Source organism: Apodemus sylvaticus, chromosome 21 (assembly GCF_947179515.1).
Source record: "Apodemus sylvaticus chromosome 21, mApoSyl1.1, whole genome shotgun sequence".
Classification (NCBI taxonomy): Eukaryota; Metazoa; Chordata; class Mammalia; order Rodentia; family Muridae; genus Apodemus; species Apodemus sylvaticus.
This window is the reverse complement of record NC_067492.1, coordinates 4,798,034-4,863,198: the sequence shown is the minus strand read 5'-3', so window position 1 is coordinate 4,863,198 and position 65,165 is coordinate 4,798,034. Positions and strand designations below refer to the sequence as shown.

The 65,165-nt window shown below is 48.9% G+C and overlaps 1 protein-coding gene across 1 annotated transcript; it reads left to right on the top strand.

Moving 5' to 3' along the window:
• The first annotated feature begins 36,005 nt into the window (after positions 1-36,005).
• Positions 36,006-64,639, top strand: Cog2 (component of oligomeric golgi complex 2). The gene is made up of 18 exons (XM_052166594.1): positions 36,006-36,150; positions 40,301-40,462; positions 41,971-42,036; positions 43,793-43,873; positions 44,621-44,724; positions 47,012-47,120; positions 47,804-47,983; positions 49,903-50,027; positions 50,875-51,001; positions 54,201-54,340; positions 56,086-56,147; positions 57,077-57,228; positions 58,127-58,300; positions 59,028-59,100; positions 59,375-59,517; positions 61,557-61,696; positions 62,992-63,172; positions 64,040-64,639. Exons 1-18 carry the CDS (start codon positions 36,079-36,081, stop codon positions 64,136-64,138), a joined length of 2,190 nt encoding a protein of 729 aa, XP_052022554.1. The 5' UTR covers positions 36,006-36,078; the 3' UTR covers positions 64,139-64,639.
• The last annotated feature ends 526 nt before the right edge of the window (positions 64,640-65,165 follow it).

Below are 65,165 nucleotides of genomic sequence, written 5' to 3'. Positions count from 1 at the left end.
CAAGAGTATGGGAAAGGAGTACTTGGACAGGTCGGTGGTGACATACTGGCAAGTGATCACATATTGGTTCGAACAATTTAGAGCGTTATTTGGGAACTAATGCTAAAGAAATAATTATACTCATCTGCATAGATTTAGCTATTAGCATATTCATCCCAGGAGTGTTCTTGACAGTGAGGTGTCTACAAAAATTAAATGACACCCAATTAGGATTGAATATATAAATAAAGTATAGTCTTATAAATATAATCACATTAAAATGAGGAAAATGTGTAGTGTAATTATTATGGGATTGCTTGTGACCAACTAAGAGCAGAAACAGCTGTTTACAAAATACAATCTAGGGGCTATGGTTGCGGTCCAGAGGTTGAAACTCTCGACTTTCAAGGCAAAGACCAGAGTTTGGATCCCCAGAGTCCACATGGATGCTGGGTACCTGCATCAGCCTGCCTGCAAGTTCAGTCTCAGAAGGGAAAGACAGGGAATCTTTGGAAAAAGCTGTCTGGTGAGACTAGCTGTATTAGTGAGTCCTGGGCATGACGGTCTCAAAAAGAACACAGTAGAAGAGTGGTCAAGGGCTATTCCTAGCATCAATCTCTGGCCTCCACATTCACACCTGTAAATACCTATGTGTGAACATGCAAGCACGTGTGTGTCACATGTGTGCACTCAGTAAAAAGAGAAAGCACGCTATAATCTTCCCTTACAAGAAGATAGCCCTACAGTATGTCAGTATGCATATATGTCTAGTATTCCAGGCAGATGGATGGAAGACACACACAAAGGCAGGGATGTAGACACCTAGGGAGGTAGGAACGACAGAGAAACATCAATAGTTTCCCAGTTGGGTAGCCAGACAGAGGTGGCTTTCAACCTCTATTCTGAGGTACAGTTCTAAGCAGGAATAGCAGGGCCACCTCTGTGTAAACCACTGGGGGCTGCACAGCTGCAAAGGCATCTCCTGCAGGAGGATCTGAGGACTGCCTGTGACACCAGCATTCCCACAGGAGGACCTAATTGAGGACTGCCTGGGAGACTAAAGACGGCTAGTGCAACCAATGCCAGCCAATCAGGAACTGCTGTTTAGAAGAGATGCTTTCTTGGGACCCATGGGGGCACGGGTGGAGGGTAGTAAAGAAGCTTGCAGCAGTGCTCGGATGAGCTTGCTGCAGTGTTTCTCACCTGCTCTCAGACTCTGTGCCAACTCACCCCCAAACCCCAAGTGCAGGTAGGGGCGGGGAGCTGTCTAGAGCACAGGCAACGCAGTTCCTAATTTCCTCTCCAAAGAATGTGCCTCTCGTTTAGTTAAAAGTTATAAAAACAGAGCCACCCCACCAGCGAGGAGGCATAGTAGCTTCACGTCAGGTTAAGTGTTACTGCAGGAAGTACTCGGATATGAAAACCCGTCTCAAAGCTCCGCGGTTCTTAAAGTTTCGTTGGGCATTGTGTCCCTCCACACCTCTGTGTGCAGCTTTCTGCGACATCAGGTGCTCTGTAAAATATGTCCACTAAAGGTTACTTCTTTGTTTCTTGTTTTCAATTCAGTTCCTACACCCGAGTGACTCCTGGACATAGGACAGCCCAGCCTGGTGCTTCCCTCCAGCTCCTCCCGTGGAGAACATGTGCATGGAGAACTTCTGCTCTGAGCGGCATCCTCCAGCCTGCAACCAGACTTGCCTCCTGCTGCCCCCCAGGCTCGCCCTGCTTGCTCTGCATGTCCTGTAAACAAAGCATCAGCAGCACGTGGGATCTGGGGCTCCGGCCAGCCCACTACCTGCATGGTCACAGAGTCACCCACATTCCTTCTTTTCACCTGTAAGGAAGCACCTGTAAATCATGCTTTTTTTTTTTTTTTTAAGTGATGGGTCCCATTATGTAGCTCTGGCTGTCCTGGAACTCATTATGTACGGCAGACTGGCTTGAACTCACAAAGATCTGCCTGCCTCTGCCTCTCTGCCTCTCTGCCTCTCTGCCTCTCTGCCTCTCTGCCTCTCTGCCTCTCTGCCTCTCTGCCTCTCTGCCTCTCTGCCTCTCTGCCTCTCTGCCTCTCTGCCTCTTGAGTGCTGGGATTAAAGGTTTGCACCATAATGTCTGTCCATTCTAAACATTTTTAAATAATTCAATGTGGGTCTATAATAACATGTCTATTATCGTGTGTGTGTGTGTGTGTGTGTGTGTGTGAGTGCCTGAGGAGTCCAGAGAAGGCAACAGATTCACTGCAGATAGAGTTAGAGGCGGCTGTGAGCTTTCCAGTGTAGGTTCTGGTACGTGAAGCCTGCTAGAGCAGGGAGTAGTCTCAGCACGCCTCCCCTACCATTTTTGGCAGTGCTGTGGATGGAACCTGGGGTCTTATGAATGCCACCCGTGTCCTTTACTACTGTCCCCTGCCCTCAGTCCCTCACTGGTGGATTCTGGGCCTGTGCTGAGCCATGCCCCCACCCCCATCCTTAACCTGCTTTTAATAATAGAACTCCTGTAGTACTCCTGCAGATTTAATTAGTAATAAAATTGCCAGCTAGGAGTATTTTGTCTCAAAATTTTAGACCTCATTACAACCCCTGAGCCTTGAAATTGGAGCAAGGCAATACAGCAGTGTCCCCAGAGCAGCTTCAGGCTCCTGGATAGATGAATGGTTTGTGGCCCAGGTTCCCCTCTTCTCCTGCAGACCCGGACCCCAGGACCCTCCCTCAGGCACAGCGTTGCATAATACTACTTCCCATTCTGAAACCACCCACTAGTCATTTAAATATTGTGCCAATTATACAATTTGCCTGTGTAATGAAGTTATTTATAACTTGCCTTTCACCCAAGGGCATGTAGATGCTTTAAAAAAATCATCACAGAGCTGCAGGAGTTTCAGCTTGACCCGTGAAAGCTGGCTAATGCCGTAGGCCAGTGAGCCTGCAGGTGAGGACGAACGCTCACTTCCTGCTCACTAATCCCCCTGCCACAGCCGCTCTCAGCATCACACTGAGCACAATGGAGTCTTCTCATCTATGTGATCTTGGGGCCTTCAGAACGGATGCCAGAATGTGATCTCAGTCACTTTTAATGGCGGCTGCAGAGATGGATCAGCAGTTAAGAGAACAGACTGCTCTTCTAGAAAACCTGAATTGGGTTCCCAGGACTCCTATCGGAAAACTCACAGGCATCTGCAACTCCAGCTTCCTGGGATGTGGTGCCCTCTTCTGGCCTTCACAGGCATCTCAAACACATAAGGCATATACTCACAGAGACACAGATAACACACACACACAGACACACACAGACACACACACACACACACACACAAATAACATTCTTTTAGAAAATAAATCTTATTCAGAGTCTTCAATTGCTAATAGTAGAGGGCTCTTCTTTGGGTTGAAGGTAAATGAGGTAGTAGACTATTTTGCTTTACATTGCCATAAGACCTGAAGCTGGAGATTTTTAAATACAAAGAAAGAGGTTGGGGCTGGTGAGATGGCTTAGCAGTTAAGAGCACCGACTGCTCTTCCAAAGGTCCTGAGTTCAAATCCCAGCAACCACATGGTGGCTCACAACCATCTGTAACGAGTTCTGACAGCCTCTCTGGAGTGTCTGAAGACAGCTACAGTGTACTTACATATAATAATAAATAAATCTTAAAAAAAAAAAAGAAAGAGGTTATTTAGCTTGTAATGTGGAGGCCAAATGAGTTGGCCTCTTAGGAAAATAATATGGCCACTATCCAATGTTCAAGATAGAGCAGCTCTATCTGTTCGGCCTCTTGTGAGGGTCCCTTGACAGGGTCACAGCTGAGGTGTTACTGTGTAGGAGCATATCTCTGAGAGAGAGGTCACATGCAAAGAGGTCAGAGAGATTCAGGGGCCACGCCCATGCCTTCCTGATAGCCTGCCCACTCTGTAACAGCAGTATGAGTCTCTCTGAAAAGTGTCTCCTGTGACTTGATCGCCCTATGCTAAGTTCTGCCTCTTAATGGTTCCCATCCGCTGCACACGTTTTAAGCACACGTTCCATTGTGGTAGGTGAACCAGATCCTACCCACAGCAGTTAAAAAGGAACTAAAAAAAAAAAAAGGCTTTTGCGTGTATTTCAAGCTTCTCAATAATTTTTAAAAATCGACTTACATCAGTAGAGATTATTTTCACGTACTGTGAGAGTTTGGATAAGAAACCTCATAGACAGCTGGGAGGTGGTGGCGCACGCCTTTAATCCCAGCACTTGGGAGGCAGAGGCAGGTGAATTTCTGAGATCAAGGCCAGCCTGGTCTACAGAGTGAGTTCCAGGACAGCCAGGGCTACACAGAGAAACCCTGTGAGGGAGTGAGGGAGAGAGCACTTGACTTTGGGGCAGGTGGCCGTGCAGTGCATTGTTGGTCTTCACTTGTGGATCTTCACCGCACTGAGAGAGGCACAGCCAAGAACTCCTGCTGCTCCTGCTGGTCCCCCTGCTGACTGGAGCCTAAGCTGAGGCCTGGTTGTCACTGCTAGCAATGTCACCACTGTTGCTAGCCCAACTCTACCGAACTGGACTGCTGTTGCATCCATGAAGTGTTTGTGAGTGGACTGAGCTGCCACTGCTGACTTGTGAACTGAACTGCTGATTTCCAGACAACACAGACAGGAGTTGCTTCCAAAGAACCTTTCTAAACAGGTCCACTCCCCCAACCCCTATCTTTTCTTCCCCACTACCTCTGGTGGATAGTAGGCTACAAGGGAGGTTAAAGTGTTTAAGAACCATCATTAAAATTAGGATTTGAAGAAAAAAGAAATTAAAGTTACAGAAAGAGCTACATTCTTCTTCATCAAGCTTCTCCTTAGCCGAGTTTAAAACAGGCCGTAGAAACTATCCGCGCCGTTCTGAGATTGAATTTGTTACATTTATTTTTATGTGTTCAACTCCATTCTCTTTCAGATCTCCTTGGCCATTAAAGTTTCTCAACTTTCTCACATAAAATCTTTTAATGTCTGATTCCCATACCACAGACCCTCTCAGGACTGTCTCTGTTGCTTGCTGTTTCCATTGTCTCTTGCTCAGGATATCAAATGTGTCCTGCAGCTTGTGTTGTGTTGTCCTGTGAGTTGTTTGTCTAAGAAGTTTATTAGAAAAAATCAGTTTCTAAAATCAAGGAAAATTCCCTCCTGGGTTTTTGCCCTCACTTTTTCCGGGTGGGGGTGGGGGGTCTCAAGTGCCATCAATGTGGTCTGGTGTCAATGAAACTGCCCATTCGCCTTGTTTCACCCATTTGTGGGTCTGTATATAAGGACTGGCCTTGGGCTCCAGCCCGATGTAGGTGTGTAGATGTAGGTTTGCTTTTTGATCCACACTGAGGAGCTGTGCTGTTTCCCTGTGGCACTGTGTCATGGCGGCAGAGAGCACTGGGTGTGTCTCCAGGCCTGTGTGGCACAGTGGTGGAGAGCACTGGGTGTGTCTCCAGGCCATGCTTGCTCTGGGAGAGGCTTCCTAGAATGGCAACTTTTCCTTGACTGTGCCATGCCCTTGTCTTCCAGTGCCAGGGAGCCTCCCAGCCCGGAGAGAGTAGAGGCCGGGGCACAGACTAGAATTCTGGTGATGGCTTTAGAGTCTGAGGGTCTTAAGGTTTTCTAGCTCTCTAACTGTACCGAAATGCTGATGATAACTTCTAGTCCTAAAAACTTTCTTGCTCTTTTTTGGGGGGGGGGCAGTTCGAGATAGGGTTTCTCTGTGTAGCCCTGGCTGTCCTGGAACTCACTCTGTAGACCAGGCTGGCCTCGAACTCAGAAATCTGCCTGCCTCTGCCTCCCAAGTGCTGGGATTACAGGTGTGTGCCACCACCCCTGGCTTTCTTGCTCTTTCTGAGGGTGAAAGACTGCTGGTTTAGGTGATTGACACCTGCAGCCTGACAGGGGAGGATTAAGCAATGTGGCCTTCGTTCTGTCTCAGCAGGAACTGCAGGGCTCTGCAGTTTCAGCCTGCTAGTCACTAGTTGGAAGTCATAGGAAGAGAATTGGGACACTTAGAGAAGTGATTATAGAACTTATTACTAAGTTGTAAACAGTTTCCTATGAAAACTGTCTAAGGGGAAAAGTGGAAAGATCCTAAGTGGGGGGGGGGAAGGGGGGGAAGGGAAAAATTCTTTTAAGTGGAGAAAGAAAAAAAAATTCTACTCTAAGTGGGGAAGGGCAAAAAATTCTTCTCTCTCTTCTCATCTCTTTGTCCTCAGTACTTATACATTTTTCAGAATACATGATCACATGTTATAAAGTATATTACAAGTTCACACACACAAAAAAATCAAATCATAAATCGAATTAGGAGTTTACAACAGAGAATATTTACATGCATATCCATGAGGAGTAATTATCTGTAATTATCCATGACCTGTCTCAGCTCCACAGGTTCACTGAAGGTTTAAAAACCATAACTAAGTTAAAAGTTTTGTATAGGTAAACCCAGTCAATATTTTATCTTCTGTCCTAACACCTATAATAAGTTGTTAGTTCCCTTTTTATGACCTTTGGTTAACTGTTTTACAACCTCTTGGAATGTGCTCTGAGTAGGAGAAAAGTCTGGTTACCATCTAAAAGGCAATTAACTGGTGACACTTGGGAGACTGGCAGAATTCTCATTTCAGTTTTGACTAATCAGAAAAGGACCTTGTCTTAGTCAGGGTTTCTATTCCTGCACAAACATCATGACCAAGAAGCAAGTTGGGGAGGAAAGGGTTTATTCAGCTTATACTTCTGCATTGCTGTTCATCACAAAAGGAAATCAGGACTGGAACTCAAGCAGGTTAGGAAGCAGGAGCTGATGCAGAGGCCATGGAGGGATGTTTCTTACTGGCTTGCTTCCCCTGGCTTGCTCAGCCTGCTCTCTTATAGAACCCAAGACCACCAGCCCAGGGATGGCACCACCCACAAGGGTCCCTCCCCCCTTGATCACTAATTGAGAAAATGCCCCACAGTTGGATCTCATGGAGGCATTTCCCCAACTGAAGCTCCTTTCTCTGTGATAACTCCAACCTGTGTCAAGTTGACACACAAAACCAACCAGTACAGACCTAATAGCTGTCCCACTGTAAAAGAGCTTAATAATCACAGATATAATTTTAGGAATTCTTTTTTATATTTTTTAAAGAGTTATTTATTTTATGCATGTGAGTACACCACCATTGCTCTCTTCAGACACACCAGAAGAGGGCACCAGACCCCATTACAGATGGTTGTGAGTCACAATGTGGCTGCTGGGAATTGAACTCAGGACCTTTGGAAGAACAGTCAGTGCTCTTAACCACTGAGCCATCTCTCCAGCCCAATTTCAGGACTTTTTACAAGAACATCTTTAAGACTTAAGTCACCTATTTGTCTACACAGTATCACTACAAGATATCTTCATGGATCTGCAGAGATCTGCTCCAAAGGGGTGTGCTATTACTTAGTGGTTGTTATATATGTTGAATAATAACAGGAAACGCATATTAATAGCAGGAATCTTTCCTAACAGCCTTGCTTAATTATGGCACACCTGCCGCAGATTATATAATAATCCGAAGCAGGCCATTTCAGGATGATCACCTGCTACTTATTAGCTTGTCCCATATGGCTCCTGGCATCCCAGGGCGTCCCTCAGAGCTAGCTGTCCCACACATAGCCGGGATCCACACAGGGGCACACGTGACTGGGTAAATGCCCCAGCTCTGTGTTTAGCCAGAGCTCTTGGAGAGGTGAGGACCGGGGCTCAGGTCTTGGCACGTTCCCCAGGCTGTAAGCTCACTTCCCTCGCGCCCGCTTGCCCTTGGCTCTTCCTGTGTATTTCTTGGTTTCTTGCCCGCTCGCTGAAGCTTTATGATGGCTTTGGTTGTCAACCCTTTCAGCTATTTTCAACAGGAAGAATGATCTGGGTAATTAGGTTGCCACTCTGCCAGGAAGAGAACCCTGCAGGGCTTGTTTATGCAAAACAGAAAGGGGAGAAAATGATATTAATAAAATGCACAGGTTGGTAAATAGCAACGTGCTATTCATCTCGCAAGCCGGCCTGCCGATCTTATTATATCCATACGCCCACAGAGACTTTGCTTTCTTCTCGGGTGGTGTGAAATGCTACAGGTCATGTATTCGACTTTCTGAAGAAGTCTTGGGAAGTGGGTGTGGCCGGCAGAATCGCAGACTATTGCAGACAAGGAAGGGTCTCTTCCACTTAGAGGTGGGGCGTCTGGGTAAATGTCAATCATCCCTGCCAATCAGTGACCAGCAGGCACGGGACCCAACAGCCCTGAATAAATCCTTTGCTCCCACCTCCGCCTCAGAAAAACAGCGCTCACCTGCCAACTCCCAACTATATGCTTACAAAACAGACTAAATTGGGCAGAGATTCCTTTCTCTCCGACTCAGGTATTTAAAAAATGCTTTTTTTGGAGATGGCCCGTGGGTATAATGTTTGCCGCACAAGCACAAGAACCTGAGTTTGAAAACCCAGATCCCACACGAAAGAGCTGGGCACAGCGGTGAGCGCTGGCAGTCAGGAGAGGCAGAGGCACAGGATCCCTGGGGCTTGCTAACCTGACAGTCCAACCTAGTAGGAGAGATTCAGGAAAAAGTGAGAGAGACTATTTCTTTTAAAATAAGGTAGATGTCACCTGAGGCTGATCTTCGGTGTCTATGTTTACACACATCTGAAAGCTATTTTAGTTCAGAAAAGAAATAATTCCTTTATCGAAAAGTACCTCACTGAGAGAGTCTCTTTTCCAAAGAGCCGTGTGGTGGTAATCTATACTCCCCTGCTCCCCTGCACATACACACACGCACACGCACACGCACACACGCACACACATCACCTATAGGTGGGTCCGCCCCAGCAGGAAGGCACGGAGTGCCTTCCTTGGAGAAGAGCAGAGGCAAACACCAGATGCCACTAGCCAGGCCCAGGCAGTGGAGATGGAAACCAGGCCTTTTCCTGAGGCTTCCATTTAGAAGTCTGGATTCAATGCCTCATTAGCAAAACCACACACTGAACCGCACCATGATGAAGCTCTTGGCACATGAGAGAGACACAGAGGCTCTGTTGGCCCAGCTAGAGGGTAGAACTGAAGCTGCTCAGTCCTCTGGCAGAGGCTCAAACTCCTTCTCAGATGTCCTACCCACACTTCACCTGTCCTTCAGGCCAGCTCTGTCCAGTCTCAGGCCCCGTTGCGCCAGCCCAGATAGATATGCTCTGGAGTGCCCCCATCTTCCATGACACCAGCACTAATGGGAAGTCGTGGATGAAGCAGACAGTTGTGTGTGAGGTTAACCTCTGCTAACCCTGAGCTTGGAGAGCAGGAGACAGGACAAGTTCTGCTTTGTCAGAATGACATTCCCACAGCAGAAGTGAGCCACATCCCACAGGGTTCCTCTACACAAGCTTGTGTCACACACACAGTGAGACTGAAGATGTAGATGTATCCAATCGGTGGCCACCTGGTCACGAGTTTCAGGAGAGCCGTAAGTGCAACCTACACATTTGTAGATGGTAACGCCATGTCACAATGTCAGACAGTTGGATAGCCCTGGTTCCTGAACATCACAATGATTACCTAACCCCTGGGCTCCAAATCTCTACAGTCACCTTCTGTTTGCCAATAAAGCTAATCAATCTTGGTGACTGGCAGGGCCCCAGGCCCTACCTCCCACTTAGAACTGCCCTAATCCTGAAAGTGCCACCTGGTCCACACTGAGAAAAGAGACTATTTTTATTGTTGTTTTTGTTTCACTTTGTTTTGGTTTTTTAAAAATACTTAATGATTTTATGTATATGAGTACACTGTAGTTGTCTCTAGACACACCAGCAGAGGGCATAAGATCCCATGTCAGATGGTTGTAAGCCATAGTTGCTGGGAATTGAACTCAGGACCTCTGGAAGAGCAGTCAGTGCTCTTAACCTCTGAGCCATCTCTCCAGCCCTTGTTTTGGTTTTGATTTGGTTTTTAGAGACAGAGTTTCTCTGTGTAGACTTGGCTGTCCTGGAACTCTCTTTATACACCAGGCTGGTCTTGAACTCACTGTCTGCCTCTGCCTCCCAAGTGCTGAGATTAAATGCATGCGCCACCACCATCCAGCTTCACATTCTTGATAATCCAGCTGTGTCACACATTCCCACTGGACTCTTCCTGGGACCTTGATTTCGAGTTTGCTTCAATCTGAACAAGAAGTGGTAGGTGGTATTCAGCTACTGCCTCCATATTTGGCCTTCTAAATCCCAGTTCCTGTAAACTACGCCCACCCCCAACTGTGCTCACACCCACATCCCCCTGTGCTGGCCTGCTTCTAATCTTTGCACTAATTTCTGAAGCACTGGACATCCAAGGAGGTCTATGAGTTTAACTTATATGAGTTTGTTTCTGAGTACTTGATTGACATTTCCCCAGTAAAGTGATGCTTCGTATGTAGGTCAAAAGTTTGTGGGTTATCTACAGCTGTGCAACAGATTACCTTAGAACTCGGCAACTTAAAACTATGAATTATTCTTACTGTTTCCGAAGGCAAGACACCCTGGGTGATTCCCCCTCAGGGTCTCCTATGAGGTGCTGCCAAATGCTGTGGGCCTGAAAGCTGGATCCCCCACATCCAAGCTCACCGTAATTATCAGTGAGAGAAGAAGCCAGATTGACTCAGTCAGCTTGGAAAGGAGTTGGAGCCAGAACAGCTGAGCTGAACCAGCCAGCCAGAGTTCAGAAAGAGCTAGAAAGAGTGAGCTTACTCAGCAGTAAATCTCAGAGGCTGAGAACATTCTAGACGCAGATGAGATTGTATGGAGTCTAGAATTTTCCAGGACTAGGCTTAGGTTAGCAGACTGAGGTGCTAAGCCTTGGAGACAAGAATTACCTCAGGCAAATAAAAGTTACTTTTACACTGAGCAGCCAGGCTTCCTCAGCTCACCAAGCTCATGTTCTCTGCAATACTTAAGTTCTTAGACTTTTTTGAACATGACTTCTGGATACTCCATTGTACCCCAGAATAGAAAAAGGAGTGTTTGACTTCTATCAAAAACTTAAAAGTTTTGTCTGGCAGTAGAGTTTGAAATAAAAACTCTTCTAAGTGGTTTAATGTGTTCTGATATCTTTGGGGTTTAATTTAAACAAGTAAATTGATTTAATCTGCAGAAGGCAATTGGAAAACAAAGGGGGGGTAACAGAATAAAGAGCTTCGATTAAAACTAATTAGGAATCTAGTTGAGAATATTGCTAAGTTTCAGGATTTTCTCTCAGTTTCTTAGATCACTTATCACAGGCCTCCTCAGAAGTCATTGCAGGGGTGCATGACATTGCAGGGGTGCATGGCATTGCAGAGGTGCATGGCATTACAGGGGTGCATGGCATTGCAGGGGTACAGGCATTGCAGGGATGCAGGATATTGCAGGGCTGCAGGGCATTGCAGAGGTGCATGGCATTACAGGGGTGCATGGCATTGCAGGGGTGCAGGCATTGCAGGGATATAGGATATTGCAGGGCTGCAGGGCATTGCAGAGGTGCATGGCATTGCAGGGGTTCGTGGCATTGCAGGGGTTCATGGCATTGCAGGGATGCAGGGCATTGCAGGGATTCAGAGCATTGCAGAGGTGCATGGCATTGCAGGGGTGTATGGTATTGCAGAGGTGCATGGCAGTGCAGGGGTGCATGGCATTGCAGGGGTGCATGGCATTGCAGGGATGCAGGGCATTGCAGAGGTACATAGCATTGCAGGGGTGCATGGCAGTGCAGGGGTTCATGGCATTGCAGGGATGCAGGGCATTGCAGAGGTACATAGCATTGCAGGGGTGCATGGCAGTGCAGGGGTTCATGGCATTGCAGGGATGCATGGGCACTGCAGAGGTACATAGCATTGCAGGGGTGCATGGCATTGCAGGGGTGCATGGGCATTGTAGGGATGCATGGGCATTGCAGAGGTACATGGCATTGCAAGGGTTCATGGCATTGCAGGGGTGCATGGGCATTGCAGGGGTGCATGGGCATTGCAGGGGTGCATGGGCATAGAGCTCCTGGCACCTTCTGAGCTGGCTAGTAACATCTCTATCCTTGTGTAAACACATAGGAATGAGTCCTCAGATACACCTGCAACCACTCACAACAGTTATTGAAGATGGATCACAGATCCACACTATAAACTGGAACTATAAGACTTCCTGTTTCACTTCCAACCTTGGCCAAGGGACTGAGATACATATTTTACACACCACAGTAGACCTGGCCTCCAGGTTCTCCCAGAATCCCTCAGTCCCTACCTGGTACATCCTGCCCCAACCCCCAACCCCTGAACTTTCCAGCCCAGGGTCTGGACTTGGGTTGCCCTTCCCCCAGAGGGTCTTTTCTATAAAATCCAGACATCCAGACATTTTGGTTCTCTCTCTCTCTCTCTCTCTCTCTCTCTCTCTCTCTCTCTCTCTCTCTCTCTCTCCCTCCCTCTTTCCCTCCCTCCTTCCCTCTCCCTCCCCCCAACACTAACTCATGCTTTAGGGGACAGATTAAAACAGTTCTAACTGGAGTCCCCATAGCCCATCTTTGACCTGTCTGGGATGTCTGCTGTCTTTGCCCATTTATTGCTGCCTTACAGAATCCCACAGGCTTCATAGATCCACATAACTGCATAACCAACAGATTCATACCTCACCATTGTAGAAACTGGGACATCCCAGAGGAAGGGACCCGGTCTTGTAGCAGTCCTCTTGCTGTGCTGCCTCTGGTGGAAGGCAGAGGGCAAACTGGGTGGGGACAGAAAGAGCCCAATACCGCCATTCATCTACCTCTGCTTCCAGACCACCTCAAGTCCTACAGCCACATCTTCCCCGCTGTGTGGTACATCTATCCCTTCTTAAACTTTAAGTTAACTTAAACCTTTCCTCCCCAAGTTGCTTCTCTCAGGTATTTGGTGACAGCAAAGACAAAGGTAACCAAGACAGAGACTAAAGCCACATCCTTTTACGGAAAGCTACCCTTGCAATGGCTGAACTGCTCACTGTGGGGCTATCGCCCCAGGACTAATGGCCTCTCCATGCCCCACCGCTTGTTGTACATGGTTAATAATTAACTCTATTACTTTTTAATATGACCTGGCCAGGCCCCCAATATTTGAGACTGAGTCCTATCTATTTATTTAATCAGCTTAGCACAATTACTGGGTGATTATCCTTAATCTATTTTTCTATACGCTAGACTAATTCCCAGCTGCACTCCCCACCATGTTACTTGCTGTTTGAGTCTCCATCAGCCTATCCCCAGTGTGCACTGCTCCTGGCCATGTGCTCATGATCTATCTCCTCTCATGGAGGCCGCCTCCTCCTCCTCTCCCCATCTTCCTGAGACCCCTAATCCAGTTGCTGAAACCTTGACTTCCTCTATTTTCCCCAGTAATTGGCTGTAGCCACTTGTATTTGACCAGTCAGAGAAGATTGGCGAGGAAAATTCATACAGCATCATTTGATGTACTTGAGACTGTGCTTGTTGGGACTGCAAATGAACCGTGGGAACCAGTATATAGCGATTGACTATATAACACTAAATAGGCTAGGCATGACAGACTTCAAACTGGCAGGTAAGGAGACTGGGTGTAAAAACTGGGCAAGTCCAGGCAATTCAGTTACTAATAGCAAAAACCCCAGGCTCCAGCCTTCATGCCCGGGTAATAGACGGTCCCAGCGCCTGGCCTGAGGCAAGGACAATGGGTCAGCAGCAGTTTCCAGACTTCCTCAGCTACTTCCCCAGTAACAGTTTCCAGACCTCCCCAGCTAGTTTCCAGTCTCCACACCACTGTAAAGGAATGTCCATAGATATGGACCCAACAGATTCACATAGAGGTCACCTCCACTGGAATTCCCTAAATTCCACAGGCTTTAAATCAGGCCTGCAGGCTCACTTGGGGGGGGGTGTCTCTCTTTATCTTGGTAGTAGGAGACCCCCAACATGTTAGACTTCTGCAGAATAAAACATTCTGCGTTTACATACTGTTTGAGTCCAGGGTATCATTCTTCTGTGAATCATGGACCCTTACAATACCACGAGACCAGCCCCTAACACCCTTCTCTCTCTAGACCAGGCCTGCCCCTGCCCATCTCCACCCCTTCTAGACATCACTGCACCGAGGATTACATTTCCAACACATGCTTTTGGAGAATCCATGTGGAATACAGCGTCTGTACTTAAACACTCACAGGTATTTGTGGGTTGGAGTAAGGTGACATGGCTGGTAATTTGGGGTGTTTGATAGTTCAGTGCAGCACCCCCTCCTCCTAGTACCTCTTCTCTGCTGCCCCAGAGTGTGATGACAGAGAAAGCCGTGAATAAAGCAATCCAAGGACTCCTGCTCAGTCCCTGGGTGTTCGAAGAAACAGAAAAGCTGTGTGGAGCACAGGAGACCTCAGCTAAGTGATGCACAGCCCTGCTCCTGTGCATCATGGGAGGCACTAATTTCAGTCATTAGGGACCCCAAGGCAGAGTGTATATCATAGGAGAAGTCCCTGGGTGAGGAAAAACCATTACAATTAATAAAGGAGTTAAAGCAATCGTGGAGCCACCTGCTGAGGGCAGGGTGGGGCGGGGCTGGGCGGGGCTGGGCGGGGCTGGGCAGGGCTGGGCAGGGCTGGCCTCCGAAGGTTCCAGAAGCCTTGGCACAGGTGAGTAGGGTGACATTTTCAAGCAGAGCCTGAAGTGTCCTGGTAGCAGTCGTCGTTGTAGGATATTCCTAAGACCCTCCAACGTCTGAGGGCCTGAAAACCCTGTAGCAATATCCAGAAGAAGGTTAATGGAAAGGAGGTTGAAATCCTTCCAGAACTTTCTAAAAACCACAGCCCTTCACAGTTTAGACCACTAACACGTTTTCCTTCCATTGTGAGGTCTCCACCTCCAACTTTCCAGAAGGTCATTCAGTCTCTTTCCTTAGCATATGGACTCTGTACTTGTGGATGATTTTGAAGGAACCTGTGGAATCTAAATTAAGACATTTTAAAAACTGAGACATTTTAGGGGATTGGAGAGATGGCCGAGCAGTTAAGAGTGCATACTGCTCTTCCACAGGACCTGAGTCCTATTTCTAGTACTCATGTAGGAGCTCACAGTGCCTTTAACTCCAGCTCCGAGGGTCCCACATCCTCTGTTAGCCTATGTGAGTGCTGCACTCACACGCACAGACCTACATATACACATTTTTTTTTAAATAATGAACAGTTTCAGGAGCAGCTCACAGACAAATCTGCCAACCACACTCTATTATTCTTTCCTATTAGAAACATCAGGGGGAAATCATGAGATCAGAAGGGCAGATGTCTCTATCACTGTTTGTCTTGGTCAGTGTTGTATGGCTGTGAACAGACACCATGGCCAAGGCAACTCTTACAATGGAAATCATTTAGTTGGGGCTGGCTTACAGGTTCAGAGGTTCAGTCCATTATCATCATGGCAGGAAGCATGGCAGCATCCAGGCAGACAAAATCCTGAAGAAGTAGCTGAGAGTTCTACATCTGAATCCGAAGGCAGCAGGAAAAGAGACTCTGGCCTGAGCTTTTGAAACCCCAAACCCACCCCTACTGACACACATAATCCAACAAGGCCACACCTACCCCAACAAGGCCACACCTCTTAATCTCTCCATGTAGTGCCAGTCCCTGATGATAAAGCAGTCAAATGTTTGAGCCTATAGATTAATAAGAGCAATTCTTATTCAAAGCACCACATTTGACTCCCTGGCCCCCACAGGCTTGTAGCCATAGCATAATGCAAAAATGCCTTCAGCCTAACTTCAAAATTCCCCACAGTCTCTAACAGTCTCAACATTGTTTAAAGTCCAAAATCTCCTCTCTGAGATTCATGGCAACCCCTGCAAAATAAAAATAAAAAAGCAGATCACATACTTCCAACATACAATAATACAAGATATATGTAAGTATTCCCAAGGGGAGGAAATACTGGGCCAAAGAGAGACGGAAAGCAAGCTGGGAAAGCTCCAGGCTGCATCTCCATTCTGATGTCAAAGTGCTTTTTAGATCTATAACTCCTTGTAACGTTGTTAGCTGCAACACACTTCTCTCTCCTGAGCTGACTCCACCCTTGGTCTGCAGCTTTCCTTGGCAAGTATGCCATGGTTCTGACATCTCCATCATGTTGGGTTTTCCAAGGTAATCCAGGCTCAGCCTTCACAGCTTCCCACAGTGGCCTCTGTGGGCTTCCATCTGAGAACACCCCGACACATGCCCGACCTCAGCAGTTGTCCTATGCCTTGGGAGGAGGTTCCACACCCCTTTCTTTTATCTTTGACTTTAAAGCCAGAACTGTGTGGCCAAAACTGTCCAGCTCTTCTGCTTCCTGGGGCTGAATCTTGGCCCCTTATTCAAATACATTTTCACCAGTTTTCTGTTTTTCTACGGCTTTTCCTGAATTGCCTTCCCCAAGTTGGAAGCTTAGCTGGGTGGGGATTTTCCTGGGGCCAGCGTCCCCTTCATTCTGTTAAGCATCAGGATGTCCTTTAGACTTTTATCTCCTTGAGCACTGGACTTAGCTCCATTACACTTCCCAGAGTTCTTTTCCTCCTAAAACTGTATTTTATATTTTTCCTTGCTCACTTGCTCCTTTTATTAAAGATCTGCATAAGAATGGCTATTGATAACCAAACAGCACAGTCATACCAGGCTGTCTTGATATTTCCTCTGCCAATGCTATTACTCCAAAAGTCTTCCATTTAGTCTCAGGCAGATTTTTTTTTTTTAACAAGGACAGAAAGCAGCCACATTCTTTGCCAAAAATATCACAAGGAAGGTCTCTAGGCTACTTACTAATATGCTTCTCTTCTGAAACCTCTTGAACCAGGCCACCAAAATCTACATTGCTCTCAGAACTACTGACTACCACATGCCTACTAGTATGGCCCATTAGCACCCACTTAAAGCATTCAGCTGTTTTCCTAATCCAAAATCCAAAAGTCTACACTCTGCCAACAAGAATCATGGTCAGAGCCGGGTGGTGGTGGCACATGCCTTTAATCCCAGCACTTGGGAGGCAAAAGCAGGCGGATTTCTGAGTTTGAGGCCAGCCTGGTCTACAGAGTGAGTTCCAGGACAGTCAGGGCTACACAGAGAAACCCTGTCCCCCCCCAAAAAGAAGAATCATGGTCAGGCCTGTCACAGCAATACCTGACTCCTGGTTTCAACTTTAGTCTTCATCTATGTTCTATGGCTGTGAAGAGACACTGTGACCATGGCAACTCATATAAAGGGAAGCATTTAATGGAAGCTTGCTTACAATTTCAGAGGTTTAGTCCCTTATCATCATGGCTGGAGGCATGGTAGCATGCAGGCAAACATGGTGCTGGAGAAGGAGCTAAGAGTTCAACAGAATCCAGAGGCAGCAGGAAAAGAGAGACCCTGGTCCCAGCTTCAGCTTTTGAAACCCCAAAGCCCACCCCCCAGTGAAACACTTTCTCTAACAAGGCTATGATTACTCTAACAAGGCTGCACCTCCTAATCCCTCTCCGTTCACTAGACAATACACCTTATCACTTTAATAGCAAAGAGTATAGTTTTGAGACATTCAAAAGTACATGAATATGTTGTGTGATAGACTAAATAAAAGTCCCCATATCCGTTCAACCTAAACAAAATGTCTTCTAGTTTTTACCTGCTTCCCAGAAGAGATTAAAGGTCTATAATTCTGGGGCTGTTAGTGGAGACACTGCAGCTGAGCCTACCACCTTTGCAATGACATAGTATGCACATGGATTATGGAGCCAGAAGGACAGATGGCTAAGCCTGATTAAGTTGAAACCACCAGGAAAGACTATGGAAAACACACTTACCTAGGGCATTCTGATGCTTTCATGGGGGCTGGGAAGATGTGAGCAAACTTCTCTTCACCCAAGATAGGGTACCAACATGGACCCAAGACAAGGTACCACTACGGATCCAAGATAGGGTATCACTATGAACCCAAGAAAGGGAGTTCCCACAAACTCAAGACAGGCTACCTCCACGGACCCAAGATAGGATACCACCCAGAACCCACAATAGGGTAACACCATGAACCCAAGACAGGGTATCATCATAGACCCAATAAAGGGTTATACCATGGACCAAAGACACAATTTGCCCAAGCCTAGCTTGGTGAACCAGTAAGTTCACCGAGTTTACTTACAGAACCATGGGCAAATCCAAGCCAGCTGTGTCACCAAAAGGCACACCCTGGGTGATGCAACATACAAAACCTACATCCCTGAGGCTCCCTGAACAACTAACAGGCAATATCACCAGAGTCTCCTCTCTACAGCAATTGTTATTGCTTTTATAATGTATTAGTAAAATGTTATCATTTATTGACTTATCAAAGTAAACCGGGAATATACGCAGACATGGTATATTAATATCGTAAGGAGAAAAAAGAAAAGCTTGAGAACTTACCAAGCCACCTGACAAAAGGGTGCCACACCCTCACTTGTATCCCATAAAAAGGACACTTAATACCACAGTGTTGTGGTAATTTGAAAGAAAATGTCCCTCATAGGCTCTCAGGGAGAGGCACTACTAGGAGATATGGCCTTGTTGGAGTAGGACTGGTGATGTTGGAGAAAGTGCTGTCACTGGGTGAGCTTTGAAGTCTCAGATACTCGGACCAGGAAGTGTGGCACTCTCTCCTGCTGTCGGCCAATGTGGATGTAGAGATGTAGAACTGTACCTCTGCAGCACCGTGTCTGCCTGTGGGCTGCCATGCTTTCTGCCACGATGGCAACGACTAAACCTCTGGACTGTAAGCCACGCCCAATGAAACGCTTTCCTTTGTAAGAGTTACTGTGGTCATAGCATCTCTTCACAGCAAAAGAAACCCTAACCAAAACAAGTGGCAACAGCCCACTGGCCTGCCATTGGACCACCTGGTGCGTGTGTCCTGGGACTGAAAACTTACAACTATCCTGGATCTCCAGCTCAGCATGGTCCCCACTGCTTTATACAGCCCACTGAATTCCCATCCTTCCATCCATCCCAGTCCCACACTTCACAGGTTTGGCTCCTAAATCAGCTTCCCCAGGGGGTTACACTTGAAGCTTAACTCACGTCAGAGATGCCAGAGATATGGGACATTCTCTGAAAGAAACTCAGGCCCTAAGTAACCTGGCTCAATATCGAGACAGCATGTGCCACAGGCAACAGAGCTGGCAAGACAAGCCAGCTAGGCTGGCGGTGATGTCATTAGGAGGGCCTGATGCCAGGCATGGAGCTGGGTGGTTGGGGTCTGCCCTGCTGGGCTGCAGCCTCACTCTTGTCTGCTCTTGCTAGCCCATGTTTCCCCCCTATTAGAACGGGGATACTTGCTCTGGACCATTGGGTATGAGTGATGGACAGGCTAAGTATACATGAATGCAGGTCCCTCAGACATCCAGAATGGGGCATTGAACCCCTGAAGCTGGAGTTGTGGTCTGCCTGATGTGGGTGCTAGAAACAGAACTCAGGTCCTCTGCTACAGTGGTATGAGCTTTTAGCCACCAAGCCATCTCTCCAATGCCTGAAAGTATATACCTTGGTTTTCGCTTAGAGCTCACAGTTAAGTGTCTACCTTGAGTCATAGAATGAGTCATAGAAGAGACTTGGAATTTTGAACAGTGTTGGCCCTATAAAGACCCAGGGGGCTTTTGAAGGTGGGCTCAATACATTTTATAGTGTGAAAGGAAAATAAGACCTTGAGTGGAATGTTGTCATTTGAAGGGGTATGTCTGGGTGACAGTCTTTGTAGATAACGGGTAGAGTTTGTGATGGTGGCATTCCATGGCCAACTTGATTGGATTAAGAAATTCTCAGGGCCAGGCATTGGTGGCATGCACCTTTAATCCCAGCATTCAAGAGGCAGAGGCAAGATCTCTGAGTCTGAGTCCAGTTTGGTCTACAGAATGAGTTTTGGGACAGCCAGGGCTACACAGAGAAGCCCTGTCTTAGGAAAAAGTAAATGGAAAGGAAGGAAGGAAGGAAGGAAGGAAGGAAGGAAGGAAGGAAGGAAGGAGAAGAAAAAGAAATTCCTAGGGCTAGGGAGACTCCCCATGGAAATCTGCCAGTCATGAAAACATGAGACTCTGAGTTTGGATCCCCAACATCTGTGTAGGTATGAATAACACACTTAACACTGAGGGATGCAGAGACAAGCAGATAGTGCGCTGGCCAACCAGTGTTGCCAATCAGTGATCTCCAAGTTGAGAGAGAAGCCTCATCTCAAAAAACAATGTGGAGAGTGAAAGGAAGATTATCAACACCAACCTCTGGCTTCCATATGCACACACATACACACATACACACACACAAATACACATAAACACATATACACATACACATAATATACACATACACACACACAAATACACATAAACACATATACACATACACATAATATACACATACATACACATACACAAACACATATACACATACATACATAAACACATATACACATACACACAGACATATACACATACTCATACATACACACACATACATACACACATACATATACACACATACACATATAAACACATATACACACATGTATATACACATATACACATACATATAAACACATACACATATACATACATAAACACACATACATACACACATCACACATATACACACATAAACACACACATATATATAGATATAGAGATGTATATACACACACACATACACACACATACATACACACACTTGTACTAATACACTATAAGAACAAATACCTATAGCATCGATGAGGCACGTGTCTGGGCATGCCTATGAGTGCACTGATGGAAAGTTAACACGGGGAAGTGGTTCTGTCCCATAGGTTCCAGCCTGAACAAAGGACAGTACCTTAGGTTTGTCCCTCAGCACACTGGCCCACTCCCAGCCTCAGGAATGTTTTCTTTTCCTCAGTAAACTATTTCTGTTCCTGTTCTGAGAGGCAGTGTGGAGTGCTGGGTAGCGTCGTTCGTGTCTCTGTTTCCCGATTTCCCAAATGTGAGCAAGCAGCCTCCCACTTCTCCCAGCAGAGCCGAGAGCTGTCCCCCCTGCCATGGCGCTCCCAGCCGGTGCTGACGGCATCCTCAAACTGTTAACCAAAATAAGCTCTCCCTTCAGTTGCTCTTCATCAGGGAACTGGCCTCAGCAACAAGAAAAATAACCAATATGCAGCTGCAGCAAATGGTGATGGTTTTCCTGATTGATTGTGTTTTTAAAGATCCTTAACCGAGGAGACATGGACACCCAAGCAAGGACCGAGTGACTTTGGGCAGAAGGACAGGAAAGGGCATAGATTCTAGAATCGTCATTTTGGAGTCTGTGGGGAGAGGCAAGGAGGCAGATGGCTGGAGGTGGGAGGCAGATTGAAGTGTGGAGTCGTGTTGGCAGAGGCGGGTGCGCGCCTGAGCAGGCCGGGGGAGTGAGCGGGTAGAAACCATTAGGCTAATGGCGAGACTTCTCGCCGTTTATTTTAGAGTTTAACATTTTAAGAAACTGTTCAAAAATCAAAACCAATATCGTCTGGTGGCAGTGACAGCACCGTTTGGGGGCTTTGGGATGGAGTCTAGTGGGCTCTGGCTGGCAGACAGGCAGCTGAAGAACAGGAAAAGGACATCGAAGCTGTTCTCACTGTGTAGACGGAGGGACCTTTTCCCTTTTCCTTTTAAAAGGTCAAATTGGCTGCTTTGTGGAGAGTAGGTGGGGTGGAGGCAAAGCAGAAGCAAGCAGGCTGGAAGCTGGTCAACGTCTGTGGGCGCCTGCTGGGCACCGGCTGCCACGCAGACCACAGAGGAGGACAGCTAAGCAGAGGGTCGAGGTGCTGTCGTCTGGCAGAGCCGCTGTCTTCTGGAGGTGTCAGACAACTGGTGAACAGACACCTACCTTTCTACCTGTCAGTCACTCATCTGTGTGTCCATCCATCCAGCCATCTATCCATCTGTCCATCAGCCATCTGTCCTATCCATCCATATACTTATGCACGTATCTGTCTATCCATCCATCCATCCATCAGCTATCTATCCTATTCATCCATCTGTCCATGTATCTGTCCATCTATTATCCATCTATTCATTTATCTATCATCTATCTATTATGATATTTTCTATTTTATTTTGCAGTACTGAAGATTAAACCCAAGGCCTTAAGCATGTACTTCTAAATGTTGTCTCTAGCCCTGTCATCTGTCTGCCCTTTATGTAGTTATCTGTGTATATCTGTGTCTGTGTGTATATATGTATGTATGTACCATCTTTTATGTAGCTATCTGTATATATCTGTGTGTATATGTATGTATATATATATATGTCTGTCTATTAATCTATTTCTTATCCATCTCCGGAGTTGAAAGTAAAAGAAAGCAGAACTCAGGGCTGAGAGGCTGGACCACAAGGGGGCAAGTAGAATTGAGTTGGAAGTTTCCACCACTGACATAAGGTCCAAGGGAGATAAGGTTAAGCCATGATGAGATGTGGAGGAGTGCCATCCCAGAGTTGGTGGCAGAGACAAGGCCAGGGAAGGCCTGTGCAGTGGTGAAATTCAGAGGCCAGTGAAACAGTGCTGGGAGCAGGTAAGAGGGGAAGAAAAGCCATGGAGGCCACAAGGGTGATGCTTGAATCCGGTGAAGACTGCCATGGGGGAGTAGAGAGCATCCTTCAGGCTCCTGAGGAGGGCCGGCTTGGAGGCCAGGAGCCATTGGGAGGCTACTCATATGCTGTGCTATGGGAACATGGGTCAGGCCATTTTTCCTCAGGGAGCCTGAGCAGCATCCCTCGCCTCTGACTTCCAGTGGCACTGATTCTAAATGTCTCCAGTCTTTGCCAAAACTCTGAGGTGTGGAGATACCACCCTTCCCACGGAAAAGGAGCCAACGTGAGGGTGGTAGATAAGCAGGTTGGGGGGTGAGATTTCAGCTGTATGACAAAGCAAAACACAGGATCTGTGGGGATGTGAGAGGAGGATCATGTGAGTGAACACGTGTGGGTAAGCAGGTGTGGGTGAGCAGGTGTGGGTGAGCAGGTGTGGGTGAGCAGGTGTGGGTGAGCAGGTGTGGTGAGCAAGTGAGGGTGAGCAGGTGTGGTGAGCAGGTGTGGTGAGCAAGTGTGGGTGAGCAGGTGTGGTGAGATGATGTGGGTGAGCAGGTGTGGTGAGCAGGTGTGGGTGAGCAGGTGTGGTGAGATGATGTGGGTGAGCAGGTGTGATGAGCAGTTGTGGGTGAACAGGTGTGGGTGAGTAGGTGTGGTGAGCAGGTGTGGTGACCAGGTATGGTGAGCATGTGTGGTGAGGTGTAGGTGAGCAGGTGTGGTGAGATGATGTGGGTGAGCAGGTGTGGTGAGCAGTTGTGGGTGAGCAGGTGTGGGTAAGTAGGTGTGGTGAGCAGGTGTGGTGAGCAGGTGTGGTGAGCAGGTGTGGGTGAGCAGGTGTGGGTGAGCAGGTGTGGGTGAGCAGGTGTGGTGAGCAGGTGTGGTGAGCAGGTGTAGGTGAGCAGGTGTAGGTGAGCAGGTGTGGTGAGCAGGTGTGGGTGAGCAGGTGTGGTGAGTTGTGGGTGAGCAGGTGTGGGTGAGCAGGTGTGGGTGAGCAGGTGTGGTGACCAGGTATGGTGAGCAGGTGTGGTGAGGTGTAGGTGAGCAGGTGTGGTGAGATGATGTGGGTGAGCAGGTGTGGGTAAGTAGGTGTGGTGAGCAGGTGTGGTGAGCAGGTGTGGTGAGCAGGTGTGGGTGAGCAGGTGTGGGTGAGCAGGTGTGGGTGAGCAGGTGTGGTGAGCAGGTGTGGTGAGCAGGTGTAGGTGAGCAGGTGTAGGTGAGCAGGTGTGGTGAGCAGGTGTGGTGAGCAGGTGTGGGTGAGCAGGTGTGGTGAGTTGTGGGTGAGCAGGTGTGGGTGAGCAGGTGTGGGTGAGCAGGTGTGGTGACCAGGTATGGTGAGCAGGTGTGGTGAGGTGTAGGTGAGCAGGTGTGGTGAGATGATGTGGGTGAGCAGGTGTGGGTAAGCAGGTGTGGTGAGCAGGTGTGGTGAGCAGGTGTAGGTGAGCAGGTGTGGGTGAGCAGGTGTGGTGAGCAGGTGTGGTGAGCAGGTGTGGTGAGCAGGTGTGGGTGAGCAGGTGTGGGTGAGCAGGTGTGGGTGAGCTGGTGTGGGTGAGCAGGTGTGGTGAGCAGGTGGGGTGAGCAGGTGTGGGTGAGCAGGTGTGGGTGAGCTGGTGTGGGTGAGCAGGTGTGGTGAGCAGGTGGGGTGAGCAGGTGTGGGTGAGCAGGTGTGGGTGAGCAGGTGAGCAGGTGTGGGTGAGCAGGTGTGGTGTGCAGGTGTGGGTGAGCAGGTGTGGTGAGCAGGTGTGGGTGAGCAGGGCTGGTGTGGCTTTAAGGTCTGGGGCCCTGAGATGCTAAAGAAATGCAATTGTTTACCGAGACAGGAAGGCCCAAGGACAAATAGCAACAGGAAGCTAGGGCTTTGACTTATGGTATCTTAAGTCTGAGACATGTTTTAAAGCCACAGAGAGGGCATTAGTGCATAGTTGTCTTAGTTAGGGTTTCATTTCTGTGAGCAGACACCATGACCAATTAACTATTTTAAGAGTTAATTTAATTGGGTCTGGCTTACAGGATCAGAGGTTCAGTCCATTATCATCAAGGTGGGAACATGGCAGCATCCAGGCAGGCATGGGGCTGGAGGAGCTGAGAGTTTACCTCTTGCTCTGAAGGCTGCTAGGAGAAGACTGGCTTCCAGGTAGCTTAAAGGATATCCAGGCAAGGTATAAACCATGGCTGTTAAGACCAAGATAATGGTCAGATGCCAGGGATGCTGCAGGTAAGAATTGCATGCTGATGACATTTTAAAGTGCCCTTTCAATTGTGGTGTGGTGAGGATGCTTTCACCCCTGTGCGTGTGATGACAACTAGGATTCTCCCTGCTGATTGGACAAGGAACTCTCATCTGGCCTTGAAGAAAAGACAGGCTCAAGTTGTCACCACAGCAGAGAGGAGGCATTGAGGGGAACTGCAGGTATCTAAGAGCTGCATGTGGACCCGAGTGAACAGTCAGAAAGACTCTGACACATACACACACCACACACACACACCTGGGAGACTTTGATATACAGAAACTGGAACAAGAAGTGAGTGTGTGTGTAGGCTTAGATTTCTCAAAACCTATATTAACAAGGTTCTCAAAAAGCTTCAACCTCCCTTCTAGCCCACTAAAGGGGGTTTAATAGGACAGTGGGTTTGTGGACCCATTTACAAGTTAGTTCTTTGGGGGTGATTCCAATCCACCAGATCAGTCCAAGTCCGTGGAAGCAGCAAGAATCAGCCAGAATACCATGAGAAGTTCTTTGGCACATTTAGCTCCATGATGTGAAGATCAGCAAAGACCAGGGAAGACCGGCGAAGTGTTGCAAGGCGTAGCAACGCTAGAGCGTCTTCTCGCTGTCTGTGGGGTTATATTTATACTCTTTCTAAACATCATGTGCACTCTCAAGCGTCTATTCCAGCAAAATGCCACATAGCCACTCACATGTCTGCTTCAGCAAAACACCTCCCCCAAGACAGTTTCCAGAGAAATATCACACGACACAACTGAGTTTCCAAAAAAAATAGGAATTTCCAGCCTCAAGTGTGCATTAAGGCTACTCAAGGTGTGGCCATATATTGCAGAGCAACAGCACATGAGAACCAGAGGTCTGAGTGCCCAGGGCTGAAGGGGAATTTCAAGGGAAGCCCACAGGCAGGACCCCATGGGGCTTTCAGCACCCAAGGCAGAGACAGAAGCTAAGGAGTATTGTTAGGAAAACGGAGTCACGCTGAGTCAATGCGCAGCCCGAGAGTGCATGATGCCCATTGCTACAAACATCAATGAGCAAAGACAGGAACTGAATCCTTAAGTTGTATACTGAGAGCCAGACATCCGAGAAGGCAGTGCACCAGCACCCTAAGAACAGCCTTTCATTTCATGTCCAGCCAGCAGGCTGTCAATCATGCCAACGTTTACTCTTGACCCCTGATCAGGGGTCAGCCAGGGCCCTGAGCATCATGTGCTGGGGCTTCTCTCAATGTGTCTCCTACACATCACCATCATGATTGATCCTTACTTTGTGTGCAGACGGGTTTTCATACTCCTACTTGCTCAATCCAAGGCCGCTGTGCCTTGGAATCCTCCTGTATTGCCACCAGGGATTAATATGGAGGAGTTAACTTGGGACAAACAGACATATTTACGTTGTCTACGTACTGATTGCCTCCTCTAACACAAAGAACGAATGTGTTCTATAACAGCACAATTCCTGTCTGTGCCTCTTGTCGCCTCTCCTTAGGTCAGATGATTTGGTGTCTACAACACAGAGACTGGGTTTGACCAGCTCATGCTTACCAGTGATGTTAGACAATTGTTGTAGAATAACACCACACAGGAACCTGATACCTGTGCCTATGCCAAAAAGATAATGTCTGATTTCAGCTGAGGCCAAATCTCAATGGTAACACGTTCACCCAGCATGTATGAGTTCAAGCCTTAGCACCACACTTAGGTTCAGATTTAGGAAATATGAAGAACCGTGAGGCTGGATCCTCTTGGGTAGTTAACATTAATGAACCTCACTGGCAGTCTAGACACAGGGACAGAGAAAGGAGGAAATCATTTCAAGGGGGTGCCTTTCACCCCAAGGAGGGGGAGTTACTGTCCATTAAAAGAAGCTGTTGACTACTTCTCCATTGATGCCGGCGCTTAGCTCACTTTCTCCTTTTTATTTAGCCCAGGTCCCAAGTCTATAGGGTGGGACCCAAGTCTATAGGGTGGGACCCAAGTCTATAGGGTGGGACCCAAGTCTATAGGGTGGGACTCAAGTCTATAGGGTGGGACCCGTCTATATAGGATGGTGCCACACATTTGGTGGGTGCTCTTCCTGCATCTCTTAACCTTGTCTAAAAACTCCTCACATGCCCAGGGCTTTGTTTCCTAGGTGATTCCTAGACATTGATGATCAGTGTTAATGAACACAAGATTGAAAATATTATTTTATCAAAATAATATAGAAAAAATAACTTCACTGGGATAAAATGTTCTTAACATAATTAGAATTTTTAAAAGACACTAACAATCTCTATTCCAATTATTTCATATACTATACCACACAGACTCTGAAAAATATAAATCGAAATTGCTACTTGTGGGTTTTTCTATTGTGTATAAAAATATAATAACTTGATAATCCCCCAAAACAAAAAATTATTTTAATTTAAAATGTCCATCACCTGAATCAAAGCATTTCAGCATTTGCAACCAAACTTTCAACCTGAACACCTAAGAGATGCAGACACTTTTATGTTGAGGCCCTTGATCCACTTGGACTTGAGTTTGGTGCAAGGTGACAAATATGGATCTATTTTCATTTCTTTACATACTGATGACCAGTTAGACCAACACCATTTATTAAAAATGCTTTCTTTTTTCCATTTTATATTTTTGACTATTTTGTCAAAGATCAGGTGTCCATAAGTGTGTGGTTTTATTTCTGAATCTTCGATTCTATTCCATGGATCAACCTGTCCGTCTCTGTCCCAATATCATGCTGTTTTTAATCATTATTGCTCTGTAGTGCAGCTTGATGTCAGGGATGGTGATAGCCCCAGAAGTTCTTTTATTGTTAGGAATTGTTTTTGCTGCCCTGGGTTTTTTGTTTTTCCATATGAAATTGCTCTTTCCATGTCTTTGAAGAATTGTGTTGGAATTTTGATTGGGGGGTTGCACACTGAATCTAATAGAAGAGAAAGTGGGAAAGAGCCTCTAACTTATGGGCATGGGGGGAAGTTTCCTAAATAGAAATCCAATGGCGGGGCTGGAGAGATGGCTCAGCGGTTAAGAGCACTGACTGCTCTTCCGAAGGTCCTGAGTTCAAATCCCAGCAACCACATGGTGGCTCACAACCATCCGTAAAGAGATCTGACGCCCTCTTCTGGTGCGTCTGAAGACAGCTAAAGTGTACTTACATATAATAAATCTTAAAAAAAAAAAAAAAGAAAAAAAGAAAAAGAAAAAAAAGAAAGAAAAAAGAAATCCAATGGCTCAGTTTCTAAGATCAACAATTCATAAATGGGACCTCATGAAACTGCAAAGCTTCTATAAGGCAAAGGTCACAGTCAATGGGACAAATTGGCAACTTGCATACTGGGGAAAAAAATCTTCGCTAACCCCACATCTGATAGAGGGCTAAAATCTAAAATATATAAAGAACTCGAGAAGCTAACCTCCAAAAAACCAAACATGGTGTATATATCTAAACAGAGAATTTACAACAGAAGAATCTCCATTGGCAAAGAAGCACTTAAAAATATTCAAAGTCCTTAGTGACCAGGGAAATGCACATCAAAATGACCCTGAGATTCTACCTTACCAATCAGAATGGCTAAGATCAAAAACTCAGGTGACAGCACATGCTGGCAAGAATTCAGAGAAAAAGGAACACTCCTCCATTGCTGGTGGGATTGCAAAAAGGTCCAACCACTCTGGTAATCAATCATCAGAAAATTGGAAATAGAACTACCTGAAGATCCAGCTATATCACTCCTGGGTATATCCCCAAAAGATGCTCCAACATATAACAAGGACACATGTTCCACTATGTTTATAGTGGCCTTCATCATGATAGCCAGAAGCTGGAAACAACCCAGATGTTCCACAATGGAAGAATGGATACAGAAAATGTGGTTCATTTACACAATGGAATACTATTTGGTTATTAAGAACAAGGACATCATGAGTCTTGCAGGTATCTCAGACCCAAAAGGACATGCATGGTGTATTCTAATAAGTAGATATTAGTCAAAAAAAGTACAGAATCCAATCCACAGAACTCAAGAAGGTTAACAAGCCAAAGAGCCCAGGTAAGGATGCTTTAACCCCACTAGGGAGGGAGGAAAGCAGAGGGTAGAAGGAGGGAGGGAACAGGATGGGAGAGGAAAGGGGGAGGGGCAGGAGGGCAGGGGGAAAAGGGAAAATCATCAGGTTGGGGGAGGAGACCAGGAGTGAAGCCCTGAGGGCCAGCAGAATGAATGGAAATATACAACCTCAGGAGGTAGGAGGTGGGGGGACCCTCTAGAATGCACCAGAGACCTGGAAGGTGAGAGAATCTCAAGACTCAAAGGGAGGGACCTTAGATGATGAAATGCCCAACAATGGGGAGAGGGAACTTGTGGAATTTGCCTCCAGTAGAAAGACAGGGCATCTCAAGGCATCTCAAGGGAGGCTCCGAGGCCTGATACTATTACTGATGCTATGATGTATTTACAGACAGGAGTGTGGCTGCCCTCTAAAAAGCAACTGACTGAGACAAGGCTCTTGAGTTTTGAAGGCAAATGAATGGAACTAGAAAATATCATCCTGAGTGAGGAATCCCAGACCCAAAAGGACATGTATGGTATGTACTCAGTATTAAGTAGATATTAGCCAAAAAAAAAAAAAAAAAAAATACAGAATGCCCAGGATACAATCCATAGAACTCAGCTGACCAAGACAGACAGAGATACTTACAACCAATCAATGGTCTGAAGTCTGGGACCCCTGTGGCTGAGTTAGGCTGGGAGAAGCTGAGGAGGAAGACTGACCCACAGGAAGACCAGCAGTGTCAACAAACCTGGACCCCTGAGATCTCTCAGACACTGAACCACCAACCAGGCAGCATACACTAGCTGGTCGGAGCTCTCCCCCACCCCACCCCCGACACATATACAGCAGAGGACTGCCTGGTCTGGCCTCAGTAAGAGAAGATGCACCTAACCCTTGAAAGACTTGAGGCGCCAGGGAGTGGGGGTGGGGCTGGCAGGGTGTGTGGGGGTGGGGTTGTGTGGATGGAGTGGAGGCATTCTCTTGGAGATGGGGAAGGAGGAATGGGACGAGGAACTTTCTGAGGGCAGAAGGGGAGGGTGATAACGACTGGGCTGTAAAAATTAAAGATAATTAAAAAAAGGATAAAGAATCCTTGTTTATCACTTAAAAGAGATGCAGAAGGGCTGCCAGCACTGGCATCCTCTAGAGGGCGTTTACCTGAAGTGTAGCCTCAGTTCATCCTTTGGTACCAACCAGCCCAAGGCATGAGCTGGGCAGACCCCCATCCTGCTTGTTCTCTGGCAAATCGTTTTGTTAGTTTATGATATTTTTTTTTGAGACAAGGTCTTTCTCTGCAAACCCAGGATGAACTCGAATTCACTATGTGACTCAAGTTGGTCTGGAACGCCCCAATTTTCCTGCCCCCAACTCCTGAGTCCAAGCGTGTACCAACACACAAACACCCAGCTTCAACTCTGCCAGTTTTCCTGACTATACATAGAGTCAGAAGCTCTGAAGTGGGGCTCACACAAATGTATCTCTGCACAATATTCTTCAGGGAGTGTGTGTGGGATAGCTCAGCATGGCAACTGCTGCCTATTTTAGCTGCTGTCCTGTGAGAAAAGGAGGGCAGAGAGAAATACAGGAGTTCCTGGGAAAACACACAGGGTCAAGACAAGTCTAATGACCAGCAGCCTGTCACCCCAGCTACTTGGGAGACTGGGGCAGGAAAAATCACAAGTTCAAGGCTACCCTTGCTACATAGTGAGTTCATGGTTGGCCTTGGGAATTTAGTACAACTTTGTTTCAAAATAAAAAATGAGAGCTGGAAAGAAGAGCACTGACTGATCTTCCAGAGGTCCTGAGTTCAATTCCTAGCAACCACATGGTGGCTCGCAACCATCTGTAATGAGATCTGATGCCCTCTTCTGGTGTGTCTGAGGACAGCTACAGTGTACTCATATGCATAAAATAAATACATCTTTAAAAAATAAAATGAAAATAATAAAATAAATAAAAAATAAAAATTTTTTGAGGAGGTGGAGAATAGACCAGTAGCTAAGAACATATAGTTCTCTCCACAGAGGACCCAAGTTCAGTTCCAGGGCCCATGCCTGACATTCACAACAGCCTGTAATTCCAGCTCCAAGTAGATCTGATGCCTCTAGATCTCAGTCAGTGGGTACCTGTATTCATGCATACACACATACACTCACAATTAAAAATAAAATACTTTTTTAAAAGGTAGAGATACAACTGATGATATAGTTTAGTGATACAGCACATAAATTCACAGGAGGCTTCATTTAACCCCTATTGCGTGAGTTGGGTGAAGACCTGGTAGGATACAGGAAAGACTTAAAATACTGATTGGATGAATCCTCATGGGATTCCCGAGTCTTTGTACACATGGGAGGTAAGAGTGATTTTTCTCCCCCTAGTAACCCCATGTGGTGGTTTGAGTGGGTTTGGTCCCCATAGATTCATGTGTTTAAATGCTTGGCCATAGGGAGTGGCACGGTGAGGAGGTGTGGCCTTATTGGAGGAGCCATGGCCTTGTTAGAGAAAGTGTATCACTGGGAGGTGGGGCTTTGAGGTTTTAAATGCTCAAGTTGTGCTCAATGTGAAACACATCCAGTCTCCTCCTGGCTGCCTTCAGATCAAGATGTAGAACTCTCAGCAACTCCAGAACCATGTCTGCTTGCACACTACCGTGCTTCCTACCATGATGATAATGGACTGGACCTCTGAATCTGTAAGCTACCGCCAATTAAATGCACTTTATAAGAGTTGCGATGGTCATGGTGTCTCTTCACAGCAGCAAAACCCTAACAATGACACCCCACTTCGCTGATTTCCTCAAGGACACTGAGGTCAGGCTACACATCAGACTTTGGGGTGGGTATATGATCCCTTTAAAACTGGAAAACCCTTGGTCATCAGCAGTGAGTAGTCCTCTAGTTCTGTGTGGTGATGACCAGAGAAAATGCCCACGTGAGTTTCCTGAGTGTGATATTTCACTTTGCAATTTTTGAGTGTTCAGCTGCAAACCTGCCAAAAACGGGAAGCCTATAAATAGGGCAGAGTGGGAAGAAAGAAATGGGACTTGTCACAATGCCACTGGAAGCAGGGAACCAAGAATTTTCCAGAGATGGCAAGTCGAAGCAGGGTGACTGTTTACTTAGAAGAGAAGTAGCAGGTGCAGGCTTCCTAAGAAAGGAAGAGATCAAGGAACAGAAGTACACTTAACAAGACAGGAAAATGTGTCAGCATATAGTATAAAGTCTCCCGAGGAAAGATGTAGATCAGAGATGGGACAGGAGACAGCCACTTACCGCGTCTGCCAAAGCTCTGGTAACTTCATATTCATGCCCTAATTACTTTCTTCAAGTGCTGTGAGAGAGGCCTCGTTATTACTAGAGATAGTGTTGTGTCCATTCATTTTCTTGTTGCTGTGGCCAAATAGGTAATAATAAGAAACTAAAGGAGGAGCTACAGAAGCTCAGTTCATCTTCACAGGGAAGGTATGGCGGCAGGAGCCCGGGGCAGCTGGTCACATGACATCCACAGGAAGCAGAGGGAGATGAAGCCAGTACTCAGCTTGCTCTCTCCTTTCTAGTCAGCTTGGGATCCGGTGGGATGGTGCCACTCACTAGTCCATGAGGGTGGTTGAACCTCAGTTAACCATCCCTAGAAACACTGTCACTGTCACGCCTGGAAGCAGGTCTTGTAGGTGACTACAAATCCAGTCAAGTTGACGATGAAGAATTAACCATGTACTTAAATATGAAGAAGGAGACGCATATCTAAAGAGTAGGCACCAGGAAGTGGGAGGCTGGCATGACCCCCTCGTAGCTGCCCACGGCAAGAGGAATGAGGACAAACAGCAGAGATGCGGCCAGCTTTGGAGAGAGGCTGTCCACTGACCTCTGAGGGGGTGCCGCATGCACTGTGTCACACAGTAGAAAATGGTCATACCAGTGGAGTGTCGGCTGAGTGGATGTCAAGACCGTGCTCTCGGGCAGGTCTTGCCTCTACCCTCTCCCGCTGCACTGGGATTCTTTAGCACTGCTGCTAAGTTGATCTGCTGCTCCTGCTGCGGTGTTGTATTGCGACAGATTGACAGTCCACATGATAGGTTCTAGGCTTCGCCCTGCCAGATTCTGGGAAGAGAAGAGACACCAGGACCTTGGTCCATTCTACTCTGCCATTTGTTTTAGTCAAGGTTTCTACTGCTGCTATGAAACACCATGACCAAAAGCAACTTAGAGAGAAAAGGGTTTATTTTACTCACAGATCCATATAACAGTTTATCATCAAAGAAAGTCAGGGTAGGAACTCAGACAGGGCAGAGACCATGGAGGGATGCTGCTTACTGGCTTGTTCCCCATGACTTGCTCAACCTGCTTTCTTTTAGAACACAGGATCATCAGCCCAGGGATGGCACTGCTCATAATGGGCTGGGCCCTATTCATCACTAATTGAGAAAATGCCTTAGAGCTGGATCTCATGGAGGCAATTCCTCAGCTGAGGCTCTTTTCTCACTGATGACTCTAGCTTGGGTCAAGTTGACACAAAACCAGCCAGTACAGCCGAACCCTCGTCAGCTCACACACATCACTGTTAAGCCACAAACCTTTCGCTTTTTTCATCCCCAAGATCTCACATTAAAAACATAAGTAACTTTAAGTGCCCTACAGTCTTTACAAATTCCAACATTAAAACTTCAGTCCCGCCAGGCAGTAGTGGTGCACGCCTTTAATCCCAGCACTTGGGAGGCAGAGGCAGGTGGATTTCTGAGTTCGAGGCCAATGTGGTCTACAAGACAGAGTTCTAGGACAGCCAGGGCTACACAGAGAAACCCTGTCTTGAAAAACAAAAATGAAAACAAACAAAAAAACAAACAAACAAACAAAAAAAAAAACAAAAACCCTTCAGTCCCTTTAAAATATCTGATCTCTTTTAAAATTCAAAGTCTCTCCACTGTGGACTCCAGTAAAATACTTTCTTACTTCAAGAGGGGAGAATCAGGGCACAGTCACAATCAAAGCAAAACAAAATTAAACTCCAACTGTGCCATGTCTGGGAGCCACTCACGATTTTTTGGACTCCCCCAAGTGTCTTGGTTCACTCCTCCAGCTCTGCCCTCTGTAACACACACACACACACACACACACACACACACACACTATCTTGTAGGCTTTGGCTGGCTCCACTCCTGCTGCTATTCTTGGTTGTCCTTCCATGATGCTGGCATCTCCAAAATGCCAGTGGTCTTTTGCTGCAACTGGGCTATACTTTGACCAATCACCTGTTGGCAGCTCATGTTTCCAAGTCTCAACTTCAACTGCCACCGAGGCTGTGCCTTCAATAATGGCCTCTCCTGGCCTCTCACAATGCTAAGCCTCAGCTGCTCTCCATGACCCCTTCATGTCTTTAAAACCAGTACCACCTGAGTGATTCTTATACCAAATCCAACTGCCAGTGTGAGGTACAACCTTGGCCACCTTTGAAACAAGCTCTCTATGCTCTCAGAAAATGTTTCCCAGATTTCACCTCAGTGATGCTGGTCTCTTCTTACTCACCACTAATTTCTTAGCTCCAGCTAACCAGCATCAATAGTCCTAGTAATGCAAAGTTTTTGCTTTAGTAAGTCTGGTATCTTGTTAATCACAGCTGATTCTTCAGCCCCAGCTAACCAGAACCATAGACTTAAAATAGCCAACAGCCCTGATAGTCTTTAAACGTCCTTCTGAAACGTCAACAGCCAGGCCTCCATCTTCTGCCTGCTCTCAACAGTCTAATCTCCCAGGCCCCTACAGAACATCTTACCGAGTTCTGCACACTCGATGATTCTTGTAGTACAAAGTTACAAAGTCTTCCCACAATCCTCCCCAAAACATCACTGAAGTCAGGTCTGTCACAGCAATACCCCATTCCTGGTACCAACTTGTCTTAGTTAGGGTTTTCTATGGCTGCAACAAAACATCATGACCAAAAAGCAAGTTGGGGAGAAAAGGGCTTACCTGGCTTACACTTTCAGATCACAGTTCACCCATGGCTTGTTCAGCCTGCTTTCTTATAGAACCATCAGCTCAGGGCTGAGCCCCACCCCCATTGATCACTAATTGAGAAAACGGCTTACAGCGGGATCTCATGGAGGCCTTTCCTCAGCTGAGGCTTCCTTCTCTCTGATGAGTCTAGCTTGCATCAAGTTGACGTTCAAAGTCAGCCAGTACACCTCTGAATCCCTTCAGCAATTCCAGGATTAGCACACTAGGCTGTACATGTTCGGGTTGCTTTCTTTGATAAAGGATGGATAAATATGTCAGAAGGAAACGGCAAGTTCTAGGTCCGTGCTTCTAGGACTCCCAGGAGTTTCCCAGGAGTCTTTGTGTCTCTCTCAGCCAGCCAGTGGGTACTTCCAATTTGTCACTCGGAATTATAGTTGGAGGCTGAAGGCCACATCTCTGAGATCAATATCAGCAGAGAACTGTTCACTTTGTTAGATACGAGGATAATATTTTGAGTCGGCAAGAAGGGCTTTGTTTGTTCTTTTGCAGGAGGAATCGCTAAATAAGGTGTTGGTGAGGTGTTCTAATTACTTCCCATGACATCCATGATGGTGGTGGTGCCCTGGGTGGGGAGGACCTGGAGACAGGCTGGGGTTACTAGAGCGTGGTCAGCACATGGCGAGTTCATGTTGCCTAGACTTGTGAGGGTGAAAGACTCGGTAATAAGAATAAAATATTAGCAAGAAAACAAGTATTTCTTTGAGACACACAAGCCAACACGTTAGGGACATAGGCTGCAGTCCCCTTCGTGTATCCTTTCCCATTCTCCAAGAAGGCCTGCCCATCCAGCACATAATCAGACGATGGGAGTCTCTAAATTTTACCCCATCATTCAGTTAGCGAGATGGTTTTCTGTTTGGGCAAAACTGAAATGCAACGGGATCACCTTCCTCTGACCATCTTTAAGGACCATCTTTAAGGACAGTGACATATTCTGCTCGGAGGCGGCAGCTCTGGGACTCTCCCCAGGAGAAAAGAACAAGGCTGTCCAGGTTCTTGACTTTTTTCCTGGGCCAGCCTCCTGGGTGCATGCTCGAGGCTGCAGTACCACGCTCGACTAACCGGAGGCAGCAGCGCCACGTTGCGAGCGTCCTGCCGGAGCGCGCCGCTCTTATCGCCAACAGAGCGCAGCCACCAGCGACGCTCGTCTATTGGCTGCCGCTAGCGCGTTGGCGGAAGCGGAAGTGGAGCTGGGACGGGAAGGGGGCTGGGCTGCCGCGTCCCCTGCTGTCTTGGCGTTGAGATACAGCGGCCGGAGATGGAGAAACGCAGGATGAACCTGCCCACAGGGCCGGACACGCTGTGCTTTGATAAGGACGAGTTCATGAAGGTGAGAGCACCCGGCAGATCGCCGCCGAGTTGGCCCGACGCTGGGACCCTGCGGTTCCTGGAAGCTCGGGCGGGTGTCAGGGACGCGGGATTGGAAGGTGGCGGGGGTGTCCAGCCTAAAATCGCTTTGACATTAAGAAGTGGGAGCCTGACAGCCTCGCCACCCTGCAGCCCAGTAGCAGCTCTGCTTACAAATCCAAAGCGAAAACACTTAGCTGATAGCATTTCACCAAGCAGGCACAGCCTCTGAATGGCGCAGGCTTTGAGCCGAAACTGAAGGAGTTTTGCCTGTTAGTTGCACCTCTCCGCTGTTGTCACTTAAAACAACCCCAAAACATGTTTACACCCAGTTTCTTTCTTGAGACGGGGTGGGGTGGGGGAGTGTTGTTGAGTTGTAGCCCGGGCAGGTCTAGATCCTCCTCTTTCAAGCTTCCCAAGGGCTGAGATGACAAATCTGAGCCAGAAGTGTGTCATTTAACGATTGAGATTTGAAGGACCATTTCAAAGCTGGTTTCAAAGCTGGTTAGGAAGTTAGAAATTCTATCATTTTGGCACATAAAATATTAAGCAAATGAGTGTAAGTCTTACAGGACTGTGAGTGTGTGTGTGTGTGTGTGTGTGGTGTATTTGCACCACTCTGCTCCCTTTCACGTGGTTTTTTTCCCCTCTGATTTAACTGGCCTATCTCTGTTTTGGTATTTGCATTTCATTTACATGACCAAAGAAAGCACTGTGGTTTTGGTGTTTCATTTTAATTTATATGTGACTTCTTTACCAGCCCATATAGGTTTTTATGTGTGAGAGGCTTTTCTAGAGCCAGGGATGAAGGACTTTTATGTGTACGTTTGTCTGCCTTCCTGAGTTTACATGCACAGTGTGTGCAGATGGCCTAGAACTGTGTGCTTGTGAGCTGCCATGTGGGTGCCGGTCGCCAAACTCTGGTCCTCTATGAAAGTAGTGAGCACTCTTAACTGCCGAGCCATCTCCAGCCCCAATAAGTGAGCTCAAAGGGGGTGCTTGAAAGAATGATTCGGAAAGCCCCTGTCCCATCCCGTGACTTACGGATACCTTGGAAAGAGGGTAAAAAGAGCTGCAGGTGCGTGATGGGGGCAGGAGTCTGGAGGAAGAACGCTTGCCCGGGGGTCGCGGCCTGTCTGACTTTAGGTGAGAGAACTTACTGTGTCCCGTTTAACTCGGGCCTCCTGCAGGTCCGGGGCCAGCAGCCTTTCTGTGCTATTGCCTCAGGGTCGGGCCTTGCCTGTGTCCTCCTCACTCACGCCATAGATGGCACAAACCATGAGTAGTTAGTGAGACAGCCTCAGCAAACGGACGGACCGGACGGCCCGGCTGCTCCTCGCTCTTTCACGCAGTCGGCTCTCTGAGCGCGCCACTCAGCAGTTTGTAGTTCTGCTCATGTGACCAGTTCCATGGTAGAGGAAAGGGCATGGAACAGCATTGTGTGTAATGTTGGTTTTTCTAGGTGGAGCCAGACATTACAGTCCTCTATTATTTGTGCTTCGTTTAAAGAAACGTTTTGTAGGTTAGTTTGGTAGCAGAAAAGGTGGGGGGTGCCTGTTATCCAAATTGTATGTATGCATTTGTATTTCATTCAGCATACTTTTCAGTGGCATAGTTGTTTTTGCTTTTACAAGGTTAGGATATCAGACACACATTAGGAGAGTTGCGGCTGCAGGGATGGCAGTCACTTGGTTGGAAACGTGCCATCTTGCCAAGATGTTGGCAGCCTGCTGAGCAGTGCTAGCCGACGACGTTTGCTCATCCATTGACCACCCTACTGTGTCCCGACTACAAGTCTAGATTTGACGAGACAAGGGCAGAAAGGTGTGGCTGGGCTGCTGATCCTGAGGAAGCATGTGCAGGTTCAGAGACTGTGCTTGGTCTGTGGTGGTTGGAGTGTGGAGGAATTCAGACGAGAATTATAGGTGGGACGGGGTGGGGACTGATGCGCCCGAGTGTCATGCGAGGGACTTGTGTTCCACTCCGTGTTCCTCATGAAGCTGGGACCTTGGGCACGACAGCCTCAGGCCTGCATCTGTTGTGTGTGTTCCCTCCGTGTGGCCACTACGGCCTGACCCTGTCCTGTGCTGTCAGCTGCCCTGAGACGCCACGCCTCTACATTTGCAGGCTCACAAGCTTGATTGTCCCTTCCTTTTCTCTTCCCACAGCACACATACCCAAGTCCCACTCTGTTCTCTCTCCTTGCCTGCTTCTAGTCCTCTTCTCCCTTCCCTCTGGGTTAATCCCTGTCACCACAGTTTCCGACTGGAGAGTTGTTATCGCTGCCTCACTGTGTTCTGTGCTCAGTCCCAGGACCAAATACCTGACAGAACGCGATTCAGAAAAGGGTTTGTTTCAGCTTACAGTTTGAGGAGTTACATCCAGACCACCATGGCAGAGCGGAATGGTGGCAGAACTTAAGGCCGCTAGTTGAAAGTGGCGGATGCTAATGCTGAGCTCACTCTGTAGAGACCGCCTCACAGAGGTGCCCTGAGATTTGTCTCCAGAGTGACTCTCAGCCTGTCTAGCTGACAGGATCAACCATGGTGCTCATCTTCCCCCGTGACATCACAGCAGGGCGTCCCTGCCCCTCCATCCCCTCACAGCACTGGCAGTCACCTAGACACTCCTTTTGCCCGACCACACAGACAGGAAGCTCTTTTCCTTTGCTCTCCTTTCCTTTTTCTTTTTAAACAGTAATTTGCTGTCTAGCCCAAGCTGGCCCTGAACTCTTGATCCTTTGTGAACTAAGTTACTACTGATTTTTAGCTTTTTGGCTATGGACAAGGCTAGAACCAAGTTACTTAGAATATCTTTGATTCTACATTGAGTAGCTCTGCTGTGACAACAAGCAACCCTAAATACAAGTCACTTGGAATAAGACACTTAGCTCCCTCATCAGATGTCTCGTCCAAGGTCATATACCTGCTTGTATTTGGCTGTGGTTGTGGGCCATGCTCTCCCCCAGCATCTGGCTAAGGCTGCAGAGGGAGAAGCAGATGGCTTTTCTGTGGGTGGCTGCGATACTTTGGTTTGGAGAAAGTCTTTTTGTCTAGACGATCATGGTGGGTATTTGGTTGGCTGACTGAAGTGTTAACTGGTACCTCAAGAAGTGGTGTGCGCAGACCTTAGTGTTTTAGTTTAAGATATATGAGTATCCATTTGTTCTTTGCTGCCATGACCGTGAAGTCACTCTGCTGACTCCATTTCAGTATTTGTCTCTTCCGTGCTCTCTTTGTGTCTCTCAGTGGCAGGAGAACCTGTGGACATTTTCAGAGGCTCTGCTGCAGAGTCTTCTGGGTTTGTGATTTTTCCCACCCCATCCCGCTGGGTTTACATCAGCCTTACGTGATTCAGTAAAATTGATCTTAGCAAATTGCTTGTTTGCAGACTTTCCAAAGCTCTGCGTTACTTCTCATGAAAAGGATTACTTCTTTTCAGTCAAACTCTTGATTTATACACAGTTAACGGGATTGTGCAGTCATAGCATGCGTTCTGGGCCTTAACAAGTTTGGGAACGATTACACTTGAACTGTTACACTAGATGGAGCAGGTCCACCAGTAAGAGGCTCAGTCACAGGTGAAATAGACAGTGACCTGCTAGCTGTGGTGTGTCTGCCTCCCGGGATGCTGGGAGGAGGAGGTAAGATCCTGGGACGTGCTGGGCGGGCGCCATTCCTGTTCCACGGAAGCCCATGCTCTGGACACTTGAGTGCACACTCAGTGTTACAGAACACACAGGAGGTGTGTTGTTTTCTGGGAGAAGTGTTAGGTGCGTGTATGCAAGTGTGCATGTGGAACACAATGTCAAGTGCATATCTTGTAAAGCAGGAAGATTTCAATTTCTTTTTTCTTTCTTTACTCAGTTTCATAGTCTATTGGATTGAATTTTTTACACTGAACACTTAATACTTTTAAAGTTAAGGAAAGAAAGCGGTTTTTGTTTTTAGAAGAGCCTTACTAGAATTGTGTCCATTTAGAACCTTAAGTTCCCTGTAGAGTGAGATCACAAGGAGGCTGCCCTTGGCCCTCGTGGGCACCTGAGTGAGGGATGGGCCCCATGAGTGTGTGGTAGACTGTCCCTCTCCTCCTGTGTTCATGTGTCGTTAACTTGGCTTTCCGGCTCGTTCCAGGAGGATTTCGATGTGGACCACTTTGTGTCTGACTGCAGGAAGCGGGTGCAGCTGGAGGAGCTGAGAGATGACCTGGAGCTGTATTACAAGCTGCTGAAGACGGCCATGGTGGAGCTCATCAACAAGGACTACGCAGACTTCGTCAACCTCTCCACAAACCTGGTGAATAGGCCCTCTTCCTGTGGGCTGGTTCTTTCAAGTGCAGCGCTGTGGAAACTGTGTAGTTTCAGGGTTTAAGCACTCAGTGATGTCAGTCACTCAGAGAAGAACTGAGCTTAAGCACTCAGTGATGTCAGTCACTCAGAGAAGAACTGAGCTTAAGCACTCAGTGATGTCAGTCACTCACAGAAGAACTGAGCTTAAGCACTCAGTGATGTCAGTCACTCAGAGAAGAACTGAGCTTAAGCACTCAGTGATGTCAGTCACTCAGAGAAGAACTGAGCTTGTGCAGCGTTCTTGATTTTAGTTCTTGCTCACATAAGACGGTGGGATTTTATGATTTTCTTTCTGATTTTTGGCTTTCCTGAGATGGACTGTTGTGGCTGCTGTTGCTGAGTCAGACTCTCTCTGTAGCCCTGGCCGCCCCTGGTGCTTACATCATGCTGGTCTGGAACTTAGAGGTCCACCTGCTTCTACCTCCCAAGCACTGGAGTAAATGTGCCACCGTACCTGACTTTTGAAACAGGATCTTAATCTGTTGTCCTGACTGTCCTGGAACTTAATGTGTAGCCTAGGCTGGTCGCAAACTTGCACAAAGTTGCCTCTTGCCTCTGTCTCTGGAGTGCTGGGTTACAGGTGTGCATCACCATGCTCAGTGTGGCTAGATTGTTCTTGAGTTGGTGTTGGGTGTTGGCTGTGAGTGTGGTAAAGGGAAGGGCAGCAAGAGACCATCTTTGTTGGGTGCTGACAGGTTTGCAGGAAGTCCCGTTGGTTAGGCTACTGTGTCAGAGCACATGACAGCCACTCTTGGGGAGAGCCTACTCACTGGCATCACACACACACACACACACACACACACACACACACACACACACACACACACACACACACACACACACACACACACACACACACACCAGTAGGGAGCGGCAGTGCTGATCTGCAGGAGGCTGGCCTTCATGAATGTGAGGAACCTGCCAGGGACTGGTTAGAGCAGTGTAGGAACACCTGATTTTAATATTCTCAAACTATTTAAGTGTTTGTTCTAAGAAATATAGAAAACACAACCTCTAAGAATCTTAAGAAACATGAAAATGAATGAACTGTGTTTGCTTTGTGAATGTACTATAGTTATTAAGGTGACTGTTCCAATAGACTTAGAAACTCAAAGATTATTTTCCTGTGTATAATTTGGATTTTCCTCAAGAGTTATCAGATTTAGGTGAGATGTTCTTTATTAGCACCAGCCAATTGGAAACCATCATGTTCAGAAGACAGTCACTACCCTTGCTGTGGCCAGGACGTAGCCGTGAACACTTGTCCTCAGCTCACCCCAACATCACAAAACCCCAAATCTTCCAAAGATACTTGTATGTAAGGAGGCTTGCATGACTTCCTTCTTCTCATGGTCTTCACGGGTAGCCATAGTCTGCCAAAACTGGCCGCAGGCACTTAGACTGCTACACTGGATTAGGGCCGATGATGTTGAGCTGTCGTGATTTTGCCTCTAGGTTGGCATGGACAAAGCCCTCAACCAGCTTTCTGTGCCTCTGGGACAGTTACGAGAAGAGGTTCTGGTAAGTTCTCCAGCTCTTACTAAGTACTCTATTATAAAGCTCCTGTCTGCTTAGTAGTCCGAGATTCTAGTTTGTCTGTTGGTTTTCGTGGTCAGTAGTCTTAGTTTTCATCTCAAACGTTGCAGATGAATGATTCTCTGTTTTAGCACGTGATGTTACCGTCTGCAGCATGGCTGAGGGCAGTCTTCGAGGACATGGCTTTAAATTGGCTGTGGGGGAGGGGAAGGCTGAAGACTCAGCCTGTTAGTGACGCGCCATCTGGCTTCTATCCTAAGTATTTGTTATGTTATAAGCATTTTCCCAGGTGATAAATGGTATGTGGTTAGGGTCCTAGCCCAAAAAGTTCTTTAAACCCCAAGCAACTGAAGGAAGACACCAATTTAACAGAATACCCCACGCACAAGAATTTAAATGTTTCTCTGATGTATTGAGTAGCACAAGAAAGCTACCGGGGGTGGACTTCTGGGTGAGCATTACAGCAGAGGTTGGTGCCACCCCATCCTTGTCTGCTGGTTCATCCCACAGTCTCAGGTCCCCGGACTGTCAGGCCCTTGGTACTGTGATGTCTTCACATGCTTGGTGTTCTGTCCTGAGGTGACCTGTGTGTGTCACCTTGATTGTGAAAAGCCTTAGACCATGTCTGGACATGTGACATGTGCGTATAGTGTTGGGGAAATGGTAACCATGTCAGGCGTCCTTGAGAGGAGGGAAAGGACGGAGGCCTGCAGTGCCCCTGAGCTTGGCCTCGAGCTCACTAGGGGCTGTGGCTGCTGAGCTACTGCTGGTTCTTCTGAGTTACTGGCCACAGAATGACAGCGAGTGATTCTGTGGCCCACGGCTGGGTTCCACATCCTGTGACCGCCTGGAGCTCCCACAGCCCCGTCTCTCAGCTCTCTGTGGACTCTGCCAGCGGCCAGCTCTCATGCTGGCTTGCCCTCTGTTCTTCCTTCCCTCAGCTCTTCCCTCTGTCCCACCATCTTCCCTGCCACCACATCCCAGACACGTCAGCCAGGCTCTGCTAGGTTTGATCCTCAACCCTATAGCCCGAGATGGGCAACTGTTGGCTGCCTTGTTAGTAGCCAGGATCACAGTACTTTGTAACAGTTAGAGAACTTATGTTTCCATAGAATGTTGGTGATTTCCCCACCTACCCTTGTTTTCACCACCTTCATTCATGGCCTGACTCAGTAGCTCCTGGACGCTGGTGTTTCTGTTCTTCTGACCTCTGTTCTGAGCGTTCCCATTCTACCATGCTTCCCATGTTGCCTGAGAAGATTCTAGTCTGCAGAAGCCAACGCTTCCCCCTCCCCCCCCCCCAATTTCTCCTTCTCTTCAAAGGGAAGCCTGCAGATGCCAGGATGTGCCTCTCCGGAGTGGGGCTGTCCTCATTCTCTCTGGCCTTCCAGGGATCTCCCCCGTGCGTGTTTGCAGAGTTGCAAGGTCTCCCCCATATCACACCCTCTGTAAATCCCAGATGCTCCCGAGCACAGGCCTTGATTGTCCTTCCTCCGCTGCAGATGGCTGCCGTATCTCTTGTATGTCACTTCCCTGGTACTTAGTCTGCTGTGACCTCCGGGAGCTTTGTGTTTCCCTGTGCCTCCATACACTAGGCGCCTTACAGGGCTCACTCCATCTCATGCTTGTAACTTTGTTGATGTCTGAATATACTGAGTCTTATGAAATAGAATTGAATGTGTCCATTTTATAATGTTACATTTAATATTTGCAAAATATATTCTTTTTTATTATTTTCAAGAGTCTTAGGTCATCTGTCAGTGAAGGAATTCTGGCCGTAGATGAACGAATGTCTAAGCAAGAAGACATCCGGAAGAAAAAGGTACGTCATGGTGTCTACCCTAAACCTTGGCTCAGTGCCTTACCAGCACTGTGGGGCCTGTGGTGCCCATCCCTGGGTACTCTGCTGAGGAGAATGCTGACATCAGTGCTTGGGCAGACGGGCCTTCTCATCCCTGGTCTGCCCCCAGGCTGTCCATGCTCGTCCGTCAGGACTCACTGACGGAAGACAGCCTTGCAGGTGTGCCTGCGTGGACATTCGCTTATGTAAATGAGGTCTACAAGGGTAACTTAGCTTAGCACACCGGTTATCCCAGCTGACATGGTGCCCTGTGCACTCTGAGAGGCAGGAGCTCAGTGTGGACCAGCAGCTCCTCCTCCCAGCATCACCTCACTGAGCCCCGTATCTCCCTTTGCCCCGCTATGGATGTTTGTGTCAGCAGTAAGTGTGTTCATTGTCCTGACCCCTGAGGATGTAGGTTACCCTGCTCCTGCCCTTAAAGAAGATGTATATATTGGAAACTAAAATGTGGAAATGCATTTTATGAAAATAAATATAAGGGCTGGCAAGATAGCTCGCCATCCTATTTTGTGATAGAATTTTAAAATTCACTGTAGGAAAGCCATAATTTACATCCTTGGGAATTGAGGATTATGTAAGAATATTTCAAATGTACACTGTTGACCTTTGCCTCTCCTTTATTAAAATGAGGAAATAAGCTAATTAGGATTCAGCAACCTGATAAGTGTTTTATTTTGGTTTGTTTTTCTGCTTGACATCCTTTTATAGATGAGTGTGTTGAGACTTATACAAGTTATTCGATCGGTTGAAAAAATTGAAAAGATCTTAAACTCTCAAAGTTCTAAAGATGTGTCTTCACAAGAAGCAAGCAGGTAAGTGTTTCTGCTGAGTGCTTCACGTGCAGTCTAAAACTTATTTGAGTGGAACTTATTGCTGGAAAATAAAGAGAACATGTGAGTCTAGTTCAGGGTGTGGTGGCACATGCCTGTGAGGCCAGCGTCTGGGAGCCGGGTGCCATGCCGAGCCGGGGGACAGTCCTGCCCAGGCCGTCCTCAGTCAGCCCCTGGCGCCAACCCCCAGCTTCTTCCCTGGCCACCTGTGCTATGACCCTTCCTTACATCCCTGCTCAGTCCAGGGCACAGCCTCAGAACCCGCAGCACGCACCTGTGAGGCCTCTGTGACCTTACAAGGGACACTGAACTGTCCACTGCACATGAGCTCCTCCCCTCAGACTGGGATCAGTGTGACCCACCGAGGCTCCAGCTGCTCCTCAGACAGTGCACTCATGGAGGAGACAGTGACACTTGTATTTGTCCTCGCTCTGCCCAAGGCAGAATTGCTCCACTCATGCCTTTCTCCTTCACCTCAGGACGCCAGTGCTTGTCTTCCCTACTCTCCAGGGTGAAACAGCTCTGCCCCCTTTCCTTCTGTCTGTCATTTCTAGAACTGCCTGCTTCACCCTGGTGCCAGCTTGGCATCTGGGAGGAGCAGTCTCCCACTGTGCACAAGGCTGGCCCTGCAGGCTGATGCGCTGTCATGGCTGCACCTGCCTCCTCTCACTTTCTCCTCCATGCCAGATTTCAGCCTGGCCTCCCACCCTGTCAGTCTGTGAATTCAACCCCAGGCCTCCCCCCCTTCATGCCACAGCTCTCCAGAGCTGCTGGCTCCTGCTGTGGTTCCGTGGCAGCAGCAGGTCTGGGCTTGAGCCCAGCGTCCAGACCCCGACCTTCCTCAGCTTCGTTCGTTCTCCCCTCCCCGTGATGGCCCAGTTCACTCGAAACACATACGGCACGGCAAGCTGGTGTGACACTGTGTAAGAGGAAGTAAAAGTTAAAGTGTGGGCCTCAGTGACATCCCCTCTGTCGTCTTAGAGACGGTTGCTCTCTCCTGCTCTGGAAAGTTTCATGCAGTTCTGAATCAGAATGCACAGACAAGACCACAGACCTTCCCACAGAGCGCCTCCCCTGGCCTCCGCCGTCCTGCTGCAGACCACCCAGCAGGAGCAGAGGCTGTCGGTTGACTGGAGTCCTTTACTGACAGATTGCTGGGTCCTCCGCATCACGGTCTGATCCTCATTACTAGGCCAGTTGCTGGCAGGTTCCCAATAAAGGTGCCAGGCAGTGCCCCTAGGGAAGAGTAGGTTTCCTGGTTGCTACACCTCTGACACTGTGCCTGCCTTGCTCTGTGTCACCCCTGGGAAGTTTGCCTAGCTCAGATCAGCACTTGTCATCATCACAGGGGGAAGGCAGGGGCATATTAGTGAACAGTTAGGCTCAGAGGTATTTAGACCCTAGACAGAAGCAATCCAGGCTCCAGGAAGATTGCTGCAGACACTAAAGACAGGAGCGTCTTCTGGGCAGCCTTTCTCCTCTGTGCTGAACTTGCTTTGATGGCACAGTCCAGGGTCGGGCTGTCCAGTGGCTTCACTGTGCTGGCTCCCATGTCCTTATGCTCGGGACTCTTCCTGGCTCAGCTCCTCCATTAATCCACACTTGTCCCTTGCTGCTCTCCCCTCCTCAGATGGCACTGGTGCTTCCGGGATGTGTTGGAGGCTGATGCTCACATTGTAGTTTGTGCCAGACACTCGCTGAGTGCCTTCTCTGTAGGACCTGCAGCGTACAGGGAGGGCTGTCTTAGCTATTGGTCACATAAGTTTAAGTTAGTATTTAAATTGAAGGGTATTTCAGAGGTTATATTTACTGCTACTAGAAGACCAGCGTCACTAAAAATGACAAAAGTATTAGGGGTTTGAGAAGCATCCGAGGTGATTTAGAAGCAGGGAGTTATGTGGGTAAGAGAAGGCTGAGGGATCACAGAAACAGATCAGAACAGGGGCAGCGAGGGCAGTTCGGAGCAGGCCTGGGAGGGTGGCCTTGGAGAGAGGTGGCAGGACGTGGCATCCTGTGAACCTGGCAGCCCTGAGGCATAGCCTAGCAGCACTGACCCACTGCGGCTGGGATGGTCTGGGCATGCCCACTGGGAGGACACAGAGATGTCACAAAGATTGATTTTGACCTTGTGGCAAGGTGGCCACTGTCTCAAAGCTGAGCGCCGCGGTCTGAAAGCTGAACACTGCGGTTTGGACTCGTATGGCCAGTCGGCTGCCATGCTCTGGGAAGCCGGCACCTTTGCAGCTGTATTCTCTGTTGTCTCTCCCAGCCCACTCCTGACCGGACAGGTTTTGGAGAGAATTGCCACAGAATTCAACCAACTTCAGTTTCATGCTGTGCAAAGCAAGGGCATGCCTCTTTTGGACAAAGTGAGACCCGTAAGTGTGGGTTAGGGCTGGGCTGTGGGCTTCAGGGAGTCTCAGTCAGTGGTTTGTGTAGCAGCGTGCAGCGTGCAGTGCCTGGCAATTGTTTTGAGTTAGAGGATGTTGAGCACAGGCTTGGGGTTTGGCTTTGAGACTTCTCTTTTCCATGTGTCAGTCTCTAGGGACTTTGTGAAAAGACAAGCCACGTGCTCCACGTTGTAGGGGTAGTGCTCCAGACCTGACACCCGCCACGTGGCACAGTTAGCGTTGAGTTCTCCCAGAGACCTAGTGTGGGCGTGGGTGCAGGCGCGGGCGTGGGCGTGCTTGCATATCTGCAGATGCCCACAGAGTCCAGAAGAAGGTTTTACGTCTCCTGGAACTGGAGTTAGAGGTGGATGTAAGTCACACAGTGAGGGTACTGGGAGCTGAACTCTTTAAATATATAATGTCTGTCAGAAACTAATTTACCTCATAACCTCCGAGAAAAGTGACATTTCTCATTCTGATGGTCTCTCCATAAATTCTTCCAGCCAGTGATCTACATGGAGACCAGGTCATGGGAGGAGATTGGCTGTTACCCCAGGCGAGGGTTTCCCCCTTAAATGCCCACATGCTGCCTTCTGTGGGGTACACATGAATGTGTGTACAGCCCTGGAGTTTGGGAGCCGCTGAGTGGGAGCTTTCTGATGTTCCCACAGCGCATAGCTGGCATCACAGCCATGCTGCAGCAGTCTCTGGAAGGCCTCCTGCTGGAAGGTTTGCAGACCTCAGATGTGGACATCATCCGGCACTGCCTGCGCACCTACGCCACCATTGACAAGACTCGGGATGCAGAAGCTCTGGTTGGCCAAGTCCTGGTGAAGCCATACGTCAATGAGGTCTGTGCTGCTGCTGTGCAGGGTACAGCTGGGTACAGAGATGCATGGAGCTCGTGCCTGCCTGTGCATGTGGGGAGGGTCCTGCTCACAGTTAGCCGCTGGCACTGAGTGCGTGCGTGCGTGCGTCCTGATGGATGTTCGTGGTGCAGCTTGGATACGCCTTCAGTTCTGCTGTTGATTCCACCCAGAAAGAAGGCACGTTGATGTGGTGAGCTGTACTCGGTTAAGTCACTAGAAAACAGTTTAACCACCAGTCCTGTGGCGGACTAAACTAACCGCTGGTACAGCACTGGCAGAGTCCAGAGAAGGGAGGTAGGGGAAGGATGGGGAGGATAATTGCCCACAGCTCTTCAGGGAACAGAAGACACAGGTCAAGGCCTGAGAAACGGGCAGGAATTGTGGGGCTGGGAAGGTGGGGACGTTCAGAGGTAAAGGACTTCACCTGTTGGATCAGCTATTGGTAGGGGATTGTGTCCTGCTGGGAACTGTCGGCATCTGTGATGGCAGAGGACTGGCCTGCCCTCCAGCCTGCCACGGTGCACATCTGTCATTAAGTACAGAGATTAATTTTAATCCTGGGCAGCCTTGGGGCTGCTAAGCTGAGTTCTTACCTCGCTCACTCTGCACTGTCTGCGGAGGGAGGAGAACAAACTGTGCTGGCGGTTGTCAGTAGACGGGGCATCTCAGTAGGCAGGGCATCTCAGTAGGCGGGGCATCTCAGTTACAGACAAGCCTGCATGCTTCACTTGTCTGAGCCTGGCGTGCTGGCGTAAAGAGGCATTTGGAGTTTGTGGTGTACTGAGTACACTAGTTCACTTTCTGTTGCTATGGTGAATCACATGATCAAAATTAACTTAAGGAAGAAAGGGCTGTTTTAATGTACAGTTCCTGGGGAACAGAGTCCGTAAAGGCTGAGAGGGCAGTGCATGTTTGCAAGAGCAGGAAGATGGCTCCTCACACCTTTATCCAGTACAGGAGGCAGGAACAGGAGAGAGCATAGGGCTGTAACCCTCAAAGGATGCCCACGGTGAAGTTCCTCATTTACAAGGCTCTGCCTCTGAGAACCAAACACTCAGACATGAACCTGTAGGCAACATTTCTCATTTACAGATACCATTGAGTAATTGTAGCCTCCTGTCTTTTGAAACATTTTAAAAGATTTTTGCTGTATCATAATCTGAGTTTCAGTCTTATAACCAAAAATAAAATATCTGCGTGAAATATATTTTGTCTGCCTCAGACCCTGTCCTAAGGCCAGTATTGATAGGAGAGGCCAGGGCCCGGTTGTGAGGAACTGAAATGGGCCCTGCTCTGACCTAGGCCTGTTCTGGGGGAAGCAGGTTCCTCAGCTTCAGGCCAGCCTCTGCCTCCTAGGCTCCTCCCTCCCGGCTTCAAGTCAGCGCTGGGGAAACGTAGCAGCTGGTTCTGAATGTGGCCAGCGAAGTGTTAACTGTTTAGAAAATATACAGCCGGCCTTCACGTGAGGATCCGCACCTCTAATCTACCAGCACAGGACAGGCAGGGGCAGGCAGAGCTCTGTGAGCCTGAGGCCAGCCTGATTTCCTTACTGAGTTCCAGTCTAGCTACACAGTGAGAGTCTTAAAAAGCAAAAACAAGGGCTGGAGAGATGGCTCAGTGGTTAAGAGCACTGACTGCTCTTCCAGAGGACCTGAGTTCAATTCCCAGCAACCACATGGTGGCTCACAGCCATCTGTAATGAGATCTGATGCCCTCTTCTGGTGTGTGTGAAGACAGCTACAGTGTAGTCACATACATAAAGCAAATAAATACATAAATAAGAAACAAAAACAAACAGTAACAGCTGAACAACAAGCAGCCCAGGTGCCCCCCACCTCTGCGGGTCCGGTTCATGGTTTCCCTGTGAATGCCATTGTGAAACCCTCCCCGTCTGTCTGTAGGTGGTTGTGGAGCAGTCTGCTGAGGCTCATCCCAGCGGCCTTCAGCTCATGTACAACAAGCTTCTGGAGTTCCTCCCTCACCACTGCCGCCTTCTCCGGGAAGTCACGGGAGGAGCCGTGTCAAGGTAAGCTAAAGGCTCGGCCTGAGCTGCACCGCAGGGCTGGCTCGGTGAGCAGGCCCTGTGTGTTGCTGCGCCTGCCCCACTGGCTGGAAGGTAGGTCTGAGCTCAAGTGCGGGATGCAGCCGGGGCCCAGGCTGTCTCCATACCCCTCCATGTTCCTTAACTGTTTGGTCCCGAGCTGCCAGCTGACCTCTGTCATACAGAACCCTCTGTGAGCTTGAGTGTGTGCTCTGAACCTGGTGCCAAGTTTTCAAATTAGAAATCTAACACCTAGTGTAGGACACTACAGAGCAAAGCACACAGACTAACTTAGTGTCTTCTCACATCAGGATTTGTGACCAAATGAAATGTAACAGAATTTCAGGCTGAATCCTCTTAAGAGTGAGAAGCACAGCTGAGTTAGTGAACCTCCAGGCCTTATAGTAGGAAGCTTCTTGACGCAAGGGTTGCTTTCCTGTGGCATAAGGCTGCTGGTTTTGATACTGAGTCTTATTTTGTGGCCCAGGCTGGCCTTGAGTTCTTAACTCTTCTCTCTCAGCCTCCTGAGTTCTGAGAAAGCTGACCTGTACCACTATTAGCTTGTGGCTGTTGTTTCCCAAGCTAAGAGTCCGGGTGGTGGCCTGTGAGTAGAAGAGTTGTATCTGACAGGGTTGGAGAAGTGTGGGGGAAGGGTGAGAGGGGGTGTCAGGGACAGCGTAACACTTAGATGCAGAAGTGAAATCGAAATAATCCAGACAGAAAATATGGTCTTCAAAACAGTTAAAGTAAGATGAGGCCGAGGCTCTTTTTAAACACAGTGGATAAAATAGAAATTGGGTGAACTGACCGATCCTGTCTCCTTGTCCCACAGTGAGAAAGGCACTATCGTTCCTGGCTATGATTTCCTGGTGAATTCTGTGTGGCCAGAAATAGTTCGAGGACTAGAGGAAAAGCTACCCTCGCTCTTCAACCCTGGGGACCCTGATGCCTTTCACCAGGTAATGGCTTGTCATTTGGAAAATACCCTGTGCCTCGGGAAAGTCACAGTTTGATTGAAATAGTTTCAGACTACTGAAAGACAAAACTGATTGTTGACAGGGTGTTTTTATTGGACACATACTGCTTCTCTCAAGTGTGGATATGATACTTGGAGAAATAAGAATGCTCTTATTTTATCTTAAGATTGTATTTCTATTTATGTGTATGTGTGAGAGATGGGTCTGTGCACTTGAGTGCAGTGTACAGAAGAAAGTGTCAGGTCCCCCAGAGCTGGAGTTACAGTAGATCGTCAGCCTCATGATGTGTGTGCTGGGAACCAAACTCAGACCCTCTACAAGAACCAAATGCAGGGGACTGGAGAGATGGCTCAGTGGTTAAGAACACTGGCTGCTCTTCCAGAGGACAAGGATTAGGTTCCCAGCACCCACATAGTGGCTTACAACTGCTTATAGCTCCAGTTCCAGGGGATCTGAAGCCTCTTCTGACTTCCTCAGGCACCAGACATGCAAAAGGCACAGACATGCACACAGGCAAGACATCCATGGCCATGGAAAAGAAAGAAGGGAGCAGTCTGCAGTTAACTGTGAGCTGTCTTTCCAAGCCACGTTCTCATCCTAGATTCATAATTCAATCCAGAGGCTGCTGTGTATAGATACACACAGTAATTTCTACACTCCTTCACAAAGTCTTAAGACTTCACAAAACCAGTATCCGTGCAATGGTTATCCATGAGAATGCAGCTGTGGGCTAGGTAAGAGCTCCTGGTGTGGGAGCACGAGAAGCTGACTTGTGATCCCAGCACCTCCCTCATGTGTGGCGTGTTCCGTGTGGAAAGGAGCAAACCGTGAAAATCACAGGAGCCACGTGTGTGCTTGCCGCCGCTGTAGTTGACGGCGCTGCACCACAGGGCTCTGAGCATGGCAGTGGCCGCCGAGCCCTGCCCGGGTGCTTGTTTCTGGAGCCTGGTTTGGCGGGCTCTTTCCTCATAAGCGGTATTTATTTAGTTATGTGCTTTAAAGGTGTGGCGTGGTGTGCGCTGCTCCTCTCTGCCCCGGTTCACGTCTGCTCAGCTCCCCCTCTCCTTTCTTTCTCCTTCTTTTCCTGCCCTTTAGTAATGTAGGCTTTGGAGGAATTTGTCCTTTATACTGATTTTTTTCCTTCTTCAGAGGCAGGTGTGTCCTCCCTCTTCACTCAATAAACTTACAGGGGAGCTCTCGTTCTGTGCCTTCTTCCTCAGTAGGACCTGAGCTCCCGGCACTGCTCCCTGCCACTTCCTGTGTGATGGGGTTTTTAACTAGCACTTTCTGGTGTTTGGAGACATCACTCTGCAGTCCTCTCCCTTCTGTTGACTGTCGCTCCCTGAGGGATGTCAGCACTTTCTTCCGCTTCTTCCTAACTGCAGTCCTTGAAGGCTCTATAGCAGCAGTTCAAAATCTGTGGGTCACAACCTGTTTGTGGGGGTCGAACAGCCTTTTCACGGGGTCACAGATCAGACATCCTGCACATCAGATGTTTACACTATGATTCTTAATAGCAGCAAAATTACACTTATGAAGTAGCAACAAGATAATTCTATGGTTGGGATCACCACAGCATGAGGAACCCCATTAAAGGGTCACAGCATCAGGGAGGTTGAGAACCATTGCTTCATAGTAAGGCTTACTGATAGCACATGTCACACCTTTATAATAAAATCGGCTTGTTTGTCTGCATACAATGATCTTGCTTTTCTTTTGGGAAGGTAGTTTGCTAAGAGGTCGAACTCAGAAGTTCGAGTGAAGACAGTATTTCCATCCATCCTGGCGTGTCCACCTGTGTTGTCTTCCCAGTTGTTCCTCTGATTCCTCAGGCTTCAGCCCCCCTTGGCCCCTTCGCTGCTGCTGCTGCTGCTGCTGCTGCTGCTGCTGCACTCCCTCCCCATGACCCTCGGGCCCTTCCTTCCGGGCAGTGACCAGCTCCTCAGTTGCGTCCTGAGTGTTCAGTGCTCGCTGTTAATTACCTTCACGGTCATTTCTAGCTCTGTTGGGTTTCTAATCTGCTGTTTAATGTTAGTGCTCCCACTGTCTAGAGAGGCACAGGGAACTTACCCGAGACCTTGCCTCAGACAAGCATGGAGCTTGTACCAGAGAAACCGGTGTAGAATATGGAATGATATGGTGACTTGTGTTTTCCACAAGCTGTGTAAGCAGGTTTCATGATTGTAGAAATGGCGTGTTTTAGATCAGATACTGTGTGTGGGGTGAGCAGCGTGCATGAGAGCCAATCAGGGCTGTTTCTAGTTTGCTGTGTTCTTCAGAGACTCATAAGGACCATGGTGGCTCAGCATAGGTTTGGGCTCAGACTGAGCAGGCCTTCCGGCCCAGGATTAGTGGCTGCATTTTCTGTGGGTCTCTATCAGCCTTGAAGAAATGCCTCTGGCTTGAAGCCCATGCCACTGTTGTGAAAGCATCGGCCTCTGCTCCTGCAGCCTTGCTGTTTCCAGAGGCAGCTCAGGTGCCTTGGTCTCAGCTCTTTACACACCCAGACCACCCCAGAGAATAAGAGGTGCCCAAACTAGCTAAAAATAGTTAAGATCTGTGGCTTAGTCTCCAATGAAGTTCCTGTCTGTGTGACAGGAAGTAAGTTCAGGGATTTGGTGACACGGGATCAAGCCCTGTCTAACTGAGAAAGTCCAGCAGAGTTTGCAGGAGCCTGGGACGTAGAGAATGGAGACGCACAGAGGGCAAGTGCAGCTTGCTGTGGTTCCTAGCTGTGTCTGGGGCGGGGCGGGGTGGTTGTCATGGTGACGGTGCATATGTTTAGTGTGTTCATCTGTCCTCCACAGGAATCATACAGTGCCTCCCCCAGTGGGTTTTCTTTCCTTGTTTCCTTTTAAAAGGCATCTGCTATGAGAGATGAATCCTTCTCCGTAATCTTCTGTCTGTGATCCCATGTGAAGGTCAGGGCTGCCCTGGAAGCGGAGTGTGTTATCCCTGGCCTCACAGTGGGACACCAGCTTCAGGTGGGCTCTTTCCTCACACAGAGTTGCCGTGGTCACGGCTGAAGCTTTAATGATGGGGAAGTTGGAGTTACTAGGCGGCCGCCCTGGGGACAGTCACTCCTGCCTGATTCTGGGTCGACCTTTCAGTCTTGAGCATGCACTCCTGACTCTGTCTAGCTGGCTGATGGAGAAAATCCCACCATTTGTTCTTGTTCTAGAAATACACAGTGAGCATGGACTTTGTGCGGAGGTTTGAACGGCAGTGTGGATCCCAGGCCAGCGTAAAGCGACTGCGCGCACACCCTGCCTACCACAGCTTCAGCAATAAGTGGAACTTGCCTGTTTACTTTCAGATAAGGTCAGTCCCTCACCCTATCCTACCCTGCCGTAAATGTTGGAAAATAGATATTCAGTCCCTGTCCCTGGTGGAGAAAGTAAATGCCCGCGTGCCCTAAACAGCTTCAGATTGCACAGGGGAACTGAGGTTTCTGGAGTACGCTGCTACAGCATTCGAGTGAGTGAAGAGTTTGCAGTTCCTTCTACGCTGTGGACTCCGTGATGGGAAGGTTTAGGTATCTTTACTCCCTTTCCTGTCCCCTCCTCAGAGCTGCATGACCACAGCACATATGTGCTTCATGCTGTCTGGTACTTAGAGCAGAGGAAAGCAACACCCTCTGCGCCTGGACTCCGCGCTGGGCCACCACGGTGTCAATTTGTAAGAGTGCTTTTACTCCCTTTAGACCATGATGCTTAAGGAAAGATGTGAGGATCTTTCCCCAAACCCAAAGGTTAAAGTTAGATGTTTCCTCTCCTGAGCGCCCACAGAGAGTGACGCGCTAGTGCATCTGGAGGGTACGGCACGGCTGATGAGTTCACCATGGTGGTCAGCAGCTTTGTAAGGTTATGTAAGCTCCGTAAGGCAGTTATGCCGCCTGGCTCCAACCTTTGTTCCTGAGTCCCTCAGTTCAACAGCAGGTGTCTCTCTGCGGTGTGGAGTGCTAGCTGTCAGGGCTCCGTTCCGTTGTTTCTGTGAACTGTCAGAAGCCTTCACAGAACTGTGGTCTCACGCCCTGACCTAGTTTGCTGATTGAACCTGGTCTCCTCTCCAGCTTCAAGCTCTCTGTTGGGTGCCATGCTCTAGGCCACTGATGACCGTAGCGTCTTACGTGGCTCCACCTGTCCACTGTGGACAGTACAGCCAGGCCCTCGGTCTCTGGTCAGTCTGCTTTCCTGAGCTTTGCATAGATTTTGAAAGATGCTGTGGGGCTGAGGCAGAGTTCTCGAGGCTGGTGTGCACTGTCACCACGCGTAGCGCTGTCTCAGGCCTTGCACTGGAATGCTGCGCCCTGGGCTCTCGCCACATCTCTGTGCCTCGTGTTCCTTCTGTGCCTCCCTCTGCTGTTGCCTAGACCAGCCTGCTGTAGGCTTCCCCGGCACCTGCTAGCTCATTACCACAGCTGACGCTCAGGTGTCACCGAGGTGAGCTCATCTTGAACGTTAGTCAAGATTCCCCATTACTGAGGAGTTAGTAAGTGGCAAGAACGTGCAGAGACTGCAGCTTAGAAACAGTGCCCACGGAAGCAACCAGTTGTCAAACACGTTGCCTCTGTTAGTGAAACCCGGGTCTGCTGGGCGGCTGGACACTGGGACTGGCTGCCATCAGGATGTAGGCTGCAGCAGGGAGGCCAACAGAGCATGAAGCAGGCATGTGCAGTGAACCCAGGGTTGACTGGGGCCTTGGGGGGTCTTTCTCAAGTAACAAAAGCAGGTGCCGAGCCGGCTTTCTGTGTCTTAGTTTGGGGCATTTCTTCACTGTGGTATTGCTGACATGGGGAGTTGGAGATAATGCTGCGTGGCCTTGAGCTGTTACTACAACGTGAAACTAAGGGAATCCTCTCAGTAAGGCTCAGATGAAGTATATTAAGACTAGCTGCAGATAGCAGAGAACCCTGAGGAACAGTGGCTTTGTCTGGGAGTTTATTTCTTACACAGTAAAAAGGAAAAGGGCATCTGGACATCCTGAGGACACCACGTGTCAGTGGGCAGGAGAGGAGGCTATGCAGACCCGCCCTGACACCAACACTGACCCATGTCCTTCCTCAGGTTCAGAGAAGTGGCGGGGTCCTTAGAAGCATCCCTCACAGATGGGCTAGAAGACGCCCCAGGTAAGCTCAGCAGGAAACAGCAGGTGTCCATAAAGGGGCTGAGCTCACCAGCCAGCTCTGCCCCGGTCCTGAGATGCCTCTGCCTTCTACCACCTTAAAAAAACAAAAAACAAAACAAACAACAAAAACAAAACAAAACAATACAGGAGCCCGTAACAAGCTAAGCAAGCTTAATTGAGCTAATAAGCTCAATTCTCAGATATTTTTACTTTTTTATGCAACAAATAGAAAGCAGTCATGGTTCATTGAATGTCTTGCTTTAGAGATATGATGGCAAAGAATGCTTTATACAGTTACAAATAGACCTTTTCCTCCTGCATGCCACATGTCAGGGCCATGCATGCCCCTGTGTGCAGTCGCTGTATCCTCTATTCTGTGATCAGCTCTTGAGATCAGGCACGTTTGTGTGGAGCGGCTGAACATTCAGTCAGCTCTTTATAGACTTCCACAGTTCACCGTCCTTCCTGCCCCCAACCCAGCTATGGGGAAGCAGCACACACAGGTTCCAGGTTCTCCTGCTCAGACACAGCCTGGCCTATCCTGAAACCCCTTATTGAGTCATGAAGTTGTCTCTTCTGTCCATCTCTCCAGAAGTAGTCATAAGGATTGACCTCCTTGTGTGGGTAGTTGCCATACTGAGGGGAAATTAAAATCTGAAGCATAAGCTTGCACGCTGCCACACACCACTGCGTGTCGTGGGGGAGAAAGCACCTGTTAAGACAGTGGAGCATCATGTCTGATCCTAACTCCTGTGCCTGGAAGCTGTGCCAGTTACCACACATCACAGTGAAGACCCGTGGCCCAGGGCTGCTCTAGCATCTCTGTTGGCTGCAGGTCCACACCATGCCCTATTCACATGCCAATGCCTGGGGTTTGATAGACAGCAGCCGTAACTGGATGGTGCGCCCTGAGTCATGCTTTTTCTCCAGCCGGAAGTCCGTACTGCCTTCTGGCTTCTCACAGAACGTGGATCAGCCTGGGCAAATGCTGGTCCGATGAGATGTTCCTGCCTTTGTTGGCGCACCGTCTGTGGAGGCTCACGCTGCAGATTCTGGCCAGATTCTCTGTGTTTGTCAGTGAGGTGAGTGGGCCCTCCTCTGCCAGCCAGCACAGGAGGACTTTGAGGGGCTTGTGACCAAACACCCCCAGGGTGTCCAGAGTGTCCGTGGTGTCAGGTCCAGCTGTGGGCACCTGGCCACATGCTCAAGATTAATTACTGAGCAGTCCCACCCTAGTGACTTTCCCATCAAAATTAGATTCCTAAAGCACCCTGAAAATAAAATATTCATTTTAATGAAAAAACATTAGAAATAAAAGTAAACAGGCTTAAGTTTTAGGCAGTGAGAGGACCATCAAGGCAGACGTAGTTCCCTCCACTTTAGGCTCTCACTTGATCACTGACACACGGGGATGCCTGTGGCTCTTGTCCCCAGGAGGTTGGCGCCTCTAAGAGCTGTGCGGCAGCTTTAGGCCCTTGCACACATCGGTGTTCAGGGCCACCTCAGAGACACCCTCAGTGACAGACACACGAGCCAGTCCTCATGGAGCAGAAGTCTGGAAACACAGAGGGGCAGTGCAGCGCGGGCACACCGCTCTCCAGAACAGAGCACAGGCTGAGGGCAGCAGAGGGCCAGCCTAGCTCCGCCCCCTTCCCCCTGTGGACTTGAGTCTCTGGTTCTTTGTAAATTGGCAAAATGGCCTCTGTGTGTGGCTGTGGTGAGGATATGCCTGTGAGCTGGAGGTGCCAGGAGGAGGGGAGCTCTGGAAGTTGGGGCATGTCTCTCCTTACCCCTCTGCTCACAGACTTCCTCAGGCTGTCCTACCCCACTGGCTGTCCCAGAAGACACAGTTCCAAGAACAGCAGGGCCCAAACCTGCCTGAGACACACGTGCTGTCCTCTGCAGCCAGTGTGTGCAGCACTGAGCATGTGCAGTGCCGTGTCTCCGAGGGAGTGTTTGATCCTTGAAATCCTCTTTCAGCTTTCTGCCAGGCCCATTTCTAATGAAAGTGCCAAGGAGACTAAAAAGCCTTTGGCTGGCGGCAAAGACCCTTCGGAAGACCAAGGAAGCCATCCCTCAGAAGCAGGCACCGCGTCCATCTCTAGCACTCAGCTGGTGTGTGTGGTCTCAGACCTGGGCAGGCTGCAGGAATGGGTGAGCTCCGTGGCACTGGTCGATACGTGGATCTGTGAGTTGTGGGGTCCCACGCACCGGCCGAGGACACAGGAACCTCTGAGTGGGGCACATCTTTGCTTCCTGGTCCCTGCTGTGATGCGCTGTACCCACTGTTCCTTGCTCTCAGGAGAAAGCTAACCCTCAGCATAAGCACGCTCCACTCTTCCTCAGCCACTCCGCGTTGCTTGGGCCCGGCCTACAGCGGGCTGGCCTGTAATTATTTCGCTTTGCAGCCAGCCTGGTGTCTGAGAGTGCTGATGCAGTGAAGCCCCACCCACTTGCTCTGTCGGCCTGTGCTTTGCTCCCAGCATTTAGAAAACTGGACGCACTTAGAGTTCAAACCTCCAGGTAGATTGCACTCTTCACAGTTTATATTTTTACGGTGTGACTAAATAGTTAAGTTACACTGTGTGTTCTGAGAGAAGGTAGCCTACTTACTGTGAGCGTTCTGGTGCCGTGATCTGTTAGGTGAGGTTCTGCTTTGCCGCCTTCAGTGGTCACGCAGCCAGTGGCCCCATGCTGTGTGTGCCCAGTGGCTGCTGAAACCAGAGCCCAGCCCACTTGGGTCACCTCATCTGCAGAGCCCGACCCGCCGGAGTCACCTCACCTACAGCTCTGCACACTTGTCACTCGTGTCTGAGGTTTGTGGGCGCAGGGTTGCTCGTTCTGATTAAAAGAAGGAACCAGTGTCTGAAATGTGTTTCAGCTCCCGGACCTCCTGGAGACAGTCAAGCTGAGACTTGAGATGACCGGCTTTAAGAATTTTTCTTCTCTATCAGGTAAAAAATGAACTTAGACTCAGACTCTGAATAAGAAATAACAAAGGACAAGGATGTAGACTCAGGGAATGGTTAGACTAACACCCCGACTCCAGACATTATCCTTAGCTGTTTCTGTGTTTTGCTCTTGTGTTTAACTTCTATAAATGAGATTGCTGTTTTGTACTAATGAGCTGACTTATTAGCACACTCTCAAGGCCATGGTCACATTTTAATGAAGTTTACTCAGGGTACTAGCTGGATCAGTGACTCATCCCACTGCCCTGTGTCACAGTGGCCCTGGAAGACTCCCAGAACGCCTTGTCTGCCCACGTGCCGGCTCTGAGCAGCAGGATTGTCCAGGACCTGAGTGAGTCTTGCTTCAGTTATCTGAAGAGTGCCCTGGAGGTCCCCAGGCTTTACCGCAGGACCAATAAGGTCAGTGTCACTTGTGGAGAAAGCTCTGTGGTGTGCAGGGCCAGGGAGATGTGGACCACAGTCAGATCTTAGGGTGGACTGAGGTAAAGGACTCTGGAGGGTCAGGAGCCAGCTCACCTCCCAGTGTTTGCTTGGCTTTGGATTTTAAGGAAAACTGCTGTTTTGTATGTGTGTGGGTCCTGACTGGTCTGGACTCACTCTGTGAGCCATGGAGGTCTCCATTCCACAGACATCTGCTTCCCTCTCTGCCTCTGAATGCTGGCATCAAAGGCATGCGCACCACACCTGTCTGAAAAAGTACTTTCTTTTCTTTTTTTAAAAAAAAAGGAAGCAATTAAATTTTTTATTTTACTTGGTGTGTATGACTTTCTCCTATTTGCATGTATACGCACCGCGTGCCTGCCTGTTGGATCCCTGCAACGGGGGCTACAGATTGTGAGCCACCATGTGGATGCTGGGAGTCTGGGTCCTCTGCAGAGCAGCAAGTATTCTCACCTGCTGAGTCTTCCTTCCAGCACCAAGCAACCATTTAATAGCATTTCAAGTCTTACTCATTTAAAATTTATTTTGTCTTCATATACTCCCTTAAATTTTAATTAATCTTACTCCTGCAAATTTTTTTTTGGAAAATACCTGATTTTCCTTGTAGTGAGCACATTAGAAAGAATAGCATTGCAGGGCGGTGGTGGTGCACGCCTTTAATCCCAGCACTTTAGAGGCAGGGGCAGGTGGATTTCTGAGTTCGAGGCCAGCCTGGTCTCCAAAGTGAGTTCTAGGACAGCCTGGGCTACACAGAGAAACCCTGTCTCGAAAAAAACAAAAAACAAAACAAAACAAAAAAGACTGTGTTAGCGACCAGTGAGGCAGCCCGGTGGGTAGGGTGCTTGTTGCCAAGAGCACAGGCTGGCTGGTGCCACAGAGCCCGAGTGGGTGCCGGGCTGTGGCAGAGCCACTGGGGACTCTCCAGGCTCATCTTCCTGCATTCTCTCTGAGTTCTGCTCTCTTGTGATTGGTTCTTCCTCTGCTTGTCTGCCAGTCATGGTGGGCGCTAGATTCAGGGTCCTGCCTTTTTGTTTACCCCAAACTCTAAGGAACTATAACAGTCATCCGCGGCCTTCCTTTTGCTTACATGCTGAGCAGCTCCTGCTAGCAGTACCCATTTGTTGTGCGAATTTTGGAGCATAGAAGGGATTCCTTGCTGCTGGACTTAGGTTAAGCACAATTTGTGTGCGGTTGCTTTCCTCTTGCTTGTTTATCGTCGTCGCCATGGTTATCCCATTGTCATCATCAGCCTGAGAACAGAGCTTTACTCTGAATCCCAGGCTAGCTCAGAATTAATTGTGTAGCTGAGGTTACCCTCGAGTTCATGGCAATCCTATGCCTGAGCCTTCTGAGTGCTGGGCCACCATGTCTAGCTGTCCCTCTTGGTGTTATAGTTTGGCCTGGGGAAGCCCAGTTCCTAATCCCCGTGCTTGGCAGGCTAAGAGGAGGATCGCCAGCTTGATGCCATCGGCGCTGCAGAGTCAGGCTGACTCCAGTAAGCCGAGCAGCTCTAGCCACGCAGCAGAATTACTGCTGTGATAACGGGTCCTGCTTTGCTGTTTGTTGTTGGACCTGAGGCCGCTTAGGTGGGAGGCGCCTGGGCGCATTCCCAGGTGCCTTCCTCTTCCTTCAGCTTGGTCTGTGTGTGCGCATGCCCAGCACATCAGCCCCCACAGAGCCCTGGGGCAGTCTTCACCTGCAGGGCAAGGAGCCAAGTCTTCTGTGCCATCCAGCTACTTAAACAGGATGTAGAACCAGCCCTGGGCATCTGTCTAGTGGGAGGAGTCAGGACTCAGCCCTGTGCATCCTGCCTCAGAATCAAGCCTGATCTGGAGCAGAGGCAGGGGGTCGTCTCCTTGGCACACTGCTGCCCACAGGTGGTTTCTGTGGCCCTCTGGTTACTTTCTGGGAGGGATGGGGCTATTTGCCTAACATTAATGGTAGGATGACTCTTTATTTCCTTGTGTCCCTAATTCCTGTCTACAATGGCATTCCAGGAGGTCCCCAGCACAGCCTCTTCATATGTGGACAGTGCCCTGAAGCCACTGTACCAGCTTCAGAGTGGACATGGGGACAAGGTGCAGCCAGCAGTGATGCAGCGCTGGCTGCAGGATGCTCTGTCTGACAGCACACACAAGTAAGCTGGCGGCCTGGAGAGTTGCCCGTCTGCACCCTGGGCAAGGGCTCCTGGGGCATCGGGCTGCATGTAGAAATCGCAGCTGTAAATGGGCAAGGTGTGGGCAGGCACCTGGTCCAGTCCCTCCCTCCCTCCCTCACCCTCTCCACTGCAGTAGTCAGGTTGACCTGGGTTCAGTGAGTCCACAACCCTGAACCCAAGGGCACCTTTACTGCCCTCCCCCTCCCCACTCAGCACAGCCAGGTCCTTGTCTCCTTGCAGAGTTAGATATGCAATAGGATTGCCACTAGTAACAAAGTGTCCTCCAGCTGACCGTTAGCTGATGGGAGGGAGGAACTGCGCATGTAAAGTGTGATCGCACAGAAGGCCCAGGCAGGAGCACTTAGTTACCTGGAGCTCTTCCTAGCCACCTCACGGCTAGTGGACTTGCCTCTCGGCTCCTGGTGGAGTGCTGTCTGGCATTCTTGCCGTCCTGGGTTCCATCTGCAGCACACCAGAGGGAAGTGGCCTGTGGCCCTATCCTACTGTTGATCCACTATATTGCAGGAAGCTTTGTTTTCATTTTGACCCTTGCTGTGGGTCAGTTTAGAAACAACAGTACCTAATCCTGTGGTTTTCTAAGCAAATAAGTTCCCAGTGCCACACAGCCGGTTTGTTGGCCAGGCGAGAAAGTGACTGATTTGTAATGTTATGTTGAAAGTGTGGGAGTAATGAGCTTTGTTGAAACTCCTGAGATATATTTGTACCTTAAGAGGCAGGATGACTGGTCTTGACATGCTGTAGAGGGTCCTGCACCTGGGAGGACACTGGCCCTCCTGTCCTCCTGGATTTAGAACCAGCGTTTATATTCATATGTACATGGGAGTCTGGAGGTCAGCATCTGTGTGTCCTTCCATTACTCTCCAGCTCGCTGAGACAGCGTCTCACTGAGCCCTGAGCTCATGAATTCAGCTGTGCTGGCCTTCTGGAAAAACCCCAGTGATTGTCCTGCCTCTCCGTCCCAGTGCCAGGGTTACAGGCAGGCATCGATGCTGGGGATCTGAACCCAGGTCCTCATGTGTGCACAGCAAACCCCGCCCACCGAGCCTCCTCCCCGCGCCAGGACTAGGGTTTAAACAGGCGCCTGTGCTCTCCGTGCATCATGCTGGACGCTCAGGAAACGTTAACAACCCACTCTCCAGTTGAACGGTTGTGTATGTGATGGCCATCTTAAGAATCTCTTATTTACAAAGCAAGTTCCTGCCTGGTGCCACCAGTGTCTGTTTCCAACCTGTCATGACCATCTCGTGCCCAAGGTACTTCGAGACCGTGTCGGATGTGTTAAACTCTGTGAGGAAGATGGAGGAAAGCCTGAAGCGCCTCAAACAAGCCAGGAGATCCCCAGCCACCAACCCTGTCAGCTCCAGCGGTGGCATGAGTGATGACGACAAGATCCGGCTGCAGCTGGCCCTAGATGTGGAACACCTGGGGCAACAGGTAGGACCAACGTGCGCCCGCTCCGAGGGCCAGGCTAGCCCAGCAACGTGCGCCCGCTCCGAGGGCCAGGCTAGCCCAGCAACATGCGCCCGCTCCGAGGGCCAGGCTAGCCCAGCAACGTGCGCCCGCTCCGAGGGCCAGGCTAGCCAGGGCCGAGGTGTCACCTCCCTAGAGCCAGCAATAGAAGAGTCAGGCTCATCTAGCCGAGAAGAAGGGTGTGTGCAGGAAGTAGACGATAGAAAATGCAGAGGGACCCAGAGTGTCCCCTCGACCCAACGGCAGCCATCCTGGGTGCTTCAGCACCGGCTCAGGCTGTCAGCAGAGCCACCCCTGCTGCCTGCAGATGTTGGCACCTGCCCTTCTTGACAGTTGGGTCTGTACATAGCCTGCTATCCCTGGATGCTACACAGGAGGATTGCCATAGTGGAATTGTAGGACTCCTGTCTCAAAGAAAGATAGTGAGGTAGACAGCCTGCAGATATCTGCCACCATGTTTATTCTATAAGGGATCCGAAGTCTCTCGAAAGTGTGACATGGGCAGAGCCAGAAGTAGGGATATGCCGTCCCTGCTGCTGTCCAGCGCTGCCGTGCTGCGTGCCTTGGTCCATTGCTCTCCTTCCCTGGCTAGAGTCTAGTGTGGTGAGCTGAGGGATCCAATCATGCCAGCTCCTTAGGGTGTGAGGCGCGCGGCCCACACTGCGGGTCTGCACTAGGCCAGGCCTTTGCTCTAACAGCAGGCCTTTCCCTCCTCCCCTTGGGAGCACTTTCTACTCAATGGGCCAAGGTGGGCTTGTCCCGGCTTCAATGGCGACCTCCCTCCCCACTCAGACCTCGCACGGTGACAGTTCACTCTCGTGGCCTTTGCAGATACAGAAGCTGGGCTTGCAGACCAGCGACATCAAGAGCTTCCCAGCCCTCCTGGAGCTCGTCCTTGCTGCCAGGGACCAGGCGACTGCGGAGCCCTAGGCCTCCTGGCTGGACCTGGAGTGGGGAAGAGCAGCCCTTGGCCTCCCAGCCGCCCCGCAACAGCCTGGACCTCTGCCCAGCGCGTGTGGGCCGTCTTTCACCAAGAAAGAACCAAAGCCTTTCCATTGTATGGAAGATAGTTTTTATGACATTTGAAGCTTTTGCTATAGTTTACAGAACTTTTATTTTTATTGTAAATCTTAGTGTAGACAAGCTGATGTCTACAGTAGGGTAAAAGTAAATCTACAAGTGAGGCTATGGGGCTGTCCGGGCCCTGCAGGGGAGCACTGAGCAGGATGCGCCAATGCAGAGTAGAACACTGATTGTCCCCAACCCTCCGACCTGGGAGATGCTGTCAGCCTGCGCCTTCTCAGAGGCCACAGAGTGGCCAAGCCGTCCGGACACAGAAGAATAGCACTTCTGATCTTGCCGTCCGCACCTCTCAGAGCCAGAGCCGGCAGTAAAGATTCATTTCCTAAATAAAAGAAGTATCTGCTGCAAGCGTACGTGTAAGTTATGAATTCCATCCCAGTGACCTCATCATGGTGGCCTTCAGTGACACATTCCCTGTGGCACAGATGGAAGGATCCTCTCTCCCTAGATCTCCTGCTAGCTGCTTCAGGTGTGTAGAGCAGGCCTCTACCAAGGAGCTATGTTGCTGATAGTCATGAGAGGTCACGGCTGCGTCTAGAACACACATGGTTTCATACCCACGGGGCCCTGCGGGTGCTTGTCCAGTGGCCTTGTCACTTGCTCCCAGAAAGGAGAGAGCACAGTGCCCAGCCCAACTCTGGCATTGCTCTTTCCCATCTGGTAGGTGGCTGGCAGGTGGGCTTTAAGCCCAGGCAGGGTATGGCCAGCGTGTGTGCACAGCGAGAGGGCCAAGTCAGGACTGGGCCTAGAGGCCTGCTCTCTTCCCTGGTTGGCTCTGACTCCAGACCATCACATCCTAGCCTCCCCAGCATGTTTCTGTCCTTGAGAGCAGGATGTTCAGCCAAAAGCTAACAGCCTCGGACGTGGGTCTAGC

Coding starts and splice junctions, on each gene's coding strand:
- Cog2 (XM_052166594.1), top strand. CDS start 36,079: ATGGAGAAACGCAGGATGAACCTGCCCACAGGGCCGGACACGCTGTGC. Junction 44,725..47,011: donor TCTTCACAAGAAGCAAGCAG/GTAAGTGTTTCT, acceptor TGTCTCTCCCAG/CCCACTCCTGACCGGACAGG. Junction 61,697..62,991: donor CTGTCTGACAGCACACACAA/GTAAGCTGGCGG, acceptor CTCGTGCCCAAG/GTACTTCGAGACCGTGTCGG.